This window comes from Coffea eugenioides, chromosome 6 (assembly GCF_003713205.1).
Source record: "Coffea eugenioides isolate CCC68of chromosome 6, Ceug_1.0, whole genome shotgun sequence".
NCBI lineage: Eukaryota > Viridiplantae > Streptophyta > Magnoliopsida > Gentianales > Rubiaceae > Coffea > Coffea eugenioides.
Genome location: NC_040040.1, coordinates 39,747,724 through 39,819,812, shown reverse-complemented (window position 1 = coordinate 39,819,812; position 72,089 = coordinate 39,747,724). Strand labels below are relative to the sequence as shown.

General features: G+C 35.1%; 1 protein-coding gene across 1 annotated transcript; it reads right to left on the bottom strand.

Moving 5' to 3' along the window:
• Window positions 1-53,665: 53,665 nt before the first annotated feature.
• On the bottom strand, window positions 53,666-68,196 carry LOC113776166 (protein DETOXIFICATION 21-like). The gene is made up of 9 exons (XM_027321272.1): window positions 68,060-68,196; window positions 61,195-61,471; window positions 56,224-56,765; window positions 55,568-55,654; window positions 55,415-55,471; window positions 55,002-55,240; window positions 54,380-54,498; window positions 53,954-54,040; window positions 53,666-53,849 (listed from the first exon to the last, which is right to left on the bottom strand). Exons 2-9 carry the CDS (start codon window positions 61,456-61,458, stop codon window positions 53,775-53,777), a joined length of 1,470 nt encoding a protein of 489 aa, XP_027177073.1. The 5' UTR covers window positions 61,459-61,471; window positions 68,060-68,196; the 3' UTR covers window positions 53,666-53,774.
• Between the last annotated feature and the right edge of the window lie 3,893 nt (window positions 68,197-72,089).

Below are 72,089 nucleotides of genomic sequence, written 5' to 3'. Positions count from 1 at the left end.
ACTAGTCAATTCTGGTCAAAACAGTAAATCTGGTTAAAAGTAGCCAAACCAGTCAAATGGATCAAGACTTATTGGACTAAAAGCTCTTATCCATAACTTGACTCAAATTTATCATCCAAGCTCAAAATTTTTTTGAAGACCATAAATGTGTTATAAGACTATATACTTAGTGGGCCAGCCTTATAGACTTTGTAAGGCTTAAATGTGTTGTTTAACTTTATTAAGGTTCACACAAATTAGAGAAATTCTAACCTCTTTAACATAAATATATGCTTATTTATTCTCAAACAAGGAATCAAGCCAAAGAAAACAACTATTAAGACTTCCAAAACACGAAAGCTACCACGACTTCCAAAAACATGAAAGTCGAAACACGAAAGAATTAGTGAACAATCATGACCAGTACAATACTGTGACCAGAATATGTTGGCCGTGCAATCATGACCAGGCAAACATGATTCTTGAACCATGTGTACTGGATTGTGCTCATGCTTATTGATTTTGGCAAATCAATGGATACATATGTAACCAAAAGTATTGAATTGTGTGGAGTGATTTGATTGAAGACAAAAAACACGTGAATGACGTTAGAATCACAATTCATGCCTATTGACTTTTGGTTGCAAATAGAAAACCAAAGTCGATCCACACAGAAACACAATTCATGCTACCAGTCATGATGGATGCAAAACTAAAGTTGATTAAGTTCTTTATTAAAAAAACTCATAAACTATGAATACCAACGGCCATGCTAACAACACCAAAACTAATCTTAATTATTTATTAAAAACTCAAGAACTATGACCTACTCTGATACTATTTGTTAGTGGTTGTTTATATTATTAACTTTTGGTGAAAATCATTACCTATAAAACCTAAAATTTTTATGGTGATTATTGAGAAATAAATTAACAGCAAAATTGTGAAAGCGTACTTGGATTCATGTTGACTAATTAGTACTTGAATCTTTGGAGATTTTGGAGTGGTCTTCCAGATCAATACGTATTCGCTAATCCCTTAAGAGAGCCTTTTGTTTCTCTCTGATATCTTTCTTGATGATAGAATATCAAGAAAAGGCTTTGTGGTACTAAAAATATGACAATAAGAATACGTGTGACTTGGGGACCATACCTCTATTTATAGATAACTTTCCTGTTATCTTTTGGATTCCTATTTCAATCCATCATAGAAATAGGAATTACTCTTAAATCTCTACACATTAAAGGCTCACATGCTATTAGATACATTTAAGGCCAAACTATAATTGATCACTTCAATTGGACTTAACTTTATTTGACAGTCTGCAACACATAATTATTCACATATAAGTCCAACGTTGAATTAATGATCCAACAATGACAACTCTAGAGCCATGCAAGACTACTGAAAACTTATAGGAAGAGGTTGATCAGAAGCTTGGAGAGCAACAAAACAAACTCCAATGATTTGCAATGGCCATTGCATATATCCTCATGTGATAATCAATTGGGCCTAGAGTAAGAGGAGGAGAAGCCCTATTTTCAGCTTATCCTCCCAATTTCACTCCCTCGTCGCCGTTCTTTCAAGCCATGACAATGATGCCATTGAGTAAAACCATGGCCAACATCTAGAATCCAAAGCAGGGGGCTTTCTCACTTACCCCACCACGTACTGCAATTATACAAGTTGTGTATAGAGATTCAGGAATCGAAAGAAGATATATACCCCATAGAGGACCCAAACCCAATCACCTACTTTGCAATTAAACAACCAACATTCAAATAACTTATATGGATAATAGAAAACAGGGAATTAAAAGATCAAACACTTAGGTTATTGAAAGGATAAACAAAGAAAATTGATAAAGATAAACCTTTGGACAATAAACCCTGGAGAAAGACTGATTGATGCGATCTTTTTACTTCTCCCTTTCCTTAATAGCTTGACGGACATGATTTCAGGTTTCGCCCACCGCTTGTTGACCCACATTTACTGATTGTTCGCCCACATTTACTTGGGTTTGACACATAGCTTGTTCACACTTCACCCATGTTTAGAGCATGTGATTCTTTTTGTGTAATTTTCAAAATTCACCCATGTTTAAAGCATGTGGTTTTTTTGTGTAATTTCTAAAATTCTAGTGATTCTGAAGTGAGTGAAAGATAATGGTGAATGAGGAAGTCCTTGGGATAGTTGACTAGAAAAGGGAGAAGAAGATGGAGTTGATGATTCGGTTAGGGGAAGAGGTTGGGCTCAGTAATGGTGGGAGGGGAGCTACACCTCCATAGTATTTAAAGGCTAACATCGGAAGAGAAGTAAGGGGTGGAGAAGGAGGGGAATTTAAGGTTTAAAATTTGAAGCTACTGGTGGTGGTGGAGATTTGAATAGGTGAAGGATTGCTGCTAGTTGTTGTGGTGGATGGTAAGGGCAGGTGGTGGTTGTGACTTGTGATGATGGTGGTGGAGAATATAAAAGTGATATAGTTGAAATGTTTCCAATTTAGGGTAAGTGTTAGTGAGATTCATACTTATGAATGTACAATGAACCATCTTGAGCATGCTTTGCTATTCCAGAAAATATTCCCCTCAAAAAAATGTTGGTGTGCTCAGTTACAGGAAAACAATCTCTTTGCACCTACAAGTTAGTATTCTGCATAGAATGCATTTCTACAAGGTGCAAATCTTTTGCATAATCTTCTCTATTTTTGTTGTTGGTAATTTATACTTACTATTTAGTTCTCCTTTTGATAAAAGGAAGCCGTATAGTCTTTTGATTGATGAGTAACTTGAGCCCTTGCATTCATAGTTTTCAAGCATGGCTGTGAGGATCTTTAATCTCACAGGAGTTAAGTACTTGAGATGCTCTCTAGTTCTACTAGCTTCTGTTTAAATTTTCTGCTTGGAGAAGTTAAAAAAAGATATGATAGTTGATAAGCATCTAACTGGAGTCTAGAACAGCATGAGAAAACAGCAAAGAGTAAATATCATATAGAAGTGTCTTATTTTGATCATAAAACCTCCACATAAATCTCTTCCTAGACTTCTTGATTTTGAAGCCACAGTGCTATTACTAAAACTCAGATGACGCTGAAAGAAATTTGGATTACTGGGACCATTTTTTTGTTAACAACTAATAACATTAATTTGCTTGTCATTAATTTGAAGCCCACAATATACTTACATAAATGAACATCTATCAGTAGATCAAATGCGAGTTATCACATGTAGCTGGAGGGTAGTCTTGCATTGAAAGTCCATTCAAAACAAAAGCAAAGTGATCTCTTCTGAGAAGAAAAATTCTAGATAGTATTTCTTGAATCGCTGGTCCTCTTTTATATAGTAACTTCCTGTTTTCACTAAATTTACTGTTCTTTTTATTACATACATAATGAGGGTAAGGTGAAGTGGATGCTGAATTCCAACACTAAAAGTCATACGATATTCCTTAGATAGTCGTGGATCCATTTTGTTAATAATCCTTTAGTTTCTTGTCTAACCTCCAATGGATACTACAGAATACCTCCACCTCAACCCAAAGAGGGGAGGAAACCTACCCCTCCTGGGGGGCACAACGGTAAAGCCGAAGCAGTAATATTTGAAAAAAATCGAAGGCTTATGGGCAATCAACTGCAATAACTAGTAAGTCTATGAGAATGTTGCCGAAACATTAAAACATGATAGAGTGAATGCTTGTCAAATTAATGATTAAATGAAAGGTCAAACTCGATATAAGCTCCATTACTTTAGCTCTATTTGCATGATAGTTCACAGACTAAGAGGAACAATTCCTTGTATGCTCTGGTGTAGAATAGATTGCTTTTAGCTATTATTTGATGTCGTTGAACTTTCCTTTTTGTTATTTGTTTGAAGTTATTCAAAATAGAACATGCTAAAAAAGGATTTTACTTGACTGAAAATTACCCAACAATCAATAGTAGTATGTGGTATAGTATGATAGGAAAGAATAGAGGAATGATAAAGATGCACTCTCAGTTAGTGAAGTGGTAAAATAACTGCACCGGACTAGGGTTGCATGCTTTATGACCTTCATTTTCTAGATAGGATGACATAGTTTACCCTTGAGCTTTCAAGATCAAGATTTTGCCTAAAAGTATTCTAGGCTTGTCTGCTCTCAATATACAGATAAACTTAGGGAGAATGACTGCTTTATGGACTTGGATATCAGGTTGCTCTTAGTGGTGCAAGATGTTACAATGACTCATTAATCAATTGGGCATTGGTTAAAACTTGTAAAGAGAATGGTTACATAATTCCATGTTGGAGTCATAAACAATCATAATATCAAATAGTGTATTACTGGTTTGCATGTGAAGATCAATTTTGGTGTCTTTCTTGGCTTGCTGAGTGAAATTTATGATAAATGCAATTAAAAGGTCTCTTGTAAAAGGGTCGGATCATCCATCATACTATTAAAAAAGATCCATCAGCAGTATAGGCAGTTTGGAGTTAATGATCAATTATTGTCCCTTGTTCCTTTAATCCAGTTCCCTTATCCCCACATTAGTACTAGTTCAACCTGAACCATCTGATTAATTCCTATCCATATCCTTTCTTCTTTCCTTCCATGTCCTTTAATAAATCCAATAATGAGGTGTATAACTTGACAATTCTAAATATTGTGAGTCCAATCCTTTCCTTGTTACCCTTTTTTTCTCTCTTTTTTTTTTCCCCATTGTTTTATTTACAAACTCATCACTGTCTCGTATGGCTTGAACCACATCTTGGATTTCATCGAGACCATCCTAAACCATTAGGTTGAGGATATGAGCATAGCATCTTACACGGAATAGCTTCTTTTTGGCTAATAGACACTTGTTTCTGGAGAAGGTGTCTTTCAAATGTAATACGCAAATCGTAATAACTTTCTTCATGGGTTTTGTTAGTGAGATTATAGAACTTTGGGGTTTATGTGATTAAGTTAGAAGTTGGGGGACTAATTAACAATATGAACAAGTTTTATATTGGAAGAATTGAGTTAGACCTTACTTTACTCTTTCATACCCTTCCCACTTTCTCTCTCTAAAATCTCCCTATATTCCCTCTCTTAATTAAAGTGAAAATCTTGCAAATCAAAGATTTGGAACAAGTGAGATGCTTGGAGATTCATTAATAACCTCTCTTCAAGGTATGTACTAAGTTTATTTGTTACTTTATGGGTGAATATAGTGGGACGATATTAACCAATAAGGATTTTGGAAGCAAATGATCTCTTGATCATAACATGTTTAGATTACTTGGTTGGATACATGTTTAAGCTTAATTTATAGCACTTGATTGGTGTTGAACTTTTGACAAGAAGTGACTAGTAGTTGGAGTTGGGACTTGTGGAAATGAAGTCCCGAAGCTTATATTTGGCTTAGAGCAAGTCCGGTTCTGTTTATTTCAATTTGTATTTTCTCACTTTCTCTATTTTTCACTCCTAAATCGTTTCGTTTGGTCTTGTTAGTTTGGGGATTAGTACTAATTGATATACTGATAGTTACTCTATTTTTTTAAGAGTTAGAGATTGAACTAGGCTCTCGTTTTATAGGTAGAGAGAGCATGTATCACAAGGATTACTTGAGTTAAGTTGGGTATTGGTTATTTTGGCTAAGGTAAGTGGTTTCTGTACTCTCTATACTTCTAACTCAATTTTTTTTTTAAAAAAAATTAGCTTCAATTGCTTATCTTATTATGAAATTTGGCATGAGTAGAGATACGTTTCATATTTGATGTATGAATGATTATGATAATGAGAATGAATTGTTTATGAAGTATGAATGCTATGTTTGGTTTGCATTCTGAGCTCGTGATTTCTTGGTTACTGTCATTGGAACTAGTTCCTCAATTTTGTCTGTCTAGCCTACCTAGCGGAGCAAATAGCTAGGAACCTTCTATCTGGCCTACCTAATGAGACAAAAAGTCAGGACTGGATATTCGGTTAACGACAAAGGCTAAGAATTCATGAGCTTATTTGTGAGTTAATAGCTAAGTATTTAATGTGATTCGATTAAATATTCTAACAACTCATGTATTTTGAAATATATTATGTATAACCTATTCATGCCAAATGCTAGATAAGTACCTGAACTACTTATTGGGCAAATGTTTGCTTACCTCATTTGTTGTATTTTTCAGAGGATGATGCGTTTATGAGGAGATTGTGATACAGTTTGGTGTTAGAAGAGAAGGATTAAGGCTCGTTTTGTTACAGCCTTATGGTTGTACATTGGACATTGTTTTTTGTATTAGATATGTAAATCTGGCAATGAATGGTTGTAAATTATATCTTAGGTTGAATTTGGGACTAGCATTGACATTGCCATTGGAATGTAATTGTAAATAGTATGAATGGTTAAGAAGATGATTTTGCAAAAATATTAGCTATATAGATTATGATGCTTTGTGTCTTGTAGTCTTATTATGAGATATAGCAATGTTTTGTTCCAATTTTGGGGCATGACATTTTAGTGGTATTAGAACTTAAGTTTTGGATTATGTTTGTGATCTAAGAATAAACACGAATTGTATTTTCTTGGGACTTAGATTGTATGTTGGACAGAAATTGGAATGTAGTAAGTTTGCACTTAGGAGTGGCCAGCCTTTGTGTAAACTGATCTATTCTCAATTTTGGTGTCTAAATACTACTTTGATGTTATGATTAAAGTTTGTGGTAGGCTAGCTTGGTCTTGTTAGTTATTGTTAATTATGAGTTTGCATTTACAACTTTTGGCACCAACACAGAGACAAAAAGCAACTTTTGGTGAAGAATTTAATGAAGATGATGTAATATTGGAAGATCTTGGACCTGAAGTGCATGAAGAAGAGCAGGATATGAATATACCTCCAGGCAAGTTTTTGTCGGATGCTGGATGGATATCTCAAAGGAGGAGGACCAAGGGAACCTCTCAAGGGATTTCTAAAGGCAATGCTAGTGCTATGGCTCAAATGCTTAGTCATATGGATCCTAGTGTCTTTGCCATGGCTCTCCAATTTGCTTAAAGTTTTCAATGACAAAACTAGCAACAACAACAAGAGCAACAAAAAGGAGATAAGAGTCTTAAACATCATTTTAAGGAGCTTGGCAAAGTGAATCTTCCTACTCTTGATGGAACTCTAGACCTCGATTTAGTGGAGCGATGGTTGTCAAATATCGCGAAGAAATTTAAAACAATGCAAGTTCCTGAAGATATCAAAATCACAGGTTGTGACCTCATTCCTAGTTGGAGAAGCTGAAAAATGGTGGATGGAATGACTCTTATTCATGATACACCTAAGCATCCCTTGACATGGGCTAAGTTCAATAAGGTGGTCTTGAAAAGTTATTTCCCTCCAACAATTCAGATTCGCAAAATCTAAGAGTTCAATAATTTTAAACAAGGAACGAACATGTTTGTTTTGGAGTATTACTTTAAGTTCAAAGCTTTGGGTCGATTTGTTCCTTCCACCATGGCCGATAAAGATGCAATGATGGTGGCCTATGAGCAAGGATTGTATAGCCGGATTCATTCTAAGATATCTAGCAATTCATTTGGAGATTGTGAGCAAATGCACCAAGCAAGCTTTAGCGTAGAGAAAGATATTCAAAGGTTGGATAAAGAATTTAAAGCACGAAGAGGTAGACAACCACCAATGTCAAATCCGCCGCCAAAACAAGAAAGTACATCTTGCCAAGCTCCTCCAAGGGGTGGAACTCTACCTAGTCCTATGGGTGGTCGAACTAAAGTATGTGAGCATTGCAATCGAGCTCACCCAAGCGAATGTCGATGGAGATTTGGGGCATGTTTCCAATCAGATTGGGCAGAAGATAAATGCATGTCCTCTATCTAAGGGAGCTTCAACTTCAACTTCAACAGCTACAGTGGGAGGTAGTACTAATAGTGCCAACAAGCGGAAGATGAACTCTAAAGTCTATGCAATGACTAATCAGGAGAAGGAGCTAGTAATGTGGTGAGAGGTATGATGACTATAAATTCCATTCCTGCCTATGTTCTATTTGATAGTGGTGCTTATCATTCGTTTATTACCAAGAAATTTGCGTGTATGTTAGATGCTAATTCTACTCATTTGGATGACCCATATCATGTGGCAACTCCTGGAGAAAAATTTTAGTTTCTAAAACTATGTATAAAGATTGTGATGTCAACTTGGGGGAGAGAAAGTTCAAAGCTAACTTTGTACAATTGAACATGGGAGAATTTGATGCAATTTTGGGTATCGATTGGTTATCTAGAAATTTTGCCCATGTAGATTGTCAAGGTAAAACTGTAAAATTTCATAGTCCTGGATTTCCAGAGTTTTCATTTCATTGTTGTAAATCAAAATTGCTTACAAGAGTAGTTCCTATTATTTTTGCTTTACAAATGTGGAAGGAGCTTAGGTGTGGGTATGAATGCTTTCTTGCCTATGTTGTTGAGACTAGTAAATTGATGGGTACATATATACCTATTGTATGGGAGTTTCCTAAGGTATTCCCTAAAGAATTACCAAGTTTACCACCAAAATGAGAGATTGATTTTAAAATTAATTTGGCTCCTGGGACAGAAACCATTTCCTAGGCACCATATAGGATGGCACTAGCGGAGTTGAGGGAGCTTAAAATTCAGTTGCAAGAGCTTCTTGATAAGAAGTTAATTCAACCCAATGCCTCACCTTGGGTGCTCCTATGTTATTTGTGAAGAAGAAATATGGTAGTTTGAGACTATGCATTGATTGTTGGGAATTGAACAAAATTACCATCAAGAATAAATATGCATTGTCTTGAATTGATGATTTATTTGATCAATTGAAGGGTGCCAAGATGTTCTCTAAGATTGACTTGAGATCGGGCTATCATTACTTACGAATTAAACTGGGGGAATTCTTAAGAGTGACTTTAGAACTAGGTATGAGCATTATGAATTTCTTGTTATACCCTTTCGATTAACTAATGCTCTTGCCATTTTTATGGATTTAATGAGTAGGATATTTAAAAGGCAGTTGGATAAACTTGTGGTGGGTGGTCATTGATGATATTTTGGTGTATTCTTCTTCTAAGGAGTATGAGAAACATTTAAGGGAAGTATTGCAAATTTTAAGAGATGAGAAGCTATATGCCAAATTTAACAAATGTGAATTTTAGTTGAAGAGCATGTCCTTTTTAGGACACGTTATCTCAAAAGCTGGTGTATCGGTTGATCCAAAGAAGATACAAGCTATAGTGGATTGGCCTAGACTAACAAATGCGGCCGAGGTTTGCAATTTCCTTGGATTAGCTAGTTACTATCGGAAATTCGTGGAAGGGTTTTCCACCATTACTCTACCAAATACTTGCTTAACACAAAAGAAGGTTAAGTTTGAGTGGATTCCTAAATGTGGATCAAGTTTTGAAGAGTTGAAGCAGAAATTAGTATTAGCACCAATACCTATCTTACCATCGAGTTCAGGAGGTTTCACCATTTATAGTGATGCCTCTAGAAATGGTCTTGGGTGCGTACTTATGCAAAGTGGTAAGGTGATTGCTTATGCTTCTAGACAGTTAAAACCTTATGAATAAAATTATCCTACACATGACTTGAAATTGACAACAATTGTCTTTGCATTGAACATTTGGAGGCATTATCTTTACCGGGAGCAGTGTGAGATATTTACTGATCACAAGAGTTTAAAATATCTGTTCACCCAAAAAGAGTTAAATATGAGGCAAAGAAGGTGGTTGGAGTTACTCAAAGATTATGACTTGACAACTAATTACCATCCTAGGAAAGCTAATATTGTAGTAGATGCTTTGAGTAGAAAGAGTTTGGAAAATTTATCGACCATGTTAGCAAGACAAATGGAAGAACTTAGAATCCACCGAGAACATTTGGCAACATTAATAGTTTAACCTTCATTGATTGAAAGAATTAAAACATCTCAATTGAACATTCTGACTGATTTTTTGCCATTGAGACATCCCTCATTTCATTATTAAGTCGAAACTATCTTCCTCCACAATTGTAAAAGGATGCTTATGCATAAGCACCCACTCAACGACACTTTCTCTTATGGCAGCCATATCAAACTTACCTGTATAAAGATAGAAATGAACAATTGAGCTAGAATTTGTGGCTGAAAATTTAATCTTTTGCTGGCTTGCCTCTTCTTTTTAAACTTTCTCCAATCATTCAGGATAATTCTTAAGATGCCTTAACAAACTTGAAGTTGTACCGGTTTTGGTCTTCTTGAATTTAGCTCTACAATGCAAACACTTCGAGTAAAGTGTTTTTTCAGACCCAACTTCCACATCTTTGAAATCAATCCTTCCAGCCGATTTTCTGGCTCTCTTTTGCTTTCTAAAGGCATCTAGATCATCACTTTGACCAATCTCTTGATTCAAAGTTTAGGTCAGTGCTTGTGTATCACCTTCTAACCGCTCTTTTCACTAGCTAGCTCTTCATCTCCAATAGAATATTCCAACTCCTTCATATTGTTATTTCTAGTAGAATCACGAGCTGATCTAACTGGTTGTGAAGAAACATCTTGGGGAGTCATAGCCATATTGTGGTTGTACCTAAACCCCAAACAATAAATGAGAGTAATTCTTTTTCAATGCCAACCTAATTAGTAACAAAATTGAAGGTTCAAACAAAATTGTTAAAAAGTACCCAATATTGACATGAGAATCTTAAATCAGCTATTAGAGGTGAAACAAAATTACAGATTCAAATAAAAGACAAAAAACTTAAAATAACAACTTGAACCAAATAAATGAAACACGACTCCATTTTTGAGGAAATTTTTCCTAGAAGTGTACACTAAAATGAAACAAGACTCCCAGATAAGCAACTACTGCAAATTTGACAGCCAACTTCTCACCTCCTTTACCCCTTCACTCTACATTGCAGGTCTTATTGCTTCTTTCTTTGCTTCACCAGTCACTAGAACTTCCGACCGCAAGCCATCAATCCTGATTGGCGGGGCCATATTTCTAACTATGGGATGAATATGTCCTTTTTTTTATTTCTTGTGAAATTTCCTAAGAAGAAAACCACAAGCTATTCCAAAAAACATGAAAAATGTTGTATGTTTTAATGTTGAGGAGTAACGAGATATGAAAGAATGAAAACGGAAGGAAAGACTTTATATCATTGTCAAGATTTTATCTTGAAAAATAAGGGTAAGTATGGATGTGATTTTGGTTTTAATACTCAATATAATAAAGAACCAGTAAAGTATAGATGGTAACAAGACTAATGTTAGGTTCAATAGTAAAGGATTATATCCCACATTGGTCCGAGGGATAAAGAAAGAGCGGTTAATATGTAAGTAAGGGCTCGAGACCTAATGGCTTAAGTTTTTGGGTCAGAGTTGGGTTTCTGACTTACATATTGGGCTCTTTGGTGAACTCTCTTGAGGTGTTTCTCCCTATCAAATTGGTATCAGAGTTTCAGGTTGCGAGACTGGAATACACATAGGCAAGTGGATTCTTCTAGAAGTTAGATCGGTGAAAATTCTCTTCTTCATAGTGAATCGAAGTACCAAAGTGCTAAGGAGTTTAGTTAGTGTTTGACCAGCTGCGCTATGGGTTTGGCAGGAGGTTTGGTTGGTGTTAGACCAAAGAGCCAAAAGGTTGGCAGGAATCCATAATGCAGTCTGGATGTTGAAAAAGAGTGAGTCCATGTTTGGGAGAAGATATGACTTTAGGTGATAAGGTGGGTTTGTGTTGAGTATAAAAGTGGGTTCGAAGAAGGGCTTGCAAATTTGAGTTTAATGTAAGGGGTTACTTTTGAAGGAAGAGATTTGTTAGGTTTATAAGTAAAGGATTATATTCCACATTGGTCCGAGAGTAGAGAAAAAGGGTTAATATGTAAGTAAGGGTCTAAGACCTAATGATTTAAGCTTTTGGGTCAGAGTTAGGTTCCTAACTTACATATTCGGCTCTTTGGTGGACTCTCGCGAAGTGTTTCTCCGTATCAACTAAGTTATGGGATGATTATGTCAAAAAGATGACCAAAGGTAGAGTTAGTATCTTTGTTATATAACAAAGACAAAACTTTTTGCCAACTATGCACTCAAGCAAGAGATCCAAAGACAAAACATAGAATGATAAAAAGAAAGAACCCATCCACTACACTAGGGCACCTAAGCCAATTATCTTTTATTGTGGATTCGGATCAAATATCATGAGATATGTTTAGATAGATCCAAAACATGCATTTTCGTATCCGAGCATGTTGATCAATATTATCCAACATGTTTAGAACAATAAATTAAGAAAATGGAATCTAGAAACTGAAAATTAGAGAATCAAATGGACAGTAAGCCAAATGTCATGAAAAGGGCATGCAACCAATCAAATCAGTCTTGATTAGTAGGTTTTTTTAACGTTTCATTAATTGTTGCTGAAGAGCTTGATTGGAGTCAGAAGATCTGCTCTCTTTGGATCTTGGGTCAAAGTAAACTGAAATATTGAAGTTGCACTCATCAAAGAAGGCTAGTAATGTTGGCTCCACTACAGTTGGAAACCTACTTCATTTGGAAAAAAAAATTTTCTCCTGAACTTCAAGCTATAGTCGTGTTAAAAATAAAAAAAAATTTCGCCTAAACTTCAAACCCCCAAACCTGCTTTGTTTGTATTTTAATTAATTAAAATGCATCCCAGTTTCTTGATTAAAATGGAAATAATATAAGTAAGGTGCTGCAATTTCAAACCTTCTTAGTTTGGGTGGTTACTAAAGATGCTGAGATTTGGAGTGGCTACCATAGCTGCAGATCCTGTTCGCTTTGCCTCCAACAATCGAGCTGATGAAATGGTTACCACAGCTACTTCTAAAGCTGGCCAACAAACAAGGACTCGGGGAGAAAGATGGTCTTTAATTAAAGGGTGGTAGTGGTGGTAGTGGCAGCGGTGACTGGTGGTAACGGTGGTAGCGGCTAGGGTTTGCTTTTGATTTGGGTAAAAGAGGAATGAGGAACAGGAAGAATCAAGAATGGAAGTTTCGTCTTGCGTTTCTTGGAAATTTGGAAGGAACTTAATATTTAATTTCTAATTTAGTCATTAGTTATACAAGTAGGGGTATTTATGAAATTTTGCATAGCACAACGAGCTTATGAGCCTATATGCAAATGACTCAAGTTTGACACATTTGTTAAATGAGCCATTCAAGCTCAACTCGAGCTCAGTGTTGACCGAGATCGAGTCGAATGTTGACTCGAGCTGCTCACAGCTCGATTCATGAGCAGCCCTAATTGAGAGATTGTTACCACACCTAAAAAGAAGGAAGGAATAGGGATACGCAATGTAAGGAACCAGATTTTTATTTTCTTACTTTTGTATTATTTTAATGGCTCTATTAAATATTTATTCACTCATTTTCTTCGAATAATTTATTTCAACTACTTTGAACTTATTTATGGAATAATGTCTCAATTATATTTTTAACACGTCTCTTTAGTAAAATTAATTTTTTTAGAGCTCGTTTAGCGAGAAATAAGGAGTACACATTTTTCGAGACTATATTTGATCCGAGAGTACATTAATCTTGAAATAGGTATTTTTATGTTTAAGTATTCAATTATAAGTTAGTGATACTATCGTTATAAGAATTTCTTGAAAATTTCACTTTATCGCGTACAATTCGGGAATACGCGTTTTCGCGTGCGCGATTAATTAAGGGACTTTAGACCTTTATTTTTAGACCATTAAGAGTGAATAATAATAGTATGAATAAAAGTGCATTAGAGGTTTAGTGCACTAGTGAAATAAACTTGAGAGGAATCGAGCACGGAACGCACGCGCACGTGCATCATTTTAGTGGACAACCTTGAGCAATTTTGGGCCACAAGTTTTAAGCTTACTTTAGAAGCTTTAACATCAGATTTTCACCCTTCTTTTCTTCCTCAAACCAGCCGAGCAACACAAGGGAAGAAGACCAGAAAAATTTCCTTCATTTTATCTCTCAATTCCTTGTTCAAATCACCTCCAAATTTTACACACAACACTCAAATCACTTGGTGATCAAGATAAGCTAGGAAAGGACCTGCCTCTCACTGTTTTTCTTCAGCTCAAAGTGACCGAAATTTCTGCCTTGACCATTTAAGAAAGTAAGTGATGATCAACCCCTTAATTCTTGATTTATGGAAGTTAGATTACACTCATAAGCTCTTGGATTCTCATGGGTATCTTTAAATTGTTAGAAATTTGGTGTGTGGGCTCTATGAACTCCCACTATGGCTTGATGGACTGATTTGTTGTGTTTTGATGTTATTAATGTTGAATTAGTGTTTAATCTAGTGGAAATAGGTTGTATTGTTGAAGGAAAACTCAAAGGAAGTGATGAGGGAATTTTTTTTCCATTTCTGCCCCTGTACATGCCGTGGCCTTAGAGCAATTTGTTTGTGGTTCTAATGACTTTTTTATGATGTATACATGTTGTGTGGGTTGTGTAGAAAGTTTCATCAAAAAATTTCGTGATTTGGATGGGTAGATGTTGAGTTTTTGAAAGTCCAGTAAAACTGGAATTTTTCCCGAAACTGCTCTGGCAGTGTTTTTCAAACAGCTATAACTTTTCGTTCTGATATCGAAATCGAGTGGCGCTTGTGGCGCTGGAAACTAGACATTCCTACCTTTCCAACGGTATAAAATGCATGTTCTGATTCTACCTGAGTAGTCCATACCAATCATTTGAACATGACTGTCCTGTTTCATGTCTACACTGGGAGCTCTGTTTTGAGCAGCGAATTGATGCTCAAATATAAGCTAGCTGTGGATAGATTTTGAAAATGATTTCTTCTAAGAAATTGTAGATTTATGAATCTAGTTTTGAACTCCACTAACCACGCTCGATTCCAAGTTGAATTGAGTGAGTTGTTGCCGAAGTTCGAAACTGACTCAGGGATTGAAAAACCCTCTTTTTGGCTAGTTGATGCCTTTACCTTGATTGGGACTTGTTGTTTCGAAATTCTTGGTGTTAATCACCTACCAAACACATCTTGGAGGTTTCTTAGACATTGTCTACATAATTGAACCATATTTGAGATGTTTTCATTGGCCGAATATTTGGAAAAGGAAAATTTACATACAAAGACAGATTTGCCTTGGAAATTCGTGAGATTTTAGTGATTTTGTTAACCAACTTCCCATACGTATTTTTCTATGAAATTTGACAAAGGAATAGCCCTTATATGTTTGTGTAATATGGATAAATTTGGTGCCATTCCGAGTCCGTTTCGATATTCAATCAAAGTCCCAACGTTCGTGAATTAAATCTGGAATTTGACCTAACGGTCTCACTTTTTTAGTAACTTTGAGCCGCCATATCTTGGTGCTCAAAACTCCAATTCTTGTCCCGCTTGTTTTGTTTTGAACTTTGTTTGTAACTCTAATTGAGTTCCAAATTTTAAAGGCTAGTTCACATTGTGTGAATTTTTCCGAATTTTCAAAGTTGGCCAAAAACCAACCCAGAAACTGTCTCAATGGTCCAAAAAAGCAACTTTGAGCAGAATTTTGAATGTTATCCATTTGGAATCTTGAAAAAATGTCTTCTAGGAACTTTTAGCACTTTGGAAATAGTTTCTAATGGTACCAAGTTTTCCAATTTTGGACATATGAAGGGTGAGGCACGATTTTTCAAAGATTGAACCTCAAATCGGAAATTTTCAAACTTGACGGGAATTGAGTTTTTGAAACTCTTCCGTATCCTTCAATACTAATTGACCATTTTGAGCTTGTCTTCATGAAGGAAATCAGTTTTTTTTCCTTGTGTTAATAAATACTACTTTAGAACCTTGAATTTTGAACAAGTAAAGCCCCATTCTATGGTATTTTCTAGATTGTACAAGTGTACAATCCCTCCCTTGATAAGAAAGGATTTTCAAGTGATAGTATGTAATACATAACTATTGTTTGCTCAGGTGCTCAAGGAGACCTACACGAGGATCTCAAGAAGAACACCTAAAAGCTTGTTTACCCACTCACTCTCTTATTTTGATTGGTGAGTGTCAAGTGCATGAATTTGTTGCTAAGTGGTTAACTGTTTCTTATCCGTTATGTGAATTTGAAATTTTGAGACGAGTGTGTACTTTACCGAACTCGTTCTCTTTCGAACGAAATTATATTCGTATTTTGCTATGTGAATTCATATTACTTATACATAGTAATGTGGATATGATTCGTATGTGAATTCATATTCGACTTATACATAGTAATGTGGATATGATTCGTATTTGTGATTCGTATATGTGATTCGTATTTGTGATTCGTATATGTGATTCGTAATTGTGATTCCTATTTGGAATCGTCGATTTGAGCATTGCTCATCGACTTATATTCGTATTCGTATTCGTATTCGAGGGACGCCCAAACTCGTTGGTTAACTTTGCGATTCGAACCAGCATGGGCTTGGTCGATAAGCTTAGCAAGCCATGAGATATTCGTAGAGCATGATCTATTGGAGAGATCTTGTTCGGCATTACTTGCGCACTATTGACATGATATACTCGAGTATTATCAAAACTTTGATGAGCGGGCCCGGTAAGGGGGTGTAACGGTGACGGGATTCAAAGAAAAGTGGTGTATCTACGGATTTGATACTTATGTGGTTGACGGAGTGTCAACATGAGTTGTGATCAAGACTTTGACTCGACTATGTGGAATTTATGTGATGCCCCCACTTCTCCCAAGGGCGAACCCAAGGGTATCCGCGGGACGCCTGCCCAACTCTCGCCAGGATTCGGTACAAATTCAATTCAAGCTTAAAATCTAATACTAACAATAAAAATCGGAATAAAAGTACGAAGTCATTTCCATACGTAAGTATTCAATCTTACATCACAATTTCAAACTTACAATTACTTTTCCCAAAATATACAACTTCTAAAAGTTGTCTAAACAATTACATTCAAAATTCTAATCAAATGAGCCATCAAGTAAGTTTCTTCATAATTCCTTCCATTTCAACTCCTGTTAAGGAAAACAAATCTAACGGGGTGAGCGGATGCTCGTGAGGCCAAGAAAACATGCAAGACACGTAGTTCAATAATAATAACACTTACACAATAATGGAAGCCATAACATTCGAGTAGTTCACAATTTATAGTAAACACACTTGAATAGGGTGCAGGAGTAGGATGCAGGAGCTCTCAGGAGTTAATTTTTTAATTGATTTGCCCCAGGTTCAATTTAATACATTCTTGTGACGACACCTCGTCACCCGGGTAATTAATTAAATTCGTAGCACTTCACTTATTCCATTTATGTTTCTGAGACGACTCGAGAGGTATCTCCCACCAAATCGGTGTGGTACTTGCTATCGTTCAGGGGTTTAGGGTACTGAGACGATTCGAGAGGTACCACCCACCCGAATCGGTGTGGTACTTACTATCGTTCAGTTTATAGTTCTGAGACGATTCGAGAGGTACCTCTCACCCGAATCGGTGTGGTACTTACTATCGTTCAGAGGTTGATGAGACATCGCTCTAATCGACTAAGAATGCTTTGTGGTTCTGAAACGATTCGAGAGGTACCTCCCACCCGAATCAGTGTGGTACTTACTATCGTTCAGAGGTTTAGAGTACTGAGACGACTCGAGAGATACCTCCCACCCGAATCGGTGTGGTACTTACAATCGTTCAGTTAATAGGTCTGAGACGATTCGAGAGGTACCTCCCACCAAATCGATGTGGTACTTGCTATCGTTCAGAGGTCGATGAGACATCGCTCCAATCGACTTATGCAGCCATAGCATATTTTTCCAAGTCAAGTCATGTCAGGTCAAGCAATTCAAGTCAGGTGAAGCGATTCAATTTAGGTCAAGCACGAGCCATTTATTTCAAATGAGAACGAGTATGGTAAAGTACACACTCGACTCCATTTCCAAAATTTCAAGTCATTGTAAGCACGTATCAAGTCCACAGGATTTCAACTATTCATGCACTAATAATAATCGAGCACGTAATATCCATGTACAATTGTCAATCATATTCATTCATATAATAAGTATCGCGTAGTTACATGAGAAAGAGGACGAGGGCGATAAAGTACACTCTCGCCTCGGTAAGTTTACGTGTCATGTATAACACTCGTACAACTAATATCTCAATCACATAAGCATTTAATATACACTTGACACTCACCAAGTAAACAAGAAGAAAAGTCGCTTGAAGTTCAAGTGTCAACCCTGTGATCCTCTTGAAGGTCCTCGCACGAGCCTGAGTAATTAATAATGATTCATCACTCATAAACCCCAATTATCGAAGAAGATTGTAATAGTGCACAACCTGAGGAAATCTCATGAAAATGAACCCCAATTATTCGTAAATCGAGGCTCAAAGATGGGATTTTAAAACACAAGAGCAATCAAGTTTTCATCTTTGAAATCAGGTATAAAACGTTCAAGTAATATCGAAGGAATAAGGAGGATTCGAAAAACTTCATTTCCTTAAGATTCGGAAATTTCAATTTTGATACGAGATCTTTGGAAAATCGTATCTCACTCTTTACAAGTCCAAAATTGGAAAACTTGGTACTGTTGGAAACCTCTTAGAAAGTACTAAAAGTTCTTAGAAGACAATTTTCCATGATTCCAAACGGAAGGTATCCAAAAATTAGCTCAAAGTTGCTATTTTGGGCATTGAAGACAGGTTTAGGTTGGTTTTTGGCCAACTTTGAAAATTCGGCAAAATTCACACAGTACAAACCAGCCTCTGAAATTTGTAAATCAATTAGTGTTGCAAACAAGGTTTAAAACACAATAAGAGGATCAAGAATCGGAGTTTTGAGCACCAAGATATGGTAGCTCAAAGTTACTAGAATTTCCTTGTTAAACAAGGGTTTTCCAAACTCAAGTCATGAACTTTGGAAGTTTAGTTGAGCAACGAAACAGACTCGGAATGGCACCAAAATCAGCAGTATAATACTACCATATAAGAACTAATTCTCTGAAAAATTTTGTAGAAAAATACGTATGGGAAGATGATTAACGAAACCACTAAAGTTCCAAGGAGTTCCAAGGCAAATCTGCCTTGGACTTCCATTTTGCCGTTTTCAAGCATTTGGCCAAGGAAAATCCCTCAAACATGGTTCATTAGTGTAGAAAAGGTCTAATATTCAGCCAAGATGTGTTTGGTACATGGTTTACATCAAGAATTTCGAATAACAAGTCCCAAACGAAGATTAGTTAAGGATCAGTCCAAAATGAAGAATTCCATCACTGAGTCAGTTTCAAACTTTGGTCACAAATCACTCAATTCAACTTGGACTTGAGCGTGGTTGGTGGCGTTGGAAAACACATTCATAAAGCTACAATTTCTTAGAAGAAACCATATTCAAAATCCGTTCATAACTAGCCTGCATTTGAGCATCAAGTTGTAGTTCATGTTCTGCCCTGTAGTGAACCAACGAAACAGGACAGCAATTTTTAAACGAATGGTTTGGCTCACTCAAGTGGAACCAGGACGTGAATTTTATACAATAGAAAGCTGGGGATGTCTAGTTTCCAGTGCCACAAACGGCACTCGATTCCAACATCGGAGTAAGAAGTTATAACCGAAAAAAGGGTTAATTCCATTTTGTCCCCCCAAACTTTGGACGATTACCCACTTAAGTCCCTAAACTTCAAAATGGGACACTTAAGTCCCTAAACTTATAAATACATCCCACTTAAGGAAATTGTTAACAAATCCTGAATGCCGTTGGTGGTCGAAGTGTCCCATTTTATAAGGGTTTAGGGATTTAAGTGTCCCATTTTATAAGTTCAGGGACTTAAGTGGAAAGTATTTATAGGTTTAGGAACTTAAGTGTCCCATTTTGAAGTTTAGGGACTTAAGTGGATAATCGTTCAAAGTTTGGGGGGACAAAGTGGAATTAAACCCCGAAAAAAAGATGACTGCCTGGGCAATCCGGGAAAATTTTCCAGTTCTGCCAAACTTTGGAAATCAACACATTTGACCAACCAAATCATGTTATTTTTCAATGAAACTTTCTACACCATCCATATAACATATATATATCATAAACAAGCCATTAGATCCTCAAAAATTTGCACCAAAGTGCACGAACATGGCAGGGGTAAAATGGTCACTTTTGTTCATTGCATATTCCTTGAGTTTCTACCAATAACCCAACATTATTCCACTAATATAAGCACTAACCCAACATTAATTTCATCATCATCCACCAAATCAGTCCATCCAATCAAAGTGGGAGTTCATAGAGCCCACACAATAATTTTTCCAACATAAACAAGCTACCCATATGCATGCATGACCTTAAATGTGCAATACTGTGAGAACCCTGAAAATATATATACAAATATCATTGCATATTATATTTGCACTTCTAATTCTTTAATAAATTTTAGTATTTAATCTAATTATTTTTAAATAACTACGTAAAAATAATTTTCATGTGTAAAATAATATAATTTGTGCTAAACTATTAAATTCCTGGGCTTTATTATATTAAATTAATATTTCGAAGGTAAATTATTTCGTTTATTTAATAATTAATTTCTCCGAATCCCGTTAGCTAAACTTTAATCGTTAATAATGTTCAAGATTAATAGGAACCTTAGTACTAAGATGCAATCGATAAACTTTAGATAAAATCGATATAAGTATACCAAGTATACTTAGGACGTTAAAATCTCGATAGTTTAATTTTTGCGAAACGAGTATACTAGTAGGCATTCAAATTGCGTTCGGGGTAAATTTTGGAATTAGAGTAGGATTGAGGACTTGAGTGAAAATTTAGATGAAATGTGAAAAGACCAAATTGGCCCTCCACAATTTCGGAAGAATTACCATGCAACCATCCGAGCTCCATTGGCCACTTTTCAAATCAGAACATTTCCATTCTCTGCCGGACTGCATTTCCTTTTATCCTCTCATGCACTCAACCTCCCTCAAAATCGCAACTCCATTCCACCATTTCACCTCAGACCACAACAACATTCCACTTCATTCCTTTACCTCGTTAATATCGACCGAGAGAGAGAGCCACCTTCTGCAACCGAGAGTAAGAAGAAAAAAAAAACTGTGAGCTGCAACCTGTTCTGGTTCTGTCCGGGAGTTGAAGGAAGAAAGGGAGAGGCCGTGCATGAGTTCTTTCTGCACCTTCACCTCCACCAGCTGCAGCCATTTCATCAGTTCCAACCGCAACACCATTCTAGCTGCAACCAGAAAACCAGAACCAAACCATCGCGTGCGTGAGCCAGCCGAGAGGAGAGGAAGGAAACTTCAGTATCTGTCGCGTGAGTGAGCTTCCAGTAGAGGTAATTTCTGGACTGAAAGCAGTAGATTACAGGTAGATTAAGCTGATTAAGGACTTGCATGTGAAGCTGATGCATTCGGATGATGAAATCAAAGCATTAGAAAAATCCAATTTGGAAGAAACGGGCTTGCCGAGAAGCTGAAATGGAAATGCAGCTTTAATTTGGTTCTCCTGAGGCAATCTGAGCTTATAGTTATGATTAATCACCTAAAAACTAAGTGATTAAGTCCTGCATGGGGATAGTTAGATCGGTTAGGCAAGAAAAATAAAAATTGAAATGAAATCAGTTGCATGCAAGATCACCCAAGGCCAATTGGAAATCTGTAGCTTCAATCTGCTAATTCGATGCAATTTGAGCTTAGAGGTATGATTAGCTAATTATAGATGGGATGTTTATGCCTTGCATGAGGCTGCATAGCTCTGATGAAGCCAGAAAATTTAGTAGCGTAGGATCGGTAGCATGCAAGTCATCCGAGGGGAGAGAAATAGAATCCTGGTTAATGTTTTCTTTCTTGATGATGACCGAACTGAACTTTGGATTAAATCTGATTATTTAAGCTTTGCACAATATTAATTAGTGGTGATCAAACAAGATAATTAAGCTCTGCACATAGCTAATTAATTGGGTTAAATCAGAAAAAGAAAATGAAACAGAAATCTGCTACATGCATGCTAAACCGAGGCTAGTTGGACAAATTTCCGGATTTTGGGATAAATGTAGTTGTTAATCGAATTTGATTTTGAGCTAAAATGTTAACTAGCTAGTTAAGTGTTTGCATGTTAGACTTGAGTGCCTAAAACCTGTTTTAGCCAAAGGAAAATTGGACATAAGATTAATGAGTTGTTGGAAAATTTTGGAAACCGAGAGGAGGAGCTGGAAATTTTCACTTGCTTCTGGAAAATTTTTCCTTGGAATTAAATGGTTTAGAAATGCATGAGAAATGTGCATTTTTACGTCTAATAAGCTGCGTAGATGTGAAACTTTTGATACAATTGATAATTTGGTTGAAAGTGGTGAAGCAAAGTGCTGGAAAATTTTCAGTTTAGTCAAGAGTGGAAGAAAGGAATTTTCTTCCCAAATTTCTTTTGGCGAATTTTAGTTCTAAAAATGCTGTTTTGAGCTGTAAAATATTTCATGCTTATTAACCCCACTCAAGAACATATTAAGAGGGCCGTGCATGAGAAGTTTGGGGTGACAATTTGATCTTATCATGGCCACAAGGATGAGATGAATTTATCGGCATTGAAAGGAATAATATTGGAATATAATTATTGAGAAATGTCTAAATCTGCATTTGGTTAAGAGTAATGAGATTCTAATTGAGATCTTGGACAAAATATGATTGCAAATTTTGCCTTATGTTCATATACCTGTTAGTGATTCTAAACGTTCGAAATTTTGGCTTGATTGCAATAATAAATAATTGTTGGATGCTAAGGGCTAATGATTGATGAAGCCCTTGGCCATTTGAGTGATTTTCACAAGTGTTAAAGCTTTGATAATAGCTGCTAGTTATTACATCTATTTGGACTAAATTGTGATTTGATATAAGCGTGCCTAAACCAAGAGCTAATGATTGACGAAGCCTTGGTTATTTGTTTTACTTTCGATCAAAAATGAATCTGTTGAAACCTAGGGCTAATGATTGACGAAGCCCTAGTGAATTGCTGTTCGAAATGTGATTTTGGCCATGACGGCAAATCCGAGTTATAATACGCTTGTGAGTTGGAATCGAGAAATGCGTTTCGACCCTGCAAACTTGAGTAACTTTTGATCAAGCTAAATAAAGATATTTTGACCCTAGTATTGAACGATAAAATTTAGCATTGAGTATCTTCGCCTTGAACACTGCCAACTCGACATTTTTTCCCTTAGCTTAAACTAGCCTTAATATTTTTAGAAAATGACTTTTCTAGTTTTTAAAACCCTAAATCTTGTCTTATTTCCTTTTCTTTCTTTAAGACTTGTCCTTGGCGAGTTGTCTATAGGAAAAGTTCCAAAAATGTGAGTTTTTACTAACTTTAACTAAAAGCGTAGAAGACTTGTTCGGCAAGAAACCTTATCTCACGTAAAATAATTCTAGTAACATTTTTATAAGAAAAGGAAACTTTAAGGAAACTTTACAAAGTATTTTTCTAGTTCCAATATTAAATGGTAGCCGACTTATCTCAAGAAAATAAATTAGTTATACATACGAGTAACTTTCCTACGCAACCCTAGAAATGGTATAGCCAGCTTATAGTTTCTAAATTTGAAATTTTAGGGTTTAGCGAGGACGCGGATTTCGATTCCCAGCTTGATCTGTAACTTCACTCTTGGTGAGTGTCCCTGCTTGTTCTATGCCTATTTGGTTGAAGTGTTTTCTTGACTCGATATGTGGTAATTGCCAAAAATGATTTCTGATCCATCGAAGTGAGCAGTGTGTACTTTATCGCACTAGTTCTTTCGAGTGGTGACTTGCTTGAAATACTTTCATGAAATATCTTGCTTGCACTTGCTAAGCATTGAGTAGGGGAATGTACTACACCTGAGGGTGGGAGGGCCTCTTATCCTATCTCAAGTGCTAAAACCTTGGAATACTTGCTAAGTACTGAGTAGGGGAATGTACCACACCTGAGGGTGGGAGGGCCTCTTATCCTATCTCAAGTACTAAATCACCAGGCAGGGGAATGTACCACACCTTAAGGGTGGGAGGGCCTCTTATCCTGACCTGGTAACCATGTGTTGTGACGTCGCTGAGTGAATCCCTCGACCAATTTCCTGAGGGTATACGCAAGTATACTGCTCCCAATTTCTTGAGGGTATACGCAAGTATACTGCTTCCTTTATTTTGTCGCGCTGGCCCGGAGCTGGGGTATGATCGGTGGCCGGAGTTAAGTAAAATAAGGAGTTCTACATGGACCGTAAGTAGTGAGAGTTGACGGAGGGTCAACTACGGTAAATTTTGATCAAGCACGGAAAATGGCTCCTGAGAGCCCCTGTATCCTACCTTGTGCTGTTATACGCTTTCCTATTTGTTTACTTCAGTTGAAATCAATACGTGTTCTTTGTTTTATTTTATTGCATGTTTGGGGCACCACTGAGCTTTAGCTCACCCCACGTTTATTTGTTTTCCTTGACAGGTCTTGAAGTTTGAGAAATCTGAGCTACTTAGATTTTCTTATAAATGTATTTGAACTTTATTACTTCGTTTTGCGGTTTATAATGTATTTGAATAAAACGGCATAGTTTTGTTTTGGGGCTGCCACTTGAAGCTGGAAAAGTGTAAACCCTAATTATGATATTTGGCTTGTATGTATATATTTGTGTTGTATGAAATTGTATGTTTTGGGAACTGTAAGACTTTACCTCTTGAATGTAACGCGTAAGGTGTTTAGGAGCCGTCGATTGGCTATCTTCAGATGTTGTTATCTTTGAAGTTAATGTGGTGTTAGCAATTGGTTTATTTTGGAGGAATCGCTATTGTAATAGTTAGGTTATTTCTGGAATGGAGTTAGGCTAGATTGCTTGCTTGAGTCCTGGCGAGAGTTAGGCAGACGGCCCGCCAACCCTCTGGTTCGCCTTAGGGGAAAGTGGGGTCGCCACAAATACTACTTCCATAAAGTAAGGTTTTAAGAGTTGATCGTAGTTTACCTTCTTAGATGAACTAGGACAGAAATTTTGGTCCAAATGAAGTCCAAGAAAACCGTGGAAATGAAGCTCTTCTCCTTGCCTAAGTGAATCTCCAAGTGGTTTGTGAGTTGGATGCAAATTTTGAGATGAAATGGAGGAAGATTGGTGCAAGAATGAAGAAGCTTTTCTTCCTTTCTTTCCTTTGCTGTTTGGTAGGCTGTTTTGGGAGGGAAAAGAGAGTGTTTGGCAAGCACTTGAGGTGAGAAGAGAAGGGTTTTGATCTGGTGTGATGCTCCCTTGAGAAGCCTAAGAATGTGTGGCCCAAAATGCACCAAAAGTCAACTAAGGAGAGTGCGCGTACGCGCGCGTTTCGTGCTCGTTTCCTCTCGGGTTTGTTTCACTTGTACACTAAACCTCTAATGCAATTATATTCATACTATTATTATTCACTCTTAATGGTCAAAAAAATAAAGGCCTTAAGTCCCTTAATTGATCGCGCGCGTAAAAACGCGTATTTCCAATTTTGCGCGATAACGCTTAACTTTCAAGAAATTCTTATAACGATTGTATTACTAACTAATACTTGAGCACTTAAACATAAAAATACCTAATTTGAGACTAATGTACAAGTCTCCAATTTTCCAAACTTATTGTATTCTCGAATCAATTATTTACTCCAATTGCGTATTCACTATTTTCACTTAACGGGTTTCGAGAAATTAATTTTTGAAACGAGCCACTCTAAAAATATAAGTAAGTCATAGATCAATGTAATTAGGTCTCAAGAGACTAGAAAATAATATTCGGGGCAAACAGGCAATTAAATATTTTAATAAACTCGTAACAAGAGTTTAAAAATAAATAAATTTTTGCGAGCCCTCATGACTTTTTCTTAATTTACTATTGATCATTCTTACTTTTCCAAAATTAATACACTCTCAATTCAAATATAGTCTCGAAAAATGTGTACTCGTTGTTCCGAACTAAATGAGTTTTCGAAAAGTAATTTTCTAATAAAACGCTTTAAAAACATAAGAGAGGCGTTTTTTCATATAAATGAATTTTAAATAGTCGAATTAATTAATTAATTAAGCCAGTAAAATAAAATAAAATAAGAAAATTTTCGGGTACTTACAATTTAGCTCCTGAAAGCTACAGTATCCTTGAATTGTTTCCGTCTATTTTTCCTATTCGAAGTGTGAATTATTCGAACTTGATAGTTTTATCTACAATGTAATTGTTGTTGCTACTTGGGTTATGTGTTTGCATGTGTGTTTCTTGGCCTCACTGAGTATTGGCTCATTCCATTAGTTTGTTTTCCTTAACAGGAACCCGATTGGAAGGAGTTAAGCAAATGTCGACTTGAGGCACTTTTGTATTAGTGTTTTGATTGTGATTGACTAGACACTTTTGGATGTTGTATATTTTTTTGGGAAAGTGTTTGTAAATTTGAAATTGTGATGTAAGACTGGTTAATTATGTGTGGAAATGATTTCGTACCTTTATTCCGACTTTCGTTGTTAGTATTAGACTAGATTTGAATTGGATTTGTTTCGAGTCCTAGCAAGAGTTGGGCAGGCGTCCCGCGGTTACCCTTTGGTTCGCCTTAAGGAGAATTGGGGGCGTCACACGCAAACTCAGGGTAGCAAATAGAGTCGCTTTGGCAAAGCGGAGTTGGCGTTATATCAAGAATGAGTTGGCGCTATGGGTCAAAGTGTTGAGAAATAAATATGGGAATAGCAGAGAAAAGAATAGTTTTCACAGGAAGATGGGAGAGTCATACGGATAGAAAAGTATCAGAGAAGGTAATAAGGTGCTTGAGAGAGGAGTGAAGTGGAGAATTGGGAAAGGAAGAAAGACTCAATTTTGGAAAGACCACTGGCTGGTTGACTTCCCGCTTACTGAAGCAGCGATCTAGGAGATGTGAGAACTCGCAAATTTATTGTTTTAAATTCCATTTCGAGCTTATTTGAATATTTAATTGTCCATTTACTCCGAATAATATTTTCTAGTCTCTTAAGACCCAATTACATCGATCTATGGTTTAATTATATTTTTATAGTGACTTGTTTCAAAATTTAATTTTTAAAAGTTCGTTAAGTGAGAATAGTGAATACGCAATTGGGGATTTTAGCTGATTTGGAAATACCATAAGTTTGGGAAAATTAGAGACTTACACATAAGCCTTAAAATAAGTATTTTTATGTTTAATTACTCAAGTGATAGTTATTAGTACTATCGTTATAAGAATTTCTTGAAAGTTCCGCTTTATCGCGCTTAAATTAGAAATACGCATTTTCACACGCGCAATTTAATTAAGGGAATTTAGACCCTTATTTTGGGACAATTAAGAGTGGATAATATTTATATGAAAATAAGTGTATTAGAGGTTTAGTGCACTAGTGAAATAAACTCGAGAGGAATCGAGCACAAAACCCGCGCGTACACGCGCGAGGAAGAGTTGACTTTGGACAATTGTGGACCACACATTTAAAGCTTCTCAAGGAAGCTTCATTTGATCACACACACTCTCTCTCTTCTCCCTCATTTGGCCGGCCACCCCAAGAGCAAAGAACCAAACTTGCTTCATCAATTTCTACTCCATTTCTTGCACCAAATCTCAAATATTTCACACCAAAATTGAACACCACTTAGCTTAATACTTGGAGAGTTCATCTAGCTAAGAAAAGGAGCTGCATTCCACAGATTTCTTGGACCAAGAAAGGACCGAAAATTCTGCTTTGAAACATCAAAACAAGTAAGTGATGATCAAACCTTGGAAACTTGATTTATGGAAGTTCTAGTGCACATCTAAACTCTTGCATGCATGTGGGTAGCTTGTTTATGTTGGAAAAATGATTGTGTGGGCTCTATGAACTCCCACATTTGATAGATGGACTGATTTGGTGAATGATGATGTTATTAATGTTAGTTTGGTGCTTAAATTAGTGAAATAATATTGGGTTGTTGATAGAAACTTAAGGATGGTGCAATGACCAAAAGTGACCATTTTGCCCCTGTTATGTTCATGCACTTTGATGCAAAATTTTGAAGTTCTAATGGCTTGTTTATGATGTATACATGTTATATTGAGTGTGTGAAAAGTTTCATTGAAAAATAACATGATTTGGTCACCCAAATGTGTTGATTTCGAAAGCTTAAAAAACTGGAAAATGGTTCCCGTAACTGCCCAGGCAGTCATCTTGTTTCGGCCATAACTCCTTGCTCCGATGTCGAAATTGAGTGCCGTTTGTGGCACTGGAAACTAGACATTCCCAGATTTCCATTGATATAAAATGCATGACCTGGTTCCACTTGAGTGAGCCACACCATTTATTTGAAAATCGCTGTCCTGTTTCGTTGTTCACTGGAAGACAGAACAGGAACTACAACTTGATGCTCAAATGTGAGCTAGTTGTGGACGGATTTTGAAAATGGTTTCTTCTAAGAAATTGTAGATTAATGAAAGTGTTTCCAACGCCACCAACCACGCTCAATTCCAAGTTGAATTGAGTGAGTTGTGGCCAAAGTTTGAAACTAACTCGGTGAACTAAAACCCTCTTTTGGCTAGTAAATGCTTAGATCATTGTTGGGACTTGTTGTTTTGAAATTCTTGGTGTTAATCACCTACCAAACACATCTTGGATGTTTATTAGACATTTCTAAACCAATGAACCATGTTTGAGAAAATTTCCTTGGCCAAATGCTTGAAAACGGAAAAACGGAAGTCCAAGGCAGATTTGCCTTGGAACTTCTTACAACTTCATTGATTTTGTTAGCTGACTTCCCGTGATTATTTTCCTACGAAATTTGGCAGAGGAATGGCCCTTATATGGTAGTGTAATACTGCCAAATTTGGTGTATTGCAAGTCCGTTTAGATACTTAACCAAAGCTCCAAAACCTGAGATTCAAATCTGGAAAAATGGCAAAACAGGTTCAAAATTCCAGCAACTTTGAGCTATCATATTTTGGTGCTCAAAACTCCGATTGTTGACCCGCTTGTTGTGTTTTAAACCTTGTATGCAAATCTAATGGAGTTCCAAATTTCAGAGGCTGATTTACATTGTGTGAAATTTTACCGAATTTACAAACTTTGCCGAAGACCAACCTCGAAAACTGCCTTGGTGTCCAAAATAGTGACTTTGGGCCAAATTTTGAATACCTTCCATTTGGAATCATGGAAAAGTGTCTTCTAAGAACTTTTAGTACTTTCTAAGAGGTTCCCAACGGTTCTAAGTTTTCCAATTTTGGACTTGTAAAGAGTGAGATACGATTTTTCAAAGATCTCGTATCAAAACTGAAAATTTTCAAACCTTAAGGAAATTGAGTTTTTCAAATTCTCCTTATTCCTTCGATGTTACTTGAACGTATTATACTTGATTTTCAAGATGAAAACTCGATTGCTTTTGTGCTTTAAAACCCCATCTTTGAACCTTGATTTACGAGTGATTGGGGTTCGTTTTCATGAGATTTTCTTAGATTGTGCACTAAGTGCAATCTTCTCAATAATTGGAGGTTTATGAGTGATAAATCCTTATTAATTGCTCAGGCACACAAGAGGAACTTCAAGAGGATCCCACGGTGGACACTTGAATTTCGAGTGTCGTTTCTTCTTGTTTACTTGGTGAGTGTCATGTGTGTGTTACTTGAACTCCTGTAAACTCGATACATGTTTACTTGTTATTGATACTTGAGATTTTGAAATTTGAGACGAGCGTGTACTTTATCGCACTCGTTCTCGCTTGAAATGAATAATTCGTACTTGAATACTTGCATATCTCGATTGCTTGAATATACCACATGCTTGAATGACTTGAAATAGTATGCTATGGCTGCATACGTTGTTGGAGTGAATCTCCTCGACACTCAAATATACATGGGGGACGCCCAAAACCCCATTGGTCATCCTTGGATCGAGCCGGCTTGGGTTTGGTCGGGCTCTTTGGTAAACCATGGGGAAAACATGAAAGTTTGATCTGGTGAGAGATCTCGCTTGGCATACTCGAGTAGTATCGCCTTAAACAAATGACAGGCGGGCCCGATATAGGGGTATGTAAGGTGAAAGGGGACATGTTAAGTGAAAATTCTACGGACTAGACCTACCCGATTGACGGAGTGTCAATTCATGGAGGTTCTTAATCGTGCAAGTGGAATATAGCTCCTGAGAGCTCCAATATCCTTGAATTGTTTCTGTTTCCTTTTCCAGTGAATTGTTAATTATTGAAATATTATTGCTCGACTTGTAAATTGGGTTTGTTACTTGAACAATGTACTTGCATGTGTGTTCTTGGCCTCACGAGCGTTTTGCTCACCCTGTAGATTTGTTTTCCTTAACAGGATTGGATTTGGAATGAGACTCGGAGGAAATTCCCTTTTGTACTTTTGTAATAGGGTTCCAATGATATTGACTAGACATTATGACTATTGTGTATTTTGGGCTGTACAATGGAAACCCGATGTAAGGATTGGGTGATTGTTAAATATTGTTAAGCTTGTACGCTTCTGCACTGATTGTATTTATTTTATCTGGTTGTGGTGTCTAATATTGCTTTAAGCTCGAACGGAAATTGCTTGCGTCTTGGCGAGAGTTGGGTGGGCTTCCCGCGGATACCCTTTAGTTCGCCTTAGGGAGAAGTGGGGGCGTCACAGGAGATCCCTAAAAAAGAACTAGACAAGCCAATGGCCTATTACTAGAATGCATCAAGGGATTGGAATATGGAAAAACTGATGAAATTCCTGCCTCATAGCATTACAGCTAAGTTGTATCCTTTGTGGATAGATGATAACCTAGGAAATGAGGACTCACTGATCTAGGGGCTGGAAACAAATGGAGACTTCGCTATCATGTCTGCCTATGAGTTGGAGGTTGGGATAGAGGAGAGAGGAAGTAATTCTAGTAGAGTTTGGGTAAAAAATTCGAAAACAACATGGCCCTGAAAGATGGCAAGCCTCGTTATGGTTCATTAGGCACAACATGTTAGGGTGGTTGTTTTATATTAATCTTTGATGAAAATAATCAATTATTAAACCCAAACTCTATATGGCGATTATTAGAAATAAATTAACAGTAAAATTGCGGAACCGTACCTGAATTCATGTTGACAAACTGGTATTTAAATCATTAAAGATATTGGGGTGGCCTTCTAGATTAACACATATATGCCAATCCTTGAGAGAACCCTTTAATTTCTCTCTGGTATATTTTCTAACGATAGGATACAAAAAAAAACCTATTTTGTGGTACTAGAAAATAGGACAATAGGAATACGTGTGACCTGGGAACCATAACCCTATTTATAGATAACATTCCTGTTACCTTTTGGATTTCTATTTCAGTCTATCATAGAAATAAAAAATACCCTTAAGTCTCTACACATTAAAGACTCACACCCTATTAGATACATTAATTTCAAACCATATTTGATCACTTTAATTGGATGTAACTTTATTTGATAATTTGCAACACATAATTATTCACATAGAAGTCCAACATTGGATTAAGGATCCAACAATCTCCCACTTGGACTATATGCGTAATCTTATAATTATATTTTGCAATTAACCGTATGAGTTCAACTTTACTGTCATTACCAAAATGTATTTGTAGTCAATTCGATCCATCAATTACATTAACATAGGATCAAAGCGGCCTTTATTACAGTTCTGTACCTCGACCCATCAATGGTTACATATATTGATATAATTGAATGACATAAATTATGATGTGGATGTGTAGTATAAAAATTTCATGTAATGTAATCATAACATACCTATTTTCAACTGGTCCATTTTAAATTTTCATGAGATCAAACCATATCAAAGTCAGAGTGTAAATAAATCCAAACTTTATTTATGCATAAAATATCTTTAAATCATTAATAAGCAAAAAGTATCATAAGAGCATTTAAAATAACAAACTTCCACTAAAACTGTACATCATTTAATAACATGACACCCATACGAAAAGTATGCTCATGAAACATTTTGGGTGGCAATTCCTTAGTAAGTGGATCCGCAACCATAGAGTTTGTCCCGATATGCTCTATCGATAACTGTCCACTCTATACTCTTTCTTTAACAGTCAGGAACTTGATATCTATATGTTTATATTTTGTCGAACTCCTGTTGTTATTGAAACATAGAACTGCTGATTTATTGTCACAAAATAATTTAAGTGATCTTTCGATGCTATCTAGTGACATAATTTCGCAGCCAAATTTCATAGTTGAACGCCATATAATAAACTATAAACTCTGCGACCATAGTAGAAGATGTTATAGGAGACTGTTTAGCACTCTTCCGAGATATAATACCTCCAACCAACAAGTAGATATAACCTGATATTGATTTCATAGTATCTTGGCATCCAATATGATCGAAATCAGTATATCCAATGATCTCGAGCTTATCTGACTTTCGATACGTGAGCATGTAATCTTTTATTTTCTGTAAATACCGCAAAACCAGTTTGGTTGCTTTCCAATGATCTAATTCTAGATTGTTTAAATATCTATCCAACATCCTAATAATATACACAATATCCGAACACATACAAATTTGAGCATGCATCAAACTCCCTACTGTTGAAGCATAAGGTATTTTTTACATCTCTTTTTCTTCAAAAGCAATTTTAGAACACTGGTCGAGACTAAATTTATCTTCTTTAGGTACAGGGGTATCACCTGATTTACAATTTTGCATGCTATATTTTTTAAGAACATTTTCGATATAACTCTTTTGTGATAGTCCCAAAACACCCCTAGAGCGATCCCGATGTTTTTGTATGTCTAACACAAAAGATGCATTACCAAAATTTTTCATTTCAAAATTTTTAGTTAGAAATCTGTTGATTTCATGCAATAGACCATATCGCTGCTGACAATCAAAATGTCATCAATATATAATATCAGAAAAATATACTTGCTCCCACAAAATTTATGATATATACAATCATCTACTAAATTCATCTCAAAATCAAATGAGATGGTTATTTGATAAAATTTGAAATACCATTGTTGAGATTCTTGTTTGAATCCATAAATGAATTTTTTAAATTTACAAATCATATTGTTTGGATCTCCCAATACAAAGTTTTCTGATTGCACCATATAAATCGTCTCATCTCATCAATGTCACCATTGAGAAACGCTGTCTTTACATCAATTTGATGTAACTCAAGATTGAAATGCGCTACTAATGTCATGATAATTCTAAAAGAGTCCTTTGAAGAGATCGGAGAGAAGATTTCTTTATAGTCGATACCTTCTTTTTGTGCAAATCTCTTAGCGACAAGACAAGTTTTGTATCTTTCCACATTACCTTTCGAATCCCTCTTGATTTTAAAAATTCATTTACAATTAATAGGTTTCGTACCTTCTGACAATAGGATAAGATCTCATACATCATTATTTTTCATGGATTTAATCTCCTCATTCATGGCATCGATCCACTTTTGAGAATTTGAACTTTTCATGGCTTGACGGAAATTGATTGGATCATCTTCCATTAATCCAGTGTCATTCTCATGTTTTTGGAGAAAGACAATGTAATTATCTGGTATTGTACTTCTCCTTTCTCTGGTGGATCTTCTTAATGGCACTAGTTCTTAAAGAGGAAGAATTTGTTCTTATATAACAGTTTATTTTTCGACATTGTCTTGAATCGTTATGTCATAATCAAGGTCAGGAATAAAATCTTGAACAAAATCAATGACACCTGTCAGAATATTGACATATTTCTCTTTAAAAATAAGGTCTCTTACTATATTTTCTCTTCCAAACTCGACATCCTTAAAGAACCAGGCATTTTCTGTCTTGAAAATTGATTTAATCGTAGGATCATGAAACTTGTAACCCCTAGATCTTTAAGAGTATCCAATAAAATAACAACTAATCATTCTTGAATCCAGTTTCTTTTCATTTGGCCTATAAGGTCTTACTTCAACTAGACATCCTCAAATATGTAAATGCTTTAAACTTGGCTTTTTTCTTGTCCAAAACTCATAAGGGATTTTGATGGTTATTTTAGTTGGAACTCTGTTAAGGATATATACTATAATTTTAAGTGTTTCTCCCCAGAGTGACTCTGGTAAGGTAAAATGACATATCATACTCCTTACCATGTCTTTAAGTGTTCTATTTCATCTTTCAGTCACATCATTCATAGTGGGTGAACCAAACATAATGTATTGTAGAATGATACTGCATTCCTCTAAATATTTAGCAAATGGTTCTAAACGTTGTTCACCTGAATTGTCATATCTACCGTATTACTCACCACTACAATCAGATCTGACGCTTTTAATCGTTTTGTTGAGTTGGTTTTCAACTTCAATTTTAAAATTTTTGAACACGTCTAGTGATTGTGATTTTTTAAAAATGAGATATATGTAGCCATATCTTGAAAAATCGTCTATAGACATTATAAAATATTATTGACTATTCCAAACAGATGTAAAAAAATGACCTACAAATATCTGTATGTATAAGTTCTAAGACGTCTAAAGACCTATTGGATTCAAATATCCTTTTATTGGTTTGTTTCCCTTTTATATAGTTAACACAATTATCAAAATCTGTAAAATTCAAGGGGTCGAGAATTTTATTTGACACAAGTCTTTCCATTCTCCGTTTGGAGATGTGTCCCAATTTGTTGTGTTATAATACAGCTGAATTTTCATTAGTTAATTTTCTCTTTACTCCTCTAGTATTCAAATACAGAGATTCATTAAATGATACAATTGTATCAATTAAATATAGATTATCATAGTGCATTAAAGAGTCAGAATCAATCAATTTTGAATCATGAAATAATTTAAACTTTTCATTTTCAAATGAACAAAAATAACCAAATTTGTCTAAAGCAAAAATAGAAATTAAATTTCGTCGAAAAGACGGTACAATAAATGTTTCATTAAGATCAAAATAAAATCCGATCTTGAACGCCTCAACTTGAACTATTTTGTTATCGTCCACGTAAATATATCTTTCATTATCATTAGGCTTTCGGCAATTCAGACAACCCTGCATAGACACACTGATGTGAGTTGTTGCACTAGAATCTAACCATTATGTGTGTGTAGGTACCATAGTTAATTTAACCTCAGAACAAACCAAAGTAAGAAGCATATCTTTCTTAGCACGCCAAGTATGATAGTTGGTGCAATACTTCTTCTTATGCCCTTCAACTCCACAGAAGAAACAACTATTGTTTTCTTGATCAACTGATTTCTTTTGTTGTTTCTTTTGTGGTGCTGTACCTACAGGTTCTTTATTCTTTTTTCTCTTAAGTTCCTTACTTTTATTATTAGTAGTTGAGATCAAATGAGCACTCTCTATCTGATCCTACTTCAACCTTTCCTCTTCTTCTACATAGTGTGAGATGAGTTCATTTAGAGACGAAATCTCTTTTTGAAAGTTGTAACTCACCTTAAACTGGCTAAATTGTGTAGGAAGAGATATTAAAATCAAATGCACTAATAACTCTTCAGAGAGTACCAATTTAAGTGCATTTAATTTTGAAACAAGATTAGACATCTCCATGATGTACTCTCTGACATTACCTTTACCACTATATTTTATTGAAATTAGGTGTGTCAAGAGCGTACTAATTTCAGTTTTTTCTTTCTTGACAAACCATTTTTTAATATCCTAAAGGAACTCTTTTGACAAACCTTTTTTTAATGTCCTAAAAGAACTCTTTAGCGGTTACTATCATTTCTGACATTGTTCCTCTAAATGCTTCTGGAACGGCCTTTTTAATGATCATCAAACAAAAGCGATTTAATCTCTCCCACCTTTACTTATCTCTTTTTTCATTAGAGGTATTCTTATCTATAAGAGATGGGAGAGAATCATCCCTTAACGCAAGGTCGAGATCCATTACTCCAAGTACTATCAAGAGATTCTTTTTCTAACACTTGAAATTTGTGCCATTCAGTTTAGAAATATTATTGATGTTGGTAGCGTGACGCCCCCACTTCTCCCAAGGACGAACCCAAGGGTATCAGCGGGACGCCTGCCCAACTCTCGCCAGGACTTAGTACAATCTATAATTCAAAACTAGAAATATTTCAAATAACTTCAATATATATATTTAAAGTACTCCAAAACACTTAATACTTACAATTGGTCAGCTCTCAAACTTAATACAACCCAAAAGAATATTTACTACAGCCATCTGCTGTAATACAATTTAAATTTTTCCCAAAAGAAAAACAATCTAACAGTATTCACGAGCACTTGGTCTCGAACCCTGTTAAGAAAAATAAAAACGTGGAATGAGCTACACAGCCCAATAAAGTTCCAAGACACTCTAACAGTTCTAATAAATCAAGTAATTTGAACATACCCAATGTATGATTTAAGGTTGCACATTGGCACATTAACATGAAACAGTTATCATTATGTAAAATAAACACACATTGAAGGATACGGTGTTCTAGTGGAACCATTTCGGTCAACTGCACCTTATAACTTCAGAATCTCCTCGATTTATCTGGCCATCATCTTATCCCTCCAGTGGTAGTATTCGAGTATACCGAAACGGTGTCCCAGGGTTCCAACCTACCCGACCGAATCCAGCCCTAGCTCGAGTAGGTTAGTAACCAAGGGCAGGACCCAGTTCAGTTTAGAACTTACAACATTCACAAATAATCAAGTAAATCGGTAAACAGTGAACGGTAAATGGTAGACGATAAATAATCTTGGTTAACGGTAAGATTTATCATTTTAGTAGGTCGAGCGAGATAAAGTACACACTCGCCTTAAAACTGTGAAAAAGTTCATGTGAACACGTATTTACGGTAATCACATAATCAAGTAGTCAAGTAATCAAGTAAGCAGATAATCAAGTAAATTGGTAAACAGTGAACGGTAAACGGTAAACGGTAGACGGTAAATAATCTCGATTAATGGTAAGATTTATTATTTCAGTAGATCGAGTGAGATAAAGTACATACTCGCCTTAAAACTGTGAAAAAGTTCATAGGAGCAATTATTGGTAACACTTAACAGTTAAACACATAATGACCATGTGTAAAGACTCACAAAATTTATCTAATTTTAAACTCCAAATTCTAACTCATTTAATTATTTACTTGGCCATTTACCCCGAATATTATTTTCTAATCTCTTGAGACCAAACTATATTGATCTATGACTTACTTATATTTTTAGAGTGGCTCGTTTCAAAATTTAATTTCTGAAGGCTCGTTAAGTAAAAATAGCGAATACGCGATTGGAGTAAATAATTGCATCGAGGATACAATAAGTTTGTAAAACTGGAGACTTGCACATTAGTCTTAAAATAGGTATTTTATGCTTAAGTGCTCAATTATTAGTTAGTAATACTATTGTTATAAGAATTTCTTAGAGATTTTGTTCTATCGCGTATAAATTGAAAGTACGCGTTTTTGCGCGCATGATTAATTAAAGGATCTAAGACTTTTATTTTTGAACTACTAAGAGTGAATAATGATGATATGAATGTAAGTGCATTAGAGGTTTAGTGCATTAGTACAACAAACTTAAGAGGAATCGAGCACAAAATGCGCGCGTAAGCACACTATTTGCGGTTGACTTTTGTGCACCCAATACTTAACCATTAAGCTTTCTTTGGAAGCCTCATTTCAGACCAAAATCTCTCTCTCTCTTGCTCTCTCATTTGGCCAGCCCTCAAGCAAGAAAAACAACTCAAGAGCTCTTCAAATTTCTTCATCAAATCTTCATCAAACTTACTCCAATTCACCTCAAATTCACACCACAGTTAGCTAATCACTTGGAAACCAAATTAAGCTACAAAAGGGGGCTGCTGTCCACGGTTTTCTTGGGCTAAGGAGGGGCCGAAAATTTCTGTCTTGTTCATCTAGCGAAGTAAGTCACAATCAACCTCGATAATCTTGAATTATGGAAGTTCTATTGCACATCTAAGCTTATGCATGCACATGGGTAGCTTGTTTATGATGAAAAAATGGTTGTGTGGGCTCTATGAACTCCCACTTTGGTTTGAGGGACTGATTTGGTGATTGATGGTGATATTAATGTTGGTTTAGTGTTTAAATTAGTGGAATAATGTTAGATTATTGATAGAAACTCAAGGATGGTGCAATGACCAAAAGTGATCATTTTGCCCCTATTATGTTCATGCACTTTGATGCAAAATTTTGAGTTTTCAATGGCTTGTTTATGTTATTTACATGTTATAGTGAGTGTGTAAAAAGTTTCATTGAAAAATAACTTGATTTGGTCACCCAAATGTTGGAATTACGAAAGCTTAGAAAACTGGAAAATGTTCCCGTCACTGCTCTAGCAGTCGTCTTGTTTCGGCTATAACTCATCGCTCCGATGTCGGAATCGAGTACCATTTGTGGCACTGGAAACTAGACATTCCCAGATTTCCATTGCACATCTTGGTTCTATTTGAACAAGCCAAACCATTCATTTGAAAATTGCTATCCTGTTTCGTTGTTTCCTGGAAAGCAGCACATGAGCTATAACTTGATGCTCACGAATGAGCTGGTTATGGACATATTTTGAAAATAGTTTCTTCTGAGAAAATATATCCTTATGAATCTACTTTCCAACGCCATCAACCATGCTCAATTTCGAGTTGAATTGAGTGAGTTGTGGCCGAAATCCCAAACTGACTCGGAGATTTCAAACCCTCTTATGGCTAGTTCAAGTCTTAATCGTTATTGGGACTTTTTGTTTCGAAATTTTTGGTGTTAATCACCTACCAAATGTATCTTGGACTTCTCTTAAACATTATCTACTGAAATGAACCGTGTTTGAGGTGTTTTATTGGCCAAACGTTTTGAAAAAGGAAAAACGGAAGTCCAAGGCAGTTTTGCCGAGAAACTTCTTGGGACTTTAGTTGTTTCGTTAACCAACTTTCCGTACATATTTTTCTATGAAAATTGGCAGAGGAATAGTCCATATATGGTAGTATTATACTATCAAATTTGGTACCATTCCAAGTCCTTCTCGATGCCCAACAAATGTCCCAAATTCTGTTTTTCAAATCTGGAAAACTTTTCCTTTTCTCTTGGCCGAATGGTCAAATCTAATTTGGGGAGTTATATTTCAAAAATTGTGATGTTCATTACCTTTAAATTGCTTAGTGGATGTTTATGGACTCTTGGTTTCGAAAATGGAGTGATTTAGAACTGATTTCATTGCACAAGACGTTTGCAAGCAAAAGAAAAGTGAGAAGGCAGATTAGCTTTGAAATATTTCTTGAACTTTGGTTGTTTTAATGACTGCCTTCCCGTGGGAATTTTTACATGAAACTTGGTAGAAATGTTGTTCACACATGGAATATTTAGTGTACCAATTTTGGTATATTTCTAATGCCAAATCGATGGTCAAATGATATTTCCAAGATAGTTTTTGAATCTGGAAAATGACTGAACAGTTTGCAAAATATGATCAACTTTGGACTGATGTCTCTCGATACTCAAAACTCCGATTCTTGTTCTGCCTATTGTGTTTTAAACTTTGATTGTAACTCTAATTGAGTTCCAAATTTTAGAGGCTAGTTCACATTTTATGAATTTTTCTGAATTTCCAAACTTTGCCGAAGATCAACCCAAAACTGTCTTGATGGTCCAAAACAGCCACTTTGGGCCAACTTTCGAATGCCTTCCATTTGAAATCATGGAAAAGTGTATTCTAGGAACTTTTAGTACTTCGGAAGAATTTTCCAATGGTACCAAGTTTTTCAATTTTGGACTTGTAATGAGTGAAATACGATTTTTCAAAAATCTCGTATCAAAGCTGAGATTTTCGAAACTTGAGGAAATGGAGTTTTTCGAATTCTCCTTTTTCCCTCGATATCACTTGAACGTTTTACACTTAATTTCAAAGATGAAAACTCGATTTCTCTCGTGCTTTAAAAACTCCACTTTTGAGCCTTGATTCGCGAGTAATTTAGGCTCGCTTTCGTGAGATTTTCTTGAATTGTACAAGCGTACAACCATTCATGATAATTGGGGTATATAAATGATAGTTCACTATTAATTGCTCAGGCTCGCACGAGGACCTTCAAGAGGATTCCACGGTGGATGCCTGAACGTCAGGTGACATTTCTTCTTTGTTTATTTGGTGAGTGTCAAGTATGTGTTAAATGCTTATGTGATTGAGATATTAGTTGTACAAGTGTCATACATGATTCGTAAACTTGCCGAGCCGAGTGTGTACTTTATCGCACTCGTTCTCATTTGAAATAAATGACTCATGTTTGACCTGACCTAACTTGCTTGACCTGACCTGACCTGCTTGACCTGACACGACTTGATTTGAAAAATATGCTATGGCTGCATAGGTCGATTGGAGCGATGTCTCATCGACCTCTGAACGATAGCAAGTACCACACTAATTTGGTGGGAGGTACCTCTCGAATCGTTTCAGACCTATTAATTGAACGATAGCAAGTACCACACCAATTTGGTGGGAGGTACCACTCGAATCGTCTCAGATCTATTAACTGAACGATTGTAAGTACCACACCGATCCGGGTGGGAGGTACCTCTCGAGTCGTCTCTGATACGAACGGCACCAACCTTGTGATGCAACCCGTACTAAAGGCTTGGATCTAGAAGGTAGAGACTCACGTTGAAGACGACGAACGCAGCGGATCACCTAAACCCGTTGATCACGTGGTCAACGAACCTCGGTACTTGTAGAAGACGTCACAATCTAGCGCGGTCCTAGATTGATAAGTCAATTGAATACCTAAGATACAAATCTAAAATATTCAAGGTGCTTCAATGAAGCTTGAGAGAACTCTCAATGTAAATTTTATTAACCGTCCAAAAACTCCCATGAAGGTCTCTTGCCTTGGCTATATATAGCCGTACAACTTGAAAACCTAAAATGACTTGAAAACCCTAACTCGGCTAGGCTAGGCCTTTGGCCCGATTCCACTACTCAAATCCACTATCTAATGGTCAGCTTATAATCGATCCAATGGAGGCTTTAAGCTGGCCCAACATAACCCAATAAAAGCTAATTAACCCACTTAAGTTATAGTGAGCCTAGACTCTATAAATTGGATCCAACTCAACATGAGGTCTTGGACCGAATTTATTCCTAGCAAATAAAATAGAAATCTAGAAAATAAACTACTAACTATTACTAAAAGATTCAATCTCTTGCAGCCTAAAACATGGCCCATAAGCGGCCCATATTTCGTATCATTCCCCTCCTCTTGAAAAAAGATTTGTCCTCAAATCGTGTTTGGAAATGAATGGTACCACAAGAGTTGGCAGTATGACTCCTCAAATCTCCACATGTTGGCTCTCTTAGAATGAAGGATACTTGCATACGTCATGATTATTGTAATTCGGTGCACATGTCTCTTGGTCAGCTTGAAAATGCTCACAATCCACCATGGGAAACTCAAGGCTTTACTCCAACCACTCCAACGCTCTTTAATCAGCCTTGTGTCATGAATGGTCGAATTTGGACCTACACAATAAATCACACGATTAGCATTTGTAGGTATAAAATCACTTGACAGCTTACCATTCACTTTCACAAGAAAAGGATCTTCATAGTGATGCTCAATCAGGTTAGAAACGTCTCGGACGTGATTGTGCAAAGTTACAAAATTCATTGCAAGTTGTTGTTGGTATGGCCTATCTTGCACAAATGGAGCAAGATCGAGATAGGTAGCTTTTGAACCCTCAAATTGAAGAATAAAACCAGGTTATAAGGAATCAGAATTTGGATCAATGAGGAAAGAATTGTCACCAACAAAATAAGAAGGAAACTTATAACAAGTTTCAAGTGTAGAAACTCCCTTTGAAACTTCATTATTCCTCCCAACAAGCAAATCAGGCTCATGGTTGACGTTGAACATCAGTGGATGACAAAGAGAGACAACACTTAAGGTGCAAACTCCATGAAAAGTTTGATATTCACCAATGGATTTAGGCATAGAACATGCCAAGATCAACTCAATTTTTCCTTGCTTAACCTGCATAAAAGTAGAAACACTAAACAAAGTAGAGTCAAGATCATTAGAAAAAACATATGATCTCACATCCTTTCTCACAATCAGCTTACTCTTAGAATTTTTAATCTCTTTTTCATGCTCAGTAGCTGACTTTTTCCCCTCATTATTCTCAACCTCTTTCTCCTTTTCAACTCCCTCGAATTTTACCCCTTCAGTCACAATTCTCTCATCTAACTCTTTCTTCATACTATAATGCTCATGCTCACTCTTCATGTATGCTAGATCAATACAAAGTTGCTTAGAATTAAGTGACACAAGCCTGGTACGACGGCAATTAAATGTGAAGGAATACTTATTAGTATATCCATCATATTTGACTTCTCGATTAAACATCCACCATTGTCCCAACAGCACATGTGTCACTTGAATGGGAACTACATCACACAACACCTCATCCACGTATGGGCCAATACGAAAAGGAACAAGTGTGTGCTTAGTAATCCAAATATCACCACTATCACTTTGCAACTTGTAAGGTCGAAGATGATCAATGGTTGGAAGATTCAATTTCTCAACCAAGACAGTACTTGCGAGGTTAACTTCACAACCCTTATCAATGGCTAAGCTGCAAACTTTATCCTTGATATGGCAACGTGTATGTATAAAACCAATCATTTTTTTGAGCTTCAATGATTTCCAATTGCTCAGTTATCTCACGCAATGCCACAGTATTTACTCCTTTAGGCACAAGATGGGGAAGCTCCAGTTGAGCATTCGTTTGTCTCATATTTTTATTACTTGTAAAACTCAACAAACATTAGTAGAACAGTCCTCACTCGCTCCCTTACGTGTTTTCACTCAGCTCTCGTGTACGTCACTCAAGAGCACTCTAATAATCTCACCAATGCTCTCAAGCCCACTTGATAGCTTACCTTGAAGAAATTAGAACTCCTCCCAGGCAAACAATCAACTTCCAATTTTGGAGCACTAGAGGGTGGCAATCCTTAATGGAATAGAGAATAATGGAATGATTGACTCGAGGGACAATGAAAGGGCACGACTCAAATGAAAGGACACAAAGAAGACTAAGGCACGAATAGAAATGAAGGAAAGACACGACCCAAAAATAAAAAAAAAAGGAAAAACTCTCTTCTTTTTTTTCTCTTTTATTTTTTTTTTTTTTTTAGAAACACAATCTGCCTTGCTTGTTTAGTAGGTTCGGATGTGCAACTAAGGGAAAGAAATGGTGGCGATTAACTCCCTATAATGTAGGAAGGATGGCTGAATAGAAAAGGGTAAGGGAAAGGTTAAGGCAACCCCTAAAAAGTAGGAATAAGTAGTGGCGAAAATGTAGGGGAAAGAAATCCCTAAAAAGTAAGGTAAGGGTGGCGGCTGGAATGGACAATCAACAAGGTGACACTAACAACCCTTCTCAGGCTCCCCCCCAACGGGTTACCCAAGATTCTCCCAAGAAATTAACTCCAAAGCCACACCAACCTTTTACTACCACAAAGGAGTACAAATAATTATTATTATTATTTTTTTTTGGATTAAGAATTCGGACCACTATGTAACACTTCAAATGGTTGGCAATAAATCTGGAATTTGCTTGGCTGAACAAGTGTTTTGCTTGTTTTTTTTTTTAAATAAAAAACGGCAAGGTACAACAATGGACGGCTAGAGTTTTCTTCACTTGGGACATGGCTGGCTGTTTTTTTTTTTTTTTTGCACTTGTGTATGGCCGACAAAAGGCAAGCCAAATCAGATTTCATGCAATTCAGCTTCAGCTAAAGGAATCAAAACAGGTCACGCACTTGCCAATTCACACCAACTACCAATTCGGGTATGGCTGACAAGAGAAGCAATTCAATTTTCATGCACTACAAAGTGAGCCAATCCGATTTCATGCAATGGCCATTCCAATCTCAAGATTGTCAAGATGGTTTCGATGCCTCCAAACCAGTCCAACAACACGGATTACAAGGACACAAAAGCTGGGCAGACCACAACGGAAACAAAGGAAACACTCAAAAACTGGACAAACCACAATGGTTTCCACTAAGAGTTAACAAGGTAGGCACGACTTGCTTCAACAACTCTCAACCACGGCTTTGCCCCCCCTCAAATCAGTCCACAAAAAACCCACGGCCCAGCCAAGACAAATTTCGAACAGTCCAAGGTAAACCCCACACCAGAAAAAGCAACTCCTGATTCGAGTAATAAGAGTAAGCAAGGGCACGGCAGGCGTTTCTTTTCTTCTCGTTCTTTTCTGTTTCTTTTTTTTTTTTACTCAAAGCTCTAAACCCTAATGACTCTCACGGACACACCACAAGTTGTGGCAGCCGCACACACACAACATGCACGCTGGACAGATCCGGATGCAAGACAACCAAACGATAGACAAAAACAGAATTTCAACTCACGACTAAGAGGAAGCAATTGCGGACTGCCTCAACAGATTGTGGCTATTTTTGGACATCAATTGTGACCCTCAAACTCGACAGCAACTTCACACTTGATGCGGACAGATTCAAAACCAAAAGGGCAGACTTAGATACGACACAAAGACGAGACAACGACACAAACAATGGAGCAACAAAACAGAAATTTCAACTCGAACACAAGACAAAACAAATGCGACAAAGCTTGGACAGATTAGAAACACGTGAACAGAATTTTTTTTTTCGACTCCCAATGAGACAAAATCGATGCGGACAGATTGTAGACTCAAAGACAAGAACAGAAACGACTCCAAACGAAAAAGGAAAACAACGACACAAATAAGAGAAACAAGGGATATACGTGATACCTTCAACTAGCTCTGATACCAGCTGATACGAACGGCACCAACCTTGTGATGCAACCCGTACTAAAAGGCTTGGATCTAGAAGGTAGAGACTCACGTTGAAGACGACGAACGCAGCGGATCACCTAAACCCGTTGATCACGTGGTCAACGAACCTCGGTACTTGTAGAAGACGCCACAATCTAGCGCGGTCCTAGATTGATAAGTCAATTGAATACCTAAGATACAAATCTAAGATATTCAAGGTGCTTCAATGAAGCTTGAGAGAACTCTCAATGTAAATTTTATTAACCGTCCAAAAACTCCCATGAAGGTCTCTTGCCTTGGCTATATATAGCCGTACAACTTGAAAACCTAAAGTGACTTGAAAACCCTAACTCGGCTAGGCTAGGCCTTTGGCCCGATTCCACTACTCAAATCCACTATCTAATGGTCAGCTTATAATCGATCCAATGGAGGCTTTAAGCTGGACCAACATAACCCAATAAAAGCTAATTAACCCACTTAAGTTATAGTGAGCCTAGACTCTATAAATCGGATCCAACTCAACATGAGGTCTTGGACCGAATTTATTCCTAGCAAATAAAATAGAAATCTAGAAAATAAACTACTAACTATTACTGAAAGATTCAATCTCTTGCAGCCTAAAACATGGCCCATAAGCGGCCCATATTTCGTATCAGTCTCAGTACCCTAGACTTCTGAACGACAGCAAGTACCACACCGATCCGGGTAGGAGGTACCTCTCGAATCGTCTTAGAACCCTAAAGTATTCTAAGTCGATTGGAGCGATGTCTCATCGACCTCTGGATGATAGTAAGTACCACACCGATTTGGTGGGAGGTACCTCTCGAATCGTCTCAGAACTATAAATTGAACGATAGTAAGTACCACACTGATTTGGGTGGGAGGTACCTCTTGAGTCGTCTCAAAAACATACATGGAATACATGAAGAGCTACGAACTCAATTACCTACCCAGGGAACGGGATGTCATCATGGGAAGGTATTAAAATAGAATTTGGGAAAAGTAAAAAATCATTAGCTCCGGAGAGCTTCTGCATCCTACTCAAGGGTGTTTATTATAAATTGTAAAATTCCTTGAATGTTATAGTTTTCACTATTGTGTAAGTGCTATTATTATTGAATTACTTGTCTTGCATGTTTTCTTGGTCTCACGAGCATCCGCTCACCCCGTTAGACTTGTTTTCTTTAACAGGAGTTGAAATGGAAGGAATTATGGAGAGGTCGACTTGATGGCCTTTTTATTAGAATTTTGAATGTATTCATTTAGTCAACTTTTGGAAGCTGTATATTTTGGGATTGTAAGATATTTTGGTAACTTATAATGTAAGACTTGATCGATTATTAAGGAATTGACCTTCCTTTATATTTTCGACTTTTAGTACTGATTGGTTATTCTTAAGTTTGAATTGAATTTGTACCAAGTCCTGGCGAGAGTTGAGCAGGCGTCCCGCAGATACCCTTGGGTTCGCCCTTGGGAGAAGTGGGGGCGTCACTCCATGGAGTAAACCTGTCGTAAACTATTCAAGTAACGTATTCTTATATGAAACACTCACCAATTCGAAACAAGTGAGTAAGTGCTCAAACAAGTGTTTAGGCGTCCACTTCGAGCTCCTCTTGAAGGTCCCCTTGAGCGCCTGAACAAATAATAATCAACTATTACACACTATCGCTTAAAACCCCTACTTATCGAGAAAGATTGCACCCGTGTACAATCTAAGAAAATGTCACAAAATGAGCCTCAATTACTCGTAAATCGAGGTTCAAATGTGGGGTTTAAAACTCAAGTAAAAATTTGATTTTTATCTTTAAAATCATTGGATGGAAACAAGTAGATATGAAACCGTGTACATAAATTTCCAGACGAACGATTGAAGTTGGACGTGAAGATGCCACGTCACAATCCGGCCGGATTTCTGGCCGGATTCGAGGCAGTGAAGAAACCCAATTTTTTTTCAAATCTCACCATCAATCCGGCCAACTATCCGGCCAAAAACTGGCCGGATATACGGCCGGATTCTATGAAATTATTCCCGTGCGGATTCTTTTCAAAATGGCCAAAATTTATCAAGTTTAGGGTATTCTTTGAAAAATCATAACTCACTCTCTGAAAGTCCAAAATTGAAAAATTTGATACCGTTGGAAACTACTTCCAAAGTTCTAAAAGTTCTAAGAAAACACTTTTCCATGATTCCAATTGGAAGATATTCAAATTTTGGGTCCAAGATGTTGTCTTGGAATACCAAGATAGATTTGGGTTGATTTTCGACAAAGTTTGGAAATTCGGAAAAATTCACACAATGTGAACTAGCCTCTGAAATTTGGAACTCAATTAGAGTTGCAATCAAATTTTAAAACACAATAAGCGGAACAAGATTCAGAGTTTTGAGCACCAAGATATAGCAGCTCAAAGTTGCTGAAAAGTGAGACTGTTAGGCTAATTTCCAGGTTTAAATCACGAACGTTGGGACTTTGGTTGGCATCTAAATGGACTCGGAATGGTACCAAATTTGGTAGTATTACACTACCATATAAGGGCTATTTCTCTGTCAATTTTCATAGAAAAATCCGTTCGGGAAGTGGGTTAACAAAGTCACTAAAGTTCCAATTTTCCAAGGCAAAACTGCCTTGTACTTCCATTTCCCTTTTTTAAAACATTTGGCCAACGAATCTTTTCAAACATGGTGCATTTATGAAGAAAAATGTCTAAGAAATATCCAAGATATATTTGGTAGGTGATTAACACCAAGAATTTCAAGATCACAAGTCCCAATTCAAAAAGAGTCATTCAACTAGCCAAAAGAGAGTTTTTCATCACTGAGTCAGTTTCGAAATTCAGCCACAACTCACTCAATTCAACTTGAGCGTGGTTGGTGGCGTTGAAAACTAAATACATAAGGCGATAATTTCTCAGAAGGAATTGTTTTAAAATTCTACCTACAACTAGCTCATAATTGAGCATCAATTCGCAGCTCAAAACAGGGCTTCCAATACAAACGATAAACAGAACAGGCAACTTTACAAGGTTGGTACGGTTTATTCAGGTGGAATCAAGGAGTGCATTTTATACCGTTGGAAAACTGGAAGTGTCTAGTTTCTAATGCCACAAACGGTACTCGATTTCGACGTCGGAGCAAAAAGTTAGAAAATCACTGCCAGAGCAGTACGGGACACAATTCCAGTTTTGCTACATTTTCGAAATCTCAACTTTTGACCAACCAAATTGGATGATTTTTGGTCGAAACTTTTCACACAACCCACACAACATATTTACATAAAAAACAAGTCAATTGGACCACAAAAAAGTGCACCAAAATGCACGGCAATAGCAGGGGCAGAACCGTCCCTTTTCTCATTTTACTCCCTTTGAGTTTTCTTTCACAATACAACTTATTTCCACTAGATTAAGCACTAATCCAACATAAATAACATCAAATCCCATCAAATCAGTTCATCAAGCCAATGTGGGATTTCATAGAGCCCACTCACAAGATTTCCAACAATATAAAGCTACCCATGTGAATCTATGAGCTCATAAGTGCAATACAACTTCCATAAACTAAGATTCAAGAGGTTGATCGTTGATTACCTTCTTAGATGACTAAAGCAGAAAATTTCGGTCACCTTAAGCCCAAGAAAATTGTGCAAATGAAGCCCCTTTTCTAGCTTGAGTTGATCTCCAAGTGGTTTGCAAGGTGTGTGTAAATTTTGGAGTGATTTGGGTGAAAAATGGTGCAAGAAATGGAAGAGCTTTGGTCTTTCTTCTTCCCCTTGTTGGTCGGCTGTCTTGAGGAGAGAAAGAGAGAGTGTTTGCTGATAGAAAGCTTCTTGAGGAAGCTTAAGTGTGTGGCCAAAAATGTTCCAAAAGTCAACCCTTCAATAGTGCGCGTTTGCGCGCGTTTCATGCCCGATTCCTCTCGGGTTTGTTTCACTAGTGCACTAAACCTCTAATGCACTTCCATTCATACTATTATTATTCACTCTTAATAGTCTAAAAATGAAGGTCTAAAGCCCCTCAATTAATTGCGGGCGCGAAAACGCGTACCTCCGATTCGTGCGCGATAAAGTGAAATTTTTAAGAAATTCTTATAATGATAGTATTACTAACTAATAATTGAACACTTAAACATAAATATACCTATTTCAAGACTAATGTACAAGTCTCCAATTTTCCAAGTTTATTATATACTCGAATCGATTATTGTCTCCAAACGCGCATCCACTATTCACTTTAAACGAGCTTTCAGAAATAAATTTCTGAATCAAGGCACTTTTAAAATACTTGTAGGTCATAGTTCCATGTAATTGAGTATAAAGAGGTTGGAATAAAATATTTAGAGAAAACGGATGAGTAAATAAACAGTAATTAACACTGACAATAATAACATGTCAAAAAATAAATTTTTCTTTGGGCCAATTTATAATTCACATGTAAAAATCTGAATAATTATCACGTGTTTATTACCACAAGTGCACATGCAATTTTATTTAATATTGACCTTCCTTTGGGCAAATTAATATTCACAAAATCACAAGTACCCAACTAGTTATATTCTAAAATAAATTAATTTTCATAATAGAGGTCACTTTGATGGCATATTGTTTCAATTAATCAATTCCACAATATATATAATCATACCAATATTCAAATTTAAAATTATACAAATTAAACAAAAAATTTTAATCAAAGTCAACTTTGGTCAACTCTGGTCAAAACGTGGTCAAATCTGGTCAAACCAATCAATTGGATCAAGACTTATTGGACCGAAAGTCCATATCCATAATTTGACCCAAAATTATCATGCAAGCCCAAAAATTTTCTTGAAATCCATAATATCTTATAAAACTATATATTTAGTGGGCCAAACATGTGAACTTTATAGGGTTTAAATGTTTTATTTAATTTTATTAAGGTTCAATTAAATTAAAGAAATCCTAATATCCTTAATATAAATATAGGCATATTTATTCTTAAACAGAGAAACATGTCAAAGAATTCAAGTATTAACCAAATTAATATTATGGACAGAACATTCAAACTAAGAATGTTTTCTTGTCAATTTTAATTCATAAAAGTAGGGAAAAGAATGAATGACTTCCCGAAACCGGAATCCAAATTAGCTTACATTATCAAAAGCATGCGGATCCCACGAAACATCATTTATGCTAACCGATTAAGAGTTTCACATAATCGCATTCATGCATTCTTTCTTATCAATTTTAATCCTTAAAAATAGGAAAATTAAAAGAAACCCCAAGACCGCCAACTCAAGTTTGACCAAAACGGAATCCACTAAATTATATGAACCCGAAATAGTGAATCAACGTAACTAACATCATAGTAGCCAAAACATGCAAACTGAAAACATAACTAAAGAAACCATGTAGCATGCGCCCTATCTTGACTTTATATTATTTGGCAAATACGACAAGAAGCATGAAACATGAAGCCGAAATACAAAGCCATATATTGTGAATGAAAAGGTGAACAATAATGACAACTAGTGAACAATCGGTCATTATGTTTAAGAGCCGATAACCATATAACCAAAAACCGAATTTGCAAGACATAAATATATATATATATGTAATCAATACTAGCAAAATTATAATAAGTTTGAATACATTAGATGGTAATCACGAAATTAACCAGTCTCATTAAACAGATCTAAACTTGTAGATCTATACTAGCAACATCATAAATAAAGAAAGATGGTAATCATGAAGTTAAGCAATCTCATCAAGAAGATATAAACTTGTAGATCTACACTAACAACATCATAATAAGTAAAGAAAGATAGCCATCTCCCCACTTCCCCCTCTGGCTCTGATACATATATATATATATATATATATATATATATATACACAAATTACTGAATCCAAATTATTTTCCAATAATCAATCATATATTTAACCTTTGGTGAAAACCATCACCTATTAAATCCAAAATGTATATGGCGATTATTAAAAAAAATAACAATAAAATTGCGGAAGGGTACCTGGATTCATGTCGACAAACTGATATTTGAATCTTTAAAGATATTGGGGTGGCCTTTCAGACCAACACGTATTTGTCAATTCTTGAGAGAGTCATTTAATATCTCTCTGGTATCTTTTCTGACGATGGGATATCAGAAAAGAGCTATTTTGTGGTATTTAGAAAATACAACAATAAGTATACGTGTGACTTGGGGACCATAACCCTATTTATAGATAACATACCTGTTACCTTTTGAATTCTTATTTCGGCCCATCATAGAAATAGGAAATACCTTTAAGTCTCTGCACATTAAAAACCCACACCCTATTAAATACATTAAGTCCAAACCATATTTGATCACTTTAATTGGATTTAATCCTATTTGACAGTTTGCAACACATAATTATTCACATATAAGTCTAACGTTGGATTAAAGATCCAACACAATAGGCTCCTGACAAACATGGAGAAGAGGAGGAGACATTTACAAACAAATGGACTTTGCCCAATTTACAAAACGGAGGTTGAAACTACGTTACATGCAATCAGGGATTGGGAGTGGATATCCAAAATATGGGCACAACTAGTGGAAAAAAGGCGTTGGGCTGAATTCAAATAAACTGATCTTACAGAATGGTTGGATTGCAATTTGGGAGGTAAGCAAATTAGAAAGAAGGAGATAACAAACTGGCAAATGATGTTCCAACTAGCTGTTTATCATGCTTGGACTGCAAGGAATTTTATACGGGCTGTCGCTTGCATGGGACCTTAGTCTAAGGAAGGTTGTGCTAGAAACTGATTCACAATCCTCGTTGCAACTGATCAAAAGTAATGTACTGGAAAGTCCACGCCATAATCCATTAAGGATGATTAGGGAGATGTTAGAAGCATGTTTGGAGAGAAAGCAATGCAAGCGCCCGACCATCTTGCAAGACTCAGCCTAAGAATGGAGCCTGGTTATAGCAGAATAGACAAGCCACCACAAGATCTGAGACCCTTCTTGAGTCAAGATGCATTAAAAGTCTGTACGCCTAGACTAGTGAGTCTGTAAAAGGGCCGCGGGCCCTCCATAACGCCAAAATAAAAAAAAAAGTTACACATTGAGACAAATGCTTTATTGATGGTGCAGATTCTTCAAAATGTGCTTAATTCCCATTTATTTATTCAAATTACTCACCGCTTCTGAGAAGGTAATAAGGTGGCCAATATCTTGTCTAATGAGGGTTATAGTCATCCGGCTTCTTCTCTGCTACAATACAATCAAGAGGCTCTTCTTCCATGCCTAGCTATGGGTGAAATTCGTGTCAACAGATTAGGATTTCCTTCCATTAGACAATGTAAAAGTTAAATTCCAGTTTTATCTGTTTCAATAGTTAGTAGGGATTTCATTTGCTGTTTAATTTCCATTTGGACTTGTGGAGGTCAAGTTCACGTCCTCCTTGATGCTTTATTTATTATAATTAATAAAATTTAGTGTTGGCATTCCTTCACCGTATACAAGATTTGCTAATTAAAAAAAAAACACAGGTCGACAAATATTTCCTTAGTTTGGTGTTTCAGTGATTAAATAGTCATATTTTTTGTGAGGTTTTAATAAGAATAAAAGAATTGGGAAAGGTTTCCTCAATGTGAGGTTCGTAGCAACTAGATTTTCACTATAACTTTGTTAACATATACCAATCTTGCCCGGGATCATATTTATTTTTGGTAAGGTTAATAAAAAATAAATTTTAGATTGCAAAACCCCGGCCAATAAACATTTCTTTCCTGTTTTTGATATGACATGTTTGGAAAATTTGTTTTTTTAGAGACTAAACATAACTAATAAAAGAACAATTTTAGATTCAATCCAAACAAAAGACATTAATGATATTTTGATCAATTAAAATAAGGTTTTTCTAACAGATGCCCTTAAAGGACTCGTTAATGCACCTAACATTTACCTAACCTACATATATATGCACATATTAACAATTATTATCCTCCCTTATATTTATATACTTTTCTTATTTAATCTTACCTACCTTACCTTGTATTTATTTATTTTTTCTAATTAATCTTATATTTTTAAAAATATAACACTTAAAATATATCTTAATGAGTGCGCCCATTAGACAGACCAATTAAATGGAAAGTTGAAGGCTTAGTAGGAGGCTCAAGCCAAAATCCCCTGGTGCAATACACACACATATATTGTTTCCTTTTAATCTTTCTTGGAATGACCAGTTTGATAACTTTTATTTAATGTTTGCTATGTTAACTTCTAAAGAATTAATATAGGTAGCAATATTATATTAATCCAGAGTGTCAGTAGATTCGAAAAACATTTTTAGTATTCATTCTATGTAACCAATTATCGATTGATTCTTTTCAATAGTTGCATTAACGAAGTTTAGATTATCGAAACCACCCTTGGGACCATGGGCTTATGTTCAATGTTGTTAAATGCAGCCGCTAACCAACAGTTTTACGGACTCAATCAACGCTAATCTAAGTCTTATGAAAATGTAAATATGAGAAGAATCCAATAGAATAATTGAATAAATAGAACCTACTAACGGACTCTGATGCCAGAAGGCTAAAATATATAGGATTATATTTTTATCTACTGTCAATGTAGTGAATGAATTTTTATCTATACGAAAGGATGTAGATATATGTCATATATGCAAAAAGTCAAAATTGAAATGCATTTAATATCTGCCGTCTAATCCATTGAGTTTATCATCATGATCGTCATCATCAAGTTCATCGAGTTATTCATCCTTGTTCTTAATTTCCTCGTCTGACATTTGTTGTCTAGGACTATTTTAACTTTAAGAAGCTTAATTTATAACCAATAGACATCGGAAGAATCATAATACATATAGAATGATATGTTACATTTCTTCCTTTTTTTCTAATTATAATGCATTCAACAGAATAATGTGTTGATTTAATTACTTAAAACTTAACTGATTGGTGCTGAAGGATCCCACTGGCACATAAATTGGATTGGATATCATGAAGAGAACAATTTATTTGCAATCTAGCAAAGAGTTTATCTGAACATCCATTCCATAGGCCTTTGAGAAAATCAAAACGTGAAATGCTATTGATAAGTGATAACTTCATGGGCGTTCTGCAATTAAGCATTTTATTTAGCCTAGAAGAAAAAAAAATAAAGAACGAAAACATAAGGTAATTCACAAGGATTCGGAGCTATTGTCATTATCAGATGGTATAAACCACCTATTGATTCGTTGTTGCGCAACTGATACCTGTAACCAATGTCCAAAAGAATTTGAAACCATGTAGTAATTTTATTAAACTGACATTTGAAAAGTGAATAATGTAAAAAGAAAAAGATTGGGCAATGAAATACCTGTTGATCCCAATCAGTTTTCGATGTGATTATAACAAGCACAATTGTTTGGACTAGTGTACCGATTAGCATTCCAATCCAAACACCCTAGAAAACAAACTTCACTCAGTTACATTTGTCTACATTTCATTTTTGTTTTATTTTCTTTTAATGTTTTTAATTAGAAATTTTATTTGGTGGATAAAAAAAACTAGATTTAGTTGGAATTGGAAAAACTAAGACGGCCTTAACATCCAGAACCATTTATTACCATTTACTCCGTTATTAGATGATGATGCAACTAATCCTCTGTATTGAGGCTTTAGTCCATATTTATTTTGAACGTGTTATAAAATAAAAGAGATAACAAACAAATATTTAAAAAAAAATGATCATTTCGTTAATATCTTGATTGAATCCATCAATAGGTACCAAAGCAGCACTTACTTGTACTTGTAATTTAATAAGGTAACCAAGCACCACACCAATGGGAATGCCGATCAAATAATAGCTACCCACATTGACATATGCCACAGTGCCCTGCCATCCAGCCCCCACAGCAACACCTTAAAAAACGGAAGAGTTAGTGTTATATATTATTTTGGCCATCTCTCTTGAGATGTTAAAATTCACAAGATCAGAAAAGAAAAAAAATAACTTTCTTTTCTTGTCATAACAACTTAAAATCAAGCATGTAGTGGAACTAGTACCATGTTTGGTTCAGGTAGTACAATAATTCACTCTACTAAAACTGATATTTTTTATCTTTGGTTCTTTGTATAAGCATCAATATAATAGAACAAGGGCAGGTGCAGTTGTATTGTGTCTGACTCTGTCTAATTGTTGTATATGTAATAATTTTTGGTGTACATCCACATTCTATTGTTACATCACATATATATATATATATGCGTGTGTGTAATATTTTATTTATGTACATCAAACTATGAATACAATAATGTAATGATATTGTACGTCAAATAATATATGACATAAAACTGCACTGAGATCGGACGAGAATACAACTGCAGCCGCCGCAGTCCTAATATGACATAAAAAACAAGCTTACCGGAAAGAACTGGTTGAACACTGTTTAGAAGTATGGAAAATGCTAACAGTGGAGATAAATTGCCAACTGCTTCAGCCACATCATGATCTGAGGTGAATATGTATGCTAGACGTTCCCGAAAGAAGAGAAAGAATATGAATAGTACAAATCCAATGGCCAAAGATGTTAGCACCGAAATCCATATCGAAAACTTTGCTGCTTTAGCACTCCCCCTTCCAAGTTCGTTTGCAACTCGTACACTAGATATGTAAGGAAAACGAGTACAGAAGGGAATATCACACGTTTCATGAGTGGAAGAAACAAAATAAAGTCAGAAAAATGTTATGACCATTGTTAAAGCCTACATAGCAAAATATTTCTCTTAATATTGGATAAGTGCCCAAACATATATGTAGAAGTAATAATGGAGTTACCTTGCTGCCGCCAGGAAACCAAGAGATATCATCATCTCCCAGCCATTAATATTTAGGCTGCAAAAGGATAACATTTTTTGCTCCTTTGAGAAACCATAGTTTCACAAAAGCATGGAAACGTGAGAAAATGCTAGGAAAGTGGAAGGTCAGTACCAGATAGAAAGAGCATCGATTGCAACCTTTGCGTTCTTCATGTTTCCAGTAAGAAGAACCAATATGGTGTTGTACCACAGCTCAAGACTACATAAAAGGTTCAAGAAATGTATCAAAACCTCGTTTAAGGATATAACTATACGGTCAATTATATAAGATAGGTAAGTTTCATGTCAGTGATAAAAATAGTTTACACACTAATTTAGAATTCATATCAGAGAAAACTCAACTTTATTATCTTTATGTAGAAACAGATAGATGATGATCATGAACTATAAACATTACCGCAATTAGATGCATTATATTGAAAACCACTTAATTGATAATTCTATGGTGAAGGTTGCAGGTGGACTTTGCTTGAACAGTAAGGCAACCAAAAAAGTTTATCATAACCCCAAATGGCATGCAACAAACATGGCTTACAATGCATGATTACCTAACTGGCTCTCGAATAAACGATGAACATATTCAGGATTTTACACAAGAAATTTCGCTGTTTCAAAATCAATGTTGGAATTCCCTATACAGATCCCTCTAACTGTGCTTTCGTCAACAAAATATTTTTTAACATCGCCACCACTTTGTTTTGTCATGACAGTGACTACAAACTACCCAATAGCTAGAGTTTTTGAAGTAAAACCAAAGAGTTATCTTACCATACCATGGCACCAGATGATAATGAAAGCCTAATTATTGGCAAGAGATCCTTGAATGCCAAGGATGAAAAACCCTTCCACGTTTCTCGGCATCCTCCACAAAGAACAAATAGAAATTGACCCAGATTGGGGATCCAAAATGATAAGATAGTAGATAGCATGGCACCAGGGATTCCCTTCTTGTATTTCACAGTCAAAAGCCATGAGAGGAGCAAGTGGATTGATAGAGAAAATGCTGCCAAATATGAAATGATCATGTTCTTGCTTTGTGCTTGAAGAAACATTTGGCAGCTATATGACACCATGAACGAGTAGATGACAGGAATAAACCAGTGAGCAATGGTTCCGGCCACCTCTGAAATAGTTTCATCCTGTCCTAAAGCTCTTAAAATTGGGGCAGTGAAAATGAAAATGGGTAGAAGTATAGATGATGTGACAAATAAGACAATCCATGACCTCTGAAGATAGATTCCAAGCATGTGATATTGTTTCGCACCGTAGGCTTGCCCACAAAGAGTTTCCAATCCGCTAGCCATTCCCAACTGTATAATCAAGATTTGACACAGAAGAATAGAAACCTTAATTACCATTTCTGCTTACATACTCCGAAGTATTGCACTAGTATTCTGTTTGGAAACTCCACTGCTCAATACAAATACTATTATTCCACGGAACAACAATGTCCAGTGATACATTTTCCTTAGGATTCATTCCACTTTTCGCCCTTCAACTATTTCAGAGAGCAATTCAAAGGCTATAAAATATCAAACGTCCAGTGTCGAGCTTACATTAAATTCTGAGGATTACATACTCGTCAGCCTTTTTTAAGAAAGAACTAGAATTTTGCCTGTGTCTTAGCACGGTCTGTTTTTATTTATTGCGAATTTATATAAACATAAATAATTTAAAAACAAAAATTAACAACAATCCTACATGTTCATCTATATTAACTTTAAAAAATTAATGTATTCTAAATGTTCAATTATTTACTAATTTTTAAAAATTCGTTTGCATACTTTCACTATAATTTGATAGAATACATCAAATCATGTACCCCATATTAAAAACTTGGTAGATATTCTTTTTTTTTTTTTTACAAATATTCCTTTAGATAATTTAAAATTTTATAATAACCATAAATCTAGAACTATGTATTCATATTTAATGAAGTAGAAAAAAATCCAGCAATTCATTTTTTTTGTCAATAAATATTCAATTTCCAATAGTATTGGTAAATCTGTCAGCGTAACAGTTAATTCTCTTTTTTACACTAAGTTAATTCAAAATTAAGGATAGAAATGATGAACAATTTGAATACTAATGAACAATATAGTGGTGAAAGAAAGTAATTTGGGATATATAAGATTTCAATAGTTGTGATTTGAAAAAGATTTTACTATAGTTCTATATGTAATAATTTGACAGAATTAAGATAAGATTAGTTATTTTTTAAAATAATATCTTTAAGATAAAATTAGTTATTTTAAAATTAGAGATAATTTATAAACATATAATATAATCCAATTAGGATTTAATATGGATAAAATCCAAGTGACCCATAACCTATTAATTCTCTGCAATTAGGCATATCACATAGGAGTGAGAAACAATTCTGATTAAAATAACTACTTTCATATATATATATATATATATATATATATATGTATGTATGTATTCTTGAATTTGAACGACAGCTATGTTCGAACTCATATCCTTCCTTTGCAAGACTATATTTAATTGTTTCTTCTTGTGCTTGTATTCAGCTTTTTTGTGAACTGATATCCTTCTATTCACAAGAATAGCTTTAACAAAAGTAATCCTTAAACCATCACTTCAAAACAATTAAAAAAAAAAACTATGCTACTCGTTTATAGGTACTTCTGGACACTTGTATCTTTCAATTTAGCAGTCAAACACCGTAATAGTTTCCATTTCATATGCCACAGGACGATACTTACCCTGAGTAAAATGAGAATCAATATATTTATGAGTGAAAAGTGTCTGCCAAAAAAATGGTTTTTGCATGAAAAAATTCAATTTTTGAGATGGATTTATACAAGAACGTAATGTAGTGAGAATTTCACCGATTTTCCCCACAAAAAACAGACTGGAATTTCACTACAGTATTCATTTGGAGATGCTTTTCCTATTGATTACCCAATGAAGTTGCACAAATAGTACCGAAAGAAGGTGAACTACATGTTCTAATCGAGGAGGTTTTGATCTAATCGTTAATATTGAGTTTACAGAATTTAGAGATCTTAGATTCTAATCCCTTTTTTCCCTCCTGCTTTTTAAATCCCACCCTTTTTGCTTAAAAAAAAAATTGTGTTCCAAGATGCATTAAAAAAAATCAGCCTGTTATGAGACATTTACTTTCAATGACCATGGTCTGAAGTCGTGGTTTTTTTTTTTTTTTTTTTTTGTCAACACAGAGGTATCTGGTGTCCATAGACTGGTTACCGTACGACCCAACTATTCCTCTGCGGGTCGGAAGAGGCTGCCCAACATCGTCTGAAGTCGTGGTATGGGCCACAGTTTTCCGCACACTACTATTCCACATCGATTATAGCATATCAAAACAATATCATGCCGTACACTTTTGGTACTATGTCAAGTGCATAAAACAATGCAAGATTTCATGAAAAATTATGCAGAATTATGATCAATTTAACAAACTCATAAATTAGAACAAATACATTAATTTCGCATGTTAATGTCATCTAAATTTTGACTTTGTCGCCCATTTATAATGTAGCAATTAGATTAACTCTAAAATTGTATTGGTGAAAGTATTTTAAATATTGCCAAGAATAATATTCATCTTCTATGCACAAATAGCTTTTTCTAAGTAGAATTTAGGAAAATTTTTCCACCTAGGGCCCCATTTGATAAAACTGAAATATAAAATCTACAGTCTAAAATTAAGTTCTAAAAGTATTAAGTTGTTGAATTAATAAAGTTATAACTATTTGCTAATTAAGTGAATTATAGCATTGGATTGAAATATGCCACAAATACTGTACATTTATCCTTTAAAAAAGATTGCCTTTATTTGTGTATTTGGAGAGAAAGAAAAGTTTGTGTGTGAGAGAGAAAATAATGGAACAATTGACATGTAGTGCTTAAGTGTTTGTATTTGAGAGAGTGAGAGAGAGAGGAGTATGCATGTATGTGTCAAACAAAAAGAGAGCAAATGTACTTTTTTGTAAGGAGATGTATGAGAGTGTGTTATATGTGTCGCAAATATAGCGTGTGCGATCAATTCAGAAAAAAAAATTTCAGTGAAATTTTTTCGCTTAAAGTTTTGTACACAAATAAAGCATTGCTCAATACATTAAGTGATAAGGTATTTCTATTATCAAATGAGATGAATTCAAAAAGTTCTTGATAAATTAATTTTCAGCATTAAATAGAGTTATCAAACGAGCATTAAGCTTCTCTTTCACTTAAAACAGTCTAGTAGCACAAAGCTATCCTCAACAAGTCAACACCATCGAAGCCTTTCAACTATTATGTATCCAAAGCAAACATAGACTGATAAAATAAGCATGAATTATTGGTCGTCTACAAACATTAATGGCAGATATTAATGGTGGTATGTAGTAGTGGCAGAGTCAAGAATTTTGTTTAAAAAATGTCTTTTGAAACTTATGTTTTTAAGAGTGTAATTTTAGAATTCTGGCTTATATGCTACCCTTTTTTAATTTTTGACACTTCATTGTCCAATCTTTGGTCTAATTATGCTCAAAAGTAAAAATTTTGAAATAAAGTTTCTACATTAACAAGTTCATTTTTGTAACAAGATTATGTTGATAAAACAATTGTCAGTTCAAGTGTTTGAAACTTTAGTAAGGAAGCTGTATATTTCTTAATAAATCGAAATATACAGGTTATTTATTAATATAACTATTCATGTTTCTATCACATTCTTACAATCCTAAGGGGAAAAGTATAATTTGAATATTCTCTGGTATCAAACTTTGAAGAGTAATCATACTTTACAGTGCAAATCAAAAGTACACAAACGTGTGTTTGGACAAGAGACTATTTGAAATAAATACTATAGCACTTTTTGGATAAAATGCGTGTGAGATAAAAACAAGGTTGGAAAGATAAAATGTTGATTGAAAATTGTGTTTGTTATGTAATCAAAATATTATTTGAAAAATTTTGCTATATAAACACGGTACTAATATACACAAATATTAGTTTTATAAATTTACGAGGAAAATTTTTCAAAACATACAAATTTTATGAACTTCGTGTATGGAAGATAATATGCTTGTAGAACAAAGTAGATAAATTTGAAATTTGGTAAATCAAAAATAAAAATAAAAATAAAAATTAATTGAAAGGTATATGCATTTTAGCTTTAAACAAATTTTATCTTGACATAATAGATAAAGTTTTCAACAATTCAATATGTAATGCTAAACTCATTAATAACAAGTTGAATTTCATATATCAATTAACTTATTAGTAAGGTCAAAAGTAGTAAAAGAGGAGTAGAAGTTCAAGTTTTTAATTAAGCTAAAGTTTGGTGGAAGGGGGCAATAGAACTTTGTCAAATCTTAGTGGGGTAGGGGATGAAAGAAAGACTTTTGATGAAAATTTTCAAAATCTCTTGGGGGCTAACTAAAATATCTAAAAACTCGGGGCAGCTCCCTGGCCCCTCTACTGGCTCTGCCTATGGCTTGTATCCGGAGCAGCTTCGTGTTCTACACATGGTAAGTGTGTTCAAGACACAACTGGACCAAATGAAGTCCGACTCGGCCAATTCAACAAATGATGCCCATTGGGCTAAGTCTGAAAAGTCCCATGTTACATTATAACTCTTTAAAGACTAGAGGTTTCTATGACATGACCAAAAAACAATTCAATTTCATAAATTAAGAAAAAATGCTTATAATGATAATAAACCTCATTGGAAAGCATACAAGCATACAAAAAGATGTCATAGACATTTACCAGTATGCCATTGGCAAACCTCAAAAGTACAGTCTGGACCAAAGAGTGAGCAGCAAGCTGTGTAGCTCCAATGTGACCAACAAATGCCTGGGTGATGACAAAAGTCCCGAATGTTGTAAATCTAGTAAATATTGCTGGAGCTGCAATCACCCACATTTTTTTAGATTCACCCCAGATCCGATCCTTAAGTTTCTCTTCCTCAATAATTTGTTCTTCACTCTGTTTGTCTGTTCTCAACAATTTGTCCTTGATATCGTCAGACATTTTGGTCACCTCTCTGCCACATGCATAAAAAAAAGAAGGAAATAAGTATACAAATTAAGAAAAGTAGCCCAAAAAAATAAGAAAAGTAGCAGATTATTTAAAATATTATTTGAAAAAATTACTATAATATTTTTTATGATGTGATGTATGGGAGATAAAAAAATAGTTTAAAAAATAAAAAGATTGAGTGAAAAACATGTTTTGATGCAAACAAATAATATTTTGCAAATAAGCCTCAATCCTAACAAAGATCTGTGTCATTTTCTACAGCTTAGAATTGGTAATGGGATTATCAAGGAATAATCGATGTAAGTATAGTGGCATGCAAATAAAATATCCTACCTAGATAAGAAATTCTCAATCACAAGTAATTAAATTTCTAGATTGGAAAATAAAAGGGAGAAAATGTTAGGTTGATGAGTAAAGAATTATATCCTATATTGGTTCGAGAAATGGAGAAATAGCGGTTAATATGTAAGTAAGGGGTCGAGACTTAGCAGTTTTAACTTTTGGATCAGAGTTGAGTTCCTGACTAATATATTGGACTATTTGATGGACTCTTTAAAGGTGTTTCTGCCTAACAAGTAGTATCAGAATTTCTGATTGTGAAACTGGACTACTCATGACAAGTGGATTCTTCTCGGAGTTAGGTCAGTGAAAATTCTCTTCTTGGTGGTAAATCATAGACAAATGGATACTTCTCAGAGTTGGGTTGGTGAAAATTCTCTTTTTGGTGGTGGATCGAAATGTTAAGAAGTTTGGCAAGTTTGATTGGTGTTGGGCTAGATGCGCCATAAGTTTGACAGGGGTCTGGTTAGTGTTAGATCAAGGAGCCAAGTGTTGGCAGGAGTCCGAAATTTCACCTTATTGGTGGTGGATCATAGACAAGTGGATTCTTCTCGGAGTTAGATTGGTGAAAATTCTCTTCTTGATGGTGGATTGAAGTGTTAAGAAGTTAGTCTGGAGTTGGACTAGATGCGCCATGGGTTTGGCTGGGATTTGGTCAATGTTTTAAAAATCGGACAGTTAATTGAACCGGTGAATTGAAAGGGTCGAGGTTCAACCGGTCGGGCCGGTTCAACCTTGGTTCAATGAATTTTTTTTAAAAATAATTTATATAAATATATATATGCACAAAATAAGACATGTAATAGACTAATTTAATGCTTTACATGGTGAAAAGTTTACTATTTTTGAATAACTTGGATTTTTAAAATTAAATTATTTATTTTTGAATTATAAGTTAAAACAAATAAATTTCATCTCAATTTCAATTATATCTACCAAAAAATTTTAAATCCAACCCAAAAATATCACAATATTTTGAAATTATACAAAATTCACGTCTATGAGAATTTAGACATTGTGAACTTAAATTTTAATTTACATTTTGGGATTTAGAGATTGCAATTTAAAAAAGAAAGTTTGGAGTTCGAAAGAAATCAAGAGAATCGAAAATAGAAATGCAAACTTGATAAGAAACAAAAAATGAGATAAAAGTAAGTGGTTGTGGCATTAAATAATTTGGGTTTAAAAAATAATTCTTTTTTAACTTTTTAAATTTAATGGACAAAAATAAAATTAAAAGATGTAAGAAAACATCAATAAACTAAAAATAAAGATGTTTGATTAAAAAGGGAGTGACAAAAGAAAAGAGGATAGAGAGAGAGAGAGAGAGTTGAAGATTAAAAAGAAAGAGTCATGAGAGGATGAGATTTTGTAAGAAAAATAGAAAAAAGAAATATGAGTGTTTGTTTTATATAAATAAGTTATAAAAAAAATTAATAAGATGTGATAGTGCAACGATTACTATGTTGGTTTTATATTACAAAGGTCATGAGTTCGAATCTTGAAAGCCACATTTTGCAAAAAAAAAAAAAAAAACTCGAAAACCGGAAAAAACCGGTTCAATCCGGTTTCACGGTTGGACCGATTTTTGACCGGTTTTCTACCATGGTCAACCCTAACATAGTACCGGACCGGTGCCATGACCGGTTCGCGGTTCAACCGGTCGAACCGGCGGTCCAGTCCGGTTTTCAAAACATTGGATTTGGTTGGTGTTAGACCAAAAAACCAAGGGTTGTTGGACTAGGTGCACCATGGATTTAACAAAGGTCTAGTTGGTGTTAGACCAAGGAACCACGAGTTGGTAGGAGTCTGAAATCTAGTTTGAATGTAGAAGAAAGTTCAATGTGAGGGATTGTTCATGAAGGAGGAGATTGTTAAACTTATGAGTAAAGGATTATATCCCACATTGGTTTGAGAAATGGAGAAAGACCTGAAACCTAGTAGTTTAATCTTTTGGATTAGAGTTGAATTTCTGACTTACATATTGGTCTTTTTGATAGATTCTCTCCAAATATTTCTCCCTGATGGATAATAACCCAAATTCAATAAACTATGACTCGCTGCTTGATCTACCAATTTAACAATTTCCCAGAAGAAACATCATGAGAAGACGATATTGTGACATGTACCTGACCATTATTACATAACCCAGACAAACTATTTTTAGTGATTCACAGCAATTGAACAAGGTTAATCTATTCTACTCTACGAGTGTAACATTTTTATTTAGTATCAACTGTAGATAAATGCTAGATGTGCAAAATGAGAACGTAAAATTTAAGTAAACGTTGTATGTCATGCATCCCTACCCGTCCGAATATCCTTACACTTTAATCCATTTGTTCGGAGTTTAAGTTACTATTAAGGTGTAAACGAGTTTAATCAAATCAAATATTTTAGTGTTCAAACTTGTTTGATTATTTTAACGAGTTTAAATTTTGGTTCCAGTTTGGTTTGTTTATTTCACGAAGCAAGCTTGAACTAATTTTATTGAATCGAACTCGAATTGAGCTTGAGTAGTTTGAATATTTTACATATAAAATCTAATTTTATACTAATTAAACTAAGCTTGACCTGAGATTAAAAGTTTATTGAATATAAAGTGTTATTCAAATTTGATTAGTTGGTAAATCAAATTCGAATTAAACTCTTCTCAAGATGAGTTCAATTCGAGTATCAAGTAACTTGGTTTATCTTTTAACCTTAGTTACTATAAAATTATGATTTTTAGTCCGTTAAAAAATTTTCTACTTCAGCAAAAATGGAACGACATGCAAGGTTCTTATTCACTTTCATATGCATAACTCATTGATAATAGACTTTCTACCTAAAACGAAAAATCATCTACGTAGAATCTTCGCTGCGAGCATCCATAGTAATCAGTTCTTAAATGATTGATATCAATCGGATCCTTTTGATCTTGTAGGAGAAAAAAGGGGAATATATAAAAAAAATAGGTAATTGCCTAGTTAAGTTGGATTTATTAGCAATTAAATGGTGATCCATTACCTACTCTGACCGCCGGAGTGTGGTTCTTACTGTTTAAGGTGGTGTTTGGTAAGAGGGTTTCACAATGAAGAATTGGAATAAATCCCATAATTGTTGTTTGAATTACTACTATCGGAATAGGAATTTTGGAATCATATCTAAAAATTTAAAGTTTCCCAATTCCCTAGTAACTTGGAGGGTTTTAAACAAAACCCAAATTTGATTCCTATTTAGAAACGGGGCTCGTCCCGCCACTTGTTAAAAAAATTAATATATAATTATATATATTATAATATTAGTATAATTATATAATATATTTATAATTATTATAATATATATAATTATATTTATATTTATAATTAGTATATACACCTATATAATATATTATATAAATGTATTTATAAATAATATAGATATATTATTATATAATATTAATAAATTTATAATGTATATTATATAAATATAATTATATAAATCTTTGGATTTTAAGCCCTATTTGATAATTCAGTTCAACACTTAAAATTAATGGGTTCAGATATTAACATATTTAGATGCTTTGATAACCAAAACTAGAACATCTGAATTTAGTAAGTGGGACTAAATTTTCTAGGCAAAATTTGTTCTAAAAAATAAGTGATACACTATTTATTTTTCACTTAATGTGATATACACTCAAATATATCAAATTTAGTACTTAAAAATTCACTAATTTAAGGGTGCACTTAAAAATGCACCCTTAATCTACAGCTACTTTCAAATTTAAATGCAGAGAATAAAATTTACTAGGCCTCCTTGCAATTTGAAATTTTTCTGATTTAATTTTACTTTTTGAAAAACTAAAACTTGAGAGCCCTTTAAAGAATACTAATTATTGGCATGCTTTAGACAAACCTTTTTTTCTTTTTGAATTTCCTTAAATGAATTAGCCGCTGCTTACTTGCACGAATCATGATAAGTACACATAATTAACTTGTAAAACCTAAAACCAAAAAAAAAAAAAAAAAAAGATCACTCTTATGATAAATACACATACTGTTGAACAGTGATACCTATATGCAATTTGAATTTCATCTAGGCACATTATCCACTCGTAGTTTTTCATTTAAGTTTTGGTTTATAAATTGCTTTTTAAGTTGTTCATTATATCTATATATTTTAAATTGTTCTTTTGATTGTAAAGGATTCTTGATTAAGGGCTGTCTCAAAGTACATTTTGTCCAAGAATTTTCAGATTTTGTGCCCTTGTCTTTGTTGATACTAACTTTGGGGGATCTGATTTGGATCGAATCCGTGGATGGCAAAAATGTTTTTTATAAAGTAAAGAGACTGGGGGAAGAATAACTCAATCAAGTGGTTTATAAAAAATATGGAAGATTAGGGATTTTCAAGACAAGAATATTGGAAGTATCTAATCTATCCATGTGATGAATGAGTTTCGTTAAAGGCTCAACATTTGATCCTGTTGTATAACTTCCCCTCAATTGTAAGATTACGCTGTTATCCTTCGAGATTCATCAATTGGTTCAAGCCTCTTTCTAATTGTGATTTCATTCTTTAAAAGTTAAATTAATGAACCAACCTTCGTTTTACTAGCAAGACATAAAGAGTATAAAATGATTCTCCCAAGGAAGATAACTACAGTGGTCGAGTTTGGATAGGATATTGTTTAGAAAAATTATTAGAATAATACTGTGGTACTTTTTCTAATGTGATGTATGTAAAATAAAAAGGTGATTAAAATTGTGTTTATGATGCAAGTTAAATAATATTTGAAAATTTTTGTGCCTTCTATTGTTCAAGTCCCCTTCTCCTGTCTTCAATTTCCTATTTATTTTCCAATATTCTTCTCCAACTTCATTGTACAAGTAAACAATGTTTTTAAACTCAGACTGTCAAGTGAATCGGATGAGGTTTCGATTTACTGTTTTAAACCGGTCCAACCTATTCAATGGATTTTTCTTTTTTAATTCTTTTAATTATTGAGTAACTTAAATGATTTGAAATTATTAAAATAAACACTAGTGTGAACTGGTCCAAATTTTCGGTTTGTAATGATTTTGATCGGTTTAATTGGTTCTTAATCGGATTTTACTAGTTTAATTGACTTATGAGTTGATTCTTGAATCGAATAGGTGCCATGATGGCAATCCGATCCAACTTTCAAAACATTGCAAGCAAATCCCACTTCCATTAAATTTCAATGCTTTCATTCTTTTGGAAGTTTTTCTCTGTGGGTAAAACACATTGCTGGTGGTAACGATTTTAAATTGTTTAAATCATTTAAACTTAAAAAGAAAAATAAATTAAAGTTGATAGTGACAAAAGTTGCAAACATATAAATCATGAGAAAGACTCATGTAATTCCTCAAGCTTTTGTTTTTTATTGGCGTTATTCTGTATTCAAAAGTATAACTAGCACAAAGCACGCCAAAGGTGTAGTCAATCCTAATTTCTAGTGGGAAATGTGCTAATCATTCTCTATTACAAAATGACAAAACACAACAGGCCAAATGTTTGCAACAAACCTCTAGTGCTTTAACACGGGCTTTGGGAAACAAAAGTTGACACGCAAAAAGTGACCATAGTGCTTCCTTTTTCCGAGGAAATTAAATTGTCGGTCCCAAGACACATCTGAAAATTTTATAAAAACCAATTTGACTACTTTTTCATTTTTCTGCATTTAAGTAGAGAGTGTTTGAAGTAACCTAACAGGCAGCATAATTCGCAAAGAACCCATGCTTGATAGGAAGGTATTTAGGGGACAAGAAATCAAAGTTGTGTTTTGTATAGTTCCATTTGATTGTTGTACACGTTCAAAATTTTAATATATTAAAATATTATATTGAATATATGTCATATATTTTATTCATGCACATTACTTTTACTTCGAGTACAATGTAATGAAATTACATACCAAGTAATGTAAAAGATAAAATAATTGGATCGAAAACCCTAACCGCATTGAGTTCTCTTCCGGTATGTAGTATTAATTTTGGTATCATATACAAAGAAGCCTGACTTATGAAACTGAATATATAGGTAAGATACATGAGCCCAATGGGCGAAATGGGAGACATTTTCTGATATTTCTTGTGTTTGTATTTTACTTTGAATGCAGTTAATAACATTCTTTCAATCACAGAATCAAACATTCCCATTAATCAAGAAACATGTAAATATATTTACACTGTAGCCATCAAGTATATTTACTTACAAAGAAAGGAAACTAAGAAAAATGGTAAAGAAAGACTTGATTATAACTAACCGGACAAAAGAGTGAAGAACCAATGAAAACCCAAATTCCAGAACCTCAGGTGGTGCAGCACTGTAGTTATTCAAGACCAGCGCTCTAAGAGTGAAGAATTGGAGAAAAGAAAGAGGAGGTGGAGGCAGTGAGTCAGGTATTCGAGATATAGAATGGGAGGTCTTCAGCGGTTGAGCTACATGATTCACGTGACTTTTATAACAGGTCGCCTCAAACTTTCGTTGTTAGATTTCTTTTTTGTACTTTTTCAATAGATGACCACGTTAGTTCCCTAATTTATATTTAACATTTTGATATGGTTTTTTTTTTCTAATTGGTACCTATTACACCAAAATCCTACATATCTTACTATGTATATGCATACACTAATAATTCATACTTTTTTTCACATTTATATACTTTTTCTAATTAATTTTACTTTTTCAAAAATCTCGTGCTTGAGTGCATAATGGACACTCGTTAGATAAACTGTTAGATACACGTACTCTTATTTATTAGGATTTCTATTTAAAACTTTGACATGATTTCCACATTTTGGCACGTATTGATAGAATTCCTCAGTTTTTAAGTGGATAGCACAAATAAAAGTATTGATGCGTCTATATTTACGTATCTACTTGTGTATATAAACTTTACCTTTTGAATGAAAGTGCTCTATTATTATTTGTAGTGCCTTGTATGCTTTGAAAGAAGGACTAATTTTTTTTTTCACCCTCTAATCATTCTCCACACTCTTTTCAACCCCAACTCTAAATTTGAATCCTGAATGGGAATAACTCTAAGAATCCTTCCCGGCCACTGAGCCAACCCAATGATTAAGTGAAGGACTAATTTAACTTTACATTCTCTAACTCATGATCGATTCTCATTTTATACTTTCAATTATAAATTTATACACATTGCACCCTGAATTTATGAAGATTGCATGATTTTGCGTCACATGCACATGCTCTGCAGACCTATTAGCTCAAATTAACTTTGCACCTGTAACTTCTTACACGTTACACCATTCTACTTTGCATACCCAATCACTAATAATTGGACATATTGCACTCTCTAATATAATGTTAATGTATTATTACAAAATGTGTAAGCAATACATGAATTTTTATTTCTTATTTCGCACAGCTCAGTACCATCAAATTTACAAAATCACATTTGTAAACTTCCAAGTGTCTCTGTCTATTTGTACACATAATTCGTTTATATTTAACAATATGAATTGGGTGTACGATAGGAGATGGCTGAAAACATAATTGACCACAAAGTTCTGCATTAGAACCAGAGCAATCTAGACCTGGTGCTATATGGCTCAAATTATCGAACTGTCGATGAAAAATTAAATTGTTTATTCATCAGTATATAAGACAATAAGTAACAAGATTATTATAGTTTTAGTAGAATTTAGAGAAATTTGACAGTTGTAAGGTGTATCAAATAAATCTATGTACGCATATTGCACGCTCAAAGAATATGTAGCAGTGAATCAAGTCTCATTTTCGGAATGCAATCTGTCCAAAAATTACAACTTGAGGGGCAAACTTGAAACTGGTAATGATTTAGGGGTGCAAATGAAACTTGAACTGCAGAATAATGGTGTCTGGTTTTTCTTAAAATCAAATAGTTGGTGCAAAATGAGACAAACATAAGAGCTTATAGTATAATGTGCTCAAAAATTAAAATTGAATTGATCATGGGATGTAAAGTGGAAGTCGTCCTCAAGAGAAAAAGAAATGTGATCTTGCCGACACAACAACACAATGTTTTTTTTTTAACTTTTTGGGGGTAGTGGTACAACATGACTTCCACCATTGAATTCATTCCCAATCTCCAAACTCACCATGATTTGCAAACCCCTAAATGGTGACTAAAACTGTTTCAAAATGCTAGTTGCTATAACAAAAATGGACTGCATTTAGGGATATTGTTATATCATGCAGGTTAGAGATATTGGTATGTTAATTTTTATTAGTGCAGTCTTTTTTTTTTAGTATAAGTAGAAATACTCGAATCCGAGACCTCTCACTTATACTTATTCCCTTATACCATTCAACTCATTCCTTTTCCCATAGTGCAATCCACTTACTTCAAATTAAATTGCAAAAAATAACAAAAACCATGAAGTACCAATAATGTCAGGTGGACCCCTGAAACCGTTGCTTGAAATGTGCAACAGCCGAATAACAATTTTTTTAAGTTAATCACAGTGCACAGTTTGTATTAACCTACATTTTCAGCTCTCTAAGCTGTGAATTTTTCCGAATTTCCAAACATCGCTGAAAACTGAGACTGGTTCCGTCTTGTCTTCACGAATCAGCAACTTTGAGCTGAAAAATGAATGCTTTCTGTTTGTAATCTTGGAAAGGGGTCTTCTGGGAACTTTTAGTACTTTGGATCTAGTTTCCAATGGTATAAATTTTTCCATTTTTTGACATACCAAACTCACAATCTAATTTTTCCAAGTTTTGTCATATAAAGCTGAAAATTTCCGATTTCGTAGGAAATGATCTTTTGAGAACTTTTTACTTCCTTTCGATATTGATAGTCCGTTTTAAACTTGATTTCATGGAGAATACAAGTTTTCCTTGTGACTTTAAATTCTCACTTTTGAATCTTGAATTTTAATGGAATAAAGCTCTCTTGAGGCGTTGTTCTATGTTTAAGCAAATGCATATTCTTCCTTAAATGTTAAGTGGTTGTGAGTATATGTGAGTGATAGTTGATCACTATTTCTTCAGGCGTTCAAGAATATCTTGAAGAGAATTTAGGAGTAGACAACTAAAGACTTTATTTGCTCACTTACTTACTTGTTTTGAATTGGTGAGTGTCAAGTGCATGAATTGCGTGTCTACTTGATCAATCTTACTTGTATACGTGAACATAACTTGATGAGATGAGTGTGTACTTTATCGCACTCACTTTCCTTTATTTGACTTGTTACTTGACTTACTTGAACTTGATTTGTGTTAAACTTGAACTTATATATCGATTGGAGTGAATCTCATCGACTTATACTTATACTCGTGGGGGACACCCAAACTCATCGGCTAACCTTGCGGCTCGAGCCGGGAAGCTTGGTGAGCCATAAGAAAATCATAAGTTTGATCTATTTGAGAGATCTTGCTTGGTATACTCGCTTAGTATTGCCACGATATACTTGAGTAATATCAAAACTTTTGACGAATAGGGCCGGTATAGGAGGTGTAACAGTGAACGGGAATATGGGAAAAGTGGAGTTCTATGGATTTGATACTTGCTCGGTTGACGGAGAGTCAACGTGGGACATTTGGATCAAGACCTTGACCAAACTGCGTGGATTTAGCTCCTGAGAGCTCCAGTATCCTTATTTGTTTCTGCTTACTTTTTCTACTTGAAATGTTAATTACTTGAAACTGTTAGTTTTATTATGGTCTTAATCTTTCTCGTTCATGCTCTCTTCTACTTGCTTTATTACGTGCTTGCATGTTTTCTTAGCCTCACTGAGCGTTAGCTCACCCCATTAGTTTGTTTTCCTTAACAGGAGCTCGGAATGGAAAGATTTTGGGGATGCCGACTTGATTACCTTTTTATTAGAATTTTGGATGTAATTGATTAGCCGACTTATGGTGATTGTATTTTTGGGAAAAATTGATGTACTTTTGGTAACTTATGATGTAAGATTTGAATGTTTAATTAAGGAAGCAACTTTTCTTTACTTCGACTTTTATTATTTGGTTGTTTATCCTTAAGTTTGAATTGGATTCGTATTGAGTCCTGGCGAGAGCTAGCCAAGCGTTCCGCTGATACCCTTGGGTTTGCCCTAGGGTGAAGTGGAGGCGTCACACCACCAACTTTCTCTATCTCAATCCGACTCTAAGATTTGGATCTCTCTTCCAAAATTTCACAAGCAAGATATGCAACCAACAGACATACCCCTTCAGAAATTCAAGATGGATCCTCTGATGACGCTGATCAAGAAAGACTTTCTACGTCTCCTACATATTCCTCTATAACAGATAATCGACCTCAACTTGATGAGTTGAGGGTACTT

What these genes read in the sequence shown, in the direction of transcription:
- LOC113776166 (XM_027321272.1), bottom strand. Translation starts at nt 61,458, where the DNA reads ATGTCTGACGATATCAAGGACAAATTGTTGAGAACAGACAAACAGAGT. An exon ending in TGTTCAACCAGTTCTTTCCG is followed by an intron (nt 54,499 to 55,001) that starts GTAAGCTTGTTT and finishes CCGTTTTTTAAG; the next exon opens with GTGTTGCTGTGGGGGCTGGA. An exon ending in TTATTAAATTACAAGTACAA is followed by an intron (nt 54,041 to 54,379) that starts GTAAGTGCTGCT and finishes TTTGTTTTCTAG; the next exon opens with GGTGTTTGGATTGGAATGCT.